The sequence below is a fragment of the Staurois parvus genome, unplaced genomic scaffold (genome assembly GCF_062004578.1).
Source record: "Staurois parvus isolate SC_StPar_1 unplaced genomic scaffold, SC_StPar_1.0 ptg000475l, whole genome shotgun sequence".
Taxonomy (NCBI): Eukaryota; Metazoa; Chordata; class Amphibia; order Anura; family Ranidae; genus Staurois; species Staurois parvus.
In genome coordinates, this window is record NW_028318271.1 from 8,195,861 (window position 1) to 8,267,949 (window position 72,089).

Here is a 72,089-nt window from a genome sequence, read left to right on the forward strand (position 1 = left end):
CAAATCATGGGGTTCATCTCACTACAGGATTCTGTTGCGTTTCAAATTTAGCACATCTTTTTGTAGCTCTACCTCCATAGCGCTGTCATCCATTCACAGGATCTGTGAATTGAAAGACTACAAGTCCCATCTTTCACCATGGTGGAATGACTCATAAACCTCAACACAGCACCAGTGTGGATAACATCAGCACATTGTTGACTATTTTTAATTCTTCTGGCCCTATCCCGTTAGGACTGTAAGTCCATACGGACCTGTGGCTGGGGGGGAAATAGTCTGCAGGAATCTGTGCATGGCTCCTGCAATGCACTGACCAGATGCAGTGCTTTCCAGGATCCAATGCAAAATTTAAGAAATGCACTTATTTAACCACTTAAAGTCCGAACACTTTTACCCCCTTCCTGTCCAGGCCAATTTTCAGCTTTCAGCGCTATCACACTTTGAATGACAATTGTCATGCAACACTGTACCCATATGAATTTTTTAGCTTTTTTTTTGACCCAGATAAAACTTTATTTTGGTAGTATTTATTCACCACTGGGATTTTTATTTTTTTGCTATATAAATAAAAAAGTCCAAACATTTTGAAAAAAAAAGTGTTTTTCTTATAAAGTTTTGCAAACATATAATCTTTCCAAAATGTATTCAGCTATCTTTTTAGTAAAGAAAAAAAAAACAAATTAGTTTATAATAAAAAATGTTCAAAATTTTTTTTACATTTATTTTATTTTTTTATATTTATTTGTTTTATTTTTTTTACATGCTGGCACCCTAGCAGTACAGTGTCATCATTGTGACACTGTACTACTTGGGGGTGAAGATTTTTTTTTTCACACTGATTGCTTTTACACCCATAAAGGCTGTAAAAGCAATCATTTCTCCTCTCTGGCTGCATTCCTGCAGCCACTGAGAAATACTGTGCGAGCTGTGATTGGTCACAGCTTGTCACATGGTACAAGGCTGTTGTGAATATCCTTGTACCATGTGATCATTCACAGATTTCACACATAGTAAGCAATGATGTCAGGAAGTGACATCTTGCCTACTACTATTCCTGTGGTCACTGACTGGCCAATCAGTGATCACATGATCGGGGCCTCACAGAGGTCCCGTATAGCGATCAGTGTTCCTCTCTGTCCAGTGGACACAGCAGGCACTGAATCACGGTGCCGCATGCTCCGGGGGAACGTGCACAGGCAGTGAATGTGGGGGCCGTTTATAAACTGCCCCCCGCTCCTGCACTGCTTCCGTCCAGCCGTTTATGTACATGGGCCGGATGGGAAGTGGTTAAGACTGCATATATAATGAGCAAATATGGTTGCCATGTACAACTCAAAACTGTACAAAAGTAACATTGATTATCTCATTACAACAGCATCTGAAAGGGGGTGAGATATATTTGGCAACACGTGACCATGTTGTCCCTGAAGTTGATGTGTTGAAAGCAGAAAAAAAAGGCCAAGCGTAAGTATTTGAGCGACTATGACAAGGGCCAAACTATAATGGCTGGACCACTGGGTCAGAGCAACTCCAAAACTTCAGCTCTTGTGGGATGTTTCTGGTCTGGAATGATCAAAAGTGGTCCAAGGAAGGAAAACTAGAGAACTGGTGACAGGGTCATGGGCAGCCAAAGCTTATTGATGCAGGTGGGGAGCAAAGGCTAGCCCATGTAGTCCAATGCAATAGAAGTGATACTGCAGATCGAATTGCTGAAAAAAGTTAATGTTGGTTCTGAAAGGTGTCATCGCAGCTTGTTGTGTATGGGGCTGTGAGCATTAGAACTGAAGCACAGAGCAATGGAAGAAGGTGGCCTGCTCTGATTAATTCTAAAATGTTTTGAGTAACACAATTTCAACGTGTCAACTGGGCTTCCAAATTCTCCACAACTCAATCTAGTTGAGCACCTGTGGGACGTGTTGGAAAAAAAATAAAAATTCTGATCCATAGAGGCCCCCCTTGCAACTTACAGGGCTTAAAGTAAACCCACAACAGTAAATCAGTCTTTATATGCAGTAAAGCATGCTCACTGTGGAACCTAAGGGGTTAATCCTCTGAATTGTGTGAAAAGGCTGTTTGATCCTGACTTCTCTGATCCTTTCCTTCTTCCAGTGTCCCTCTCTTATCTCCTGATAAGACAGTGTGGAGTCACTCTGCACATGCTCAGTTTGGTGCGTATTGCTAGGTTTTTTTTTTTTTACTTGGGAGGGTGCATGTGATCAGCACAGGGCCAATCAGTGCTGTCCAGACAGAGGTCAGGGGCTCTGCATTCTCCTAGAGCAAAATGAAAACTCTTCCTACAAACTTTAACATGTGTTCTACTGGACACTTATAGAAGTCACAAGACTGTTCTAACTGCTGATGAGAAAAGGTATTTAGCAGTTTATATTTACTAAAATAATTGCACTTCCACTGTACTGTGGGAGACCAGATATAGTGAATGCAGGGTCCGGGGTTTATTAAAACTTTAAATAAAGGATCTGCTGCTCATGGCTTGGTGCCAGATAATACAGCATATCTTCAGAGGTCTAGTGCAGTCCATGCCTCGATGGGTTAAGGTGGGTGGTCATAAAGTTACTGCTGACTGGTGTTTTTATAAGTAACACTTCTGTCTTGCTGCACTGGGTCCTTGGTCGAATCTAAACCAAGACCCTATCTGCATGGCGTTTGCAGATTGTCTCTGTGCTTGCATGGGTTTCCTCAAGGTTTTCCAGTTTCTTTCCACACTCCAAGAATATGCTGGTTCTTTTCTAAATTGAATTAAATTAAATGTGTTTACTTGTGAGCCACTAATTTATCAACAAAAAATGTTGTATTATCTAAATGGTTCGCTGGTATTCGGTCACATCCTCATATATATGTGCAATTATAAAACATCCAAGAGATAAAAAATACCGTGCCCCAAGACTTATATTTAATTACTTCTAATCCATATCTAAATTCATATAATACCTATATAATAATACACTTCTCCATATAAAATGTATTAAAAATTATAATAATATACCAATTTTATAATGTGATCCACTGTGCCTTAAGTTCAATATTATCATGATATAAATCATAAAATTTGTATTAATGGGAACAATAAATTGTATATAAATAATATGTAAAAAAAAAAAAAATTATATATATATATATATATATATATGCATACATACTCTTTTCTAAATTGGCCCTAGTATGTGTACATAAGTGATTTAGGGATCTTAGATTGTAAGCTCCTTGAAGGCAGGGACTGATGTGAGTATACAATATGTGAAGCACAATACTACTACAACAATAGTTCCTCCCCCCACCCACACACACGCACACACGCACGCACGCACACTTTAACAGCGAAATCTTCCATTGAAGGACTAATTGCATGGTTGACATAACCTGTGTAAATTCTTCCAGACATGACATTGTAATGATAATCACCAAGCACTCGGTGTTTCAGCATTTTATTGGATCACATTATTAGAAAAGCACGTTGCCATAAAATCTGACATGACTCGATGTACAAACGAAAAACCCCCTAACAGTAAAATAAATAGCAGTAAGAATGACTTCCGACATTTACTGTACAGGTCAGTGATGGATGGCACGACTGCATTATTCTGTTACAGAAATAAAAATCCATAGAATATATTAGATACAGTGATTCCTTTCTTCATCCTACGAATGCCGACTTCAAAGGTTAAGATTCACGTTTTAAAAGTACAAAAGCTCCCATGATTGCTAAAACCGCGTACTGAAAATAGAAATAAAAATAACGGATGTCACATTTTTAAATAGAAAAAAAACTCCAGGCAGGTATATATATTAGACAGAAATAATGTAGCTCCGCATTTATTCATACATCATTAACTTTTTTTTTTAATACAGGCACCTACCGTACATTTTATGTCTTTGACTAGGTTCACACCTGTACATGTGCTTTTCAAGTGTTTTTTTTTTTGTGGTGTGTTTTTGCAGCACATTTGTTTTCATACTTCATGCTTTTTTTTTTTTTTGGAGGCTGCTAAACGCAAAACCCTACAAAAAAAGCACCAAAAACTCATGTACATGTATTTTAAGTTCTTCCATTCAAATGTATGGACCCAAAAACACACCTTCCTGCATGAAAAAAATCCCTGCACTGCTTCTAAAAAAAGCACTGCAGAAAACTGCATTTGCGATTGGGACCCATGTCAAATCGATTGTTGAGCATTCCTTTGCTTCTGAAAAAGTGCTAAAAGCAAAAAAAACAAAAAAAGCAAAGATATGAACCTAGCCTTAAAGCACAGCAAAGCTCTGAATGGGAGAGGGAGAACGAGTGCAAGGATCCAGTCAATTCATGTGCTGACAAGGAGCATGCAGCTGAGAAGTCCTCATGCACACTTGACATTTTTACAGCGGCTGTTTTTGGCTTTTGATGTTTTTTTCTCCAGCCAGTAAACCCCCCAGCATGTTATCCTATGTGTCCATGCATGCATAGACTGGAATCAACGTTTTTTTGGCTGGAAAAACCCCAGAACTAGAGGGTTTATAGAGGAGTTTTTTAGCTGTAAAAAATCTTTAATGCTGAAAAAAGCGGTAAAACGCTTTTTGGACTTTTTTGGTAAAAAAAAATGCTAAAAAACACAAACGTGGGAGACTGCCACAAAGCGCAGCTAAACGCTAATGCAAAAACGCTAAAAAAATCTGAACAACTCATATGTTTAATGTGACTTTACACAGCTAACGTTACCAGCGTTATCAAAATGTTCCGTGTGCGTGAGGGTTTAGCCCCGGTTCACATATATGAAGCCATGCGGGCCGCATTTTGCGCAGGCACGTAAGCCCAATCATTTGAATGGACTCTCGTGCCCCATGACACGCAGGGAAGAAGTCCCTGCACTTCTTGCAAAAACGCAGCCGCACGGGATCCTTAATTCCCAGTACAGTTGCATTTTCTAGTGCGGGCGGCGTGCTATTAGAATTAATGGCACCCACCCGCGGGTCCGCATTCCTCTGTGCGGGTGGTGCGGCTGCACGGATTTTTGTGCGGATCCACAGCGGCACCACCCGCACAGATGTGAACCTAACCTTAGAGATCAGCTGCTCTGTCTGCTGCTTCCCTTTCACTGTCTAATCACAGGCTGGGGGAGAGACAAAACCTGGAAGTTTTAGTGAAGGCAGAAGAGCCCCCTACCCTGCCAGACAGGACTGTGGTGTGTGGCAGAGCTGTGAAAATTTCAGGAAGGGGTGGACAGAAGTACTAATCATTTGGCATCTAAAAAAAGCTCCCATATAAGTAATTAATTTGTAAATTCTGCTGTTTGCTTGGCGTTCAGCATCAAGTGACCATTAAAGAAGCATCAGTTTGGCTATTAGTAGTCTTGATATTATTCTTGAAAGGAATTTCCACGATTCCTTTCAGAGTGAGCAGCACTAAACCATTCCTTATTCTTTGTCACACCATCCCTCAGGTGTGAGCATGGCAAGAAGGATTCATATTATATTGTATAAAGACTGATGGGTGGAGCTGAGAATTCCTGTCTTGGAGAACCCACAGGCCCACTGTTAGGTGTTCCCAAAGCAAAATCCCTGAGCCTGCTAATTTGAGTTCCCTGCATTCCCCTGTGTGTTGGAAAGCAGATGCTTTTGTGTGCGTTCTCAACACTCAGAGATGTGAACCTAGCCTACTGGCTTTGGAGTATTTTTCTTAATTTTTTTGTACATTATACATAATACAAAAATAAATAAAGCCGTAGTTTAATAATGTTCATACATTATGGGCATAGCAGAATCTGTTACCTTTCAGACACTTGTGTTGATTTAGAAAAACTGAAGAGTGCAAAATCTGGTGCAGCTGTGCAGAGAAACCAATCATCTTCCAGGTTTTATTGTCAAAGGTGAATTGAACAAGCTGAAGTTAGAAGCAGATTGGCTACCATGCACAGCTGCACCAGATTTTGCACTCTCCGGTTTTAGTAAATGACCCCTAGTGTGTCAGATGGAAATCTTTGCAGGAAGCCCTGTGATAAGGGGAGACATCACTGCTCTGACTCATTCAATGATGTGTGGAAATGTCAGCTTGAGCTATTTAGCTCTATAAACATGAGGAAAGTAGGAAATGGAAAATGTGAAAAGTAGTCAAAAGCTCAACCTTCTGACTTATGTACTGTATACAATTCCTTTGTATATTTAAAACATCTGGTTTTTTTGCTGCCTGTGTCCTCACTAGGTAAAATCACCATCTTTATTCTGGAAACCCTTTACACCAAGTGTGAAAGTGGCTGGAAATTAAAAATTTTGAATGGTCTGTAGAACAGAAATGGAGAAGAAATCTTCCAATAGAGATAACTGACAGCTAACAGATCACTTCCCTTACATGGGAGAGATTTTCTCTCACTACCCATATCTACAGGACAGGAAGTGAAGGGAAATCTCATCAATGGGACAGATGGCAAAAAAACTGGGGTTTAGTCTTCAGTACATAGAACACTAAATTGTGTATGTAACGGGATGGATGGGGCTATTTTACTCGCCCTTTCTGGGTTCCTCCGTCGCTTGGTTAATGACAACATGGTGGCTTAATTGGATAATGCCTTAGACAGCTTGAAGGGTACTGAACAAGCAGAAGCAGCCAAGTTACACCTCTGCCTTTTGGCCAGTTCACATCAGAACACCAGATTTCATGCGTGTTTCTTGCACTGCGCCTGTGTTTTGCAGTGGGTGTCCGCGTTAGTTTAATAACACCCCAAGGGCATCCGTTTGCATGCACCAGATCGCATGGTACAGAAGTACCATCCATGCAATCCAGTTGCTGTGTGTTTTAGAAAGTACTTTTGGGGCGGTGCGGTATGATTTCAAACCATTGAAATGAATGTACCCAGATCGCATGTGAATTGCACAACGTGTTCCTGTGCAATTCATGGTGTGATCCAGCCCTGCATACAGATACAACCTCTGGTCACAGCTCAGACCCGAAAATATTCTGACCAGTAAAAAAATTTGGAAGCTCCTATAAGGTAAGATTTTAAATTCTTTAAAAATACAGAGTGGTGGGGGAGATACAGTAGATCAAGATACGTTTAGGTCTGCTAAAAAAAAATCATCAAAAAAAAGGTTTAGTTTACCTTAAATTTGGGATAATCATTCATCACGATAGTTACCATTCCAACATATGGCAAAAACCTAAAATAAAGAATAAAAATAATCCATCAGATTTTTCAAATAAAAGCAGATGAAATATGAAAACTGGAAGAAGTCTGGCATTTTTTTAGCATTAAGTTGAGCCCCTTCTAGTTCCTGTCCAAATAAACTCCTCACAAACATATAACAGCTTCATGTATGCATCATTGGGCCCTGGTTCACACCGATGCGAATCGAATGCGGTTCTGAATTCCAGAACACATGGATTTGCATATCAAGGGGGATAACATAGCTTTCCATGGAGGTTGTTCACACCTATGCGCTCTGAGCACAATGCGATTTCCAAAAGAGTCCTGTGTGTGTTTGGTGCGATGCATTTCACATACACACATACACTTGAATAAAAATGCATAGGACAGAAATCGCTGCAGAATTACACCACAACTGCTTCTGAAATTGCAACTGAAAATGCATAGAAATTGCACCGCATCAGTGTGAACCAGGACTGAGAGGGTAATCAATCGTATTCTCAATGAGCACATATCTGAAGGTATTATTGCAGTTTATAAGTTGAAGGAGAAGTCGGGCCAAAGCTCTTTTGGCCCTACTTCTCCTGGGGATCACAGGAGTGCACTTGGGTGTCGGCTGATGTCATTGAGTTGGTTTAAGCTCTGGAGAGATCCCGACATTAATGTCAGGATACACCCAGAAGCCTGGCCCGGCAGCTGGCTCAGCCTCTCAGCAATCTGCTGAAAGTCTGAGCCAGACACTCCCGCCTCCTCAGCAGCCTGGCGTTCCAGTGAGGGTTGGAGGGGCAGAGCAGAGCGCCGGTGACTGACAGCCACCACTCTCTGCTCACTGAAGACAGAGAACTGAGCGGTCAGCGGTCTTTGATCACTCAGTTATTGGTCTCAGAAGTGGTGGGGGACAGATGCAGCATCGGATCAAAAATGTATACAGTTGAGGGTGAGTTTTTTTTAATTCGCTTTTAAAGCTGACCTCCAAGCAGATATAAAAGACACAAACCTATGCCACTCTCCATTCACTTATATAATCAGCGAATATAATTTTTTTAAAATGCAAGAAGCGTTAAAGTAGTTGTAAAGGCTGAAGGTTTTTTACCTTCATGCATTTAATGCATGAAGGTGAAAAACCTGTGTGCAGTATCCCCCCAGCCCCTTCCAATACTCACCTAAGCCCCCTCTCGATCCAGCGATGTGCACTGGACTCTCGGCTACCCCTGGACTCCCTCATCTCATTGGCTGAGACAGTAGGGGAAGCCATTGGCTCTGGCTACTTTCAATCACAGCAAGTGAACCAATGAGAAGAGAGAGAGAGCAGGGCCGAGCCACAGTTCCGTGTGTGAATGGACACACGGAGCAGTGGGTACCCCCATAGCAAGCTGCTTGCTGTGGAGGCGCCAAACAGGATGGAGGAGCCAGCAGAGCCGGCGGGGGACCCGAGAAGAGGAGGATCCAAACTGCTCTATGCAAAACCACTGCACACAGCAGGCAAGTATAGACATATTTGTTTTTTTTTTAAATTATGCCTTTAGACTCACTTTAAGGCGTTAAGTACTTGGATTTGAAATGTATCAGCCTCTGGCTAACCTCGCACACAATGGGGTTGATTTACTGAATACTGGAGAGTGCAAAATCTGGTGCAGCTCCGATCAGCTTCCAGGTTTTATTGTCAAAACTTAACCACATCCCGACCCTAGTAGCAGATACACTACTACAGGGCAGCAGGGGTGCACAAAATCATGTACACGTGATTTAGTATTTCCGGGTAAGGGGCGCCCGCGAGCTACACACACGCCCTACCTGCGCTGCCATTGGAGGCCGCGGCTATCAATCACTGGGTCCTGGCTGTTGATTACTTGCTGGTGCCTGGTGATTATCGAGCATATCCAATGGGGAGGAGGACTGCTTTGTTTAATAACAGTCCTCCTCCCTGTCGGCTCTGGCACACTGCTCAGCACAGCCATCCAGAGCAGTGTGCTTACAGTGAAGCACCAACACACTGCCCCCCAGTAAAACACTCCCAGCACACAGTTAACCCTTTGATCGCCCCTCATGTTAACCCCTTCCTGTCCAGTGCCATTAGTAGTGTCAGTGCTTTTTTTTTTAGCACTGATCACTCTATTGGTGTCACTGGAGATCTCAGTGACACTAATTCAGTTCCCCCCCAGTGTCAGAACGCCTGACACCTTCCCGCTGTAAGTCGCTGGTCACCGCCATTACTAGTAAAAAAAAAAATTCCAGTATCTATACCGCCATTTATAAATGATATAACTTTCATGTTAACCAATTGTTTTTTGTTTTTTTTAAAAGACATGTAGCAGAATACATTTTGGCGTAAATTTATGCCATTTAATTTTTTTTATTTTTTTACTGGACATGTTTAATAGCGAAAAGTCAAAAATATAGTTTTTTTCCTCAAAATTGTCAGGCTTTTCTTTTTTTTCATAGAGCAAAAAATAAACACACAGGTGATCAAATACCACCGAAAGAAAGCTCAATTAGTGCGAAAAAATTTCATTTGGGTGCATCGTTGCATGACCGTACAATTGTCAGTTAAAGTAACGCAGCGCCGGAACACAAAAAATGGCCTGGTCAGGAAGGGGAGATAAATCCGCAGGAGGGCAAGTGGTTAATTGAACAAGCTGAAGTTAATAGCTGACTGGCAACCATACACCAGATTTTGCACTCTCTGATTTAGCCCTGGTTCACATATAGAGTATGCGGCCGTGCGGGCACGAGAGCCCATTCATTTGAATGGACACCCGTGCCCCAGGACACGCAGGGAAGAAGTCCCTGCACTTCTTTGGAAACCGCAGCCCGCACAGGAACCTTGGTTCCCAGTGCGGTTGCGATTTCCAGTGTGGGCGGTGTGCCATTAGCATTAATGGCACCCGCTCGTGGGTCCGCATTCCTCTGTGTGGATTTTTGTGTGGATCTGCACCCACACATATGTGAACCTAGCCTAAAGGTTATGCTTCCTTGGTTGTGAGCAGCGGGCAGCATGGTGAGCCGGGAGCAGAAATCACAGGCCAAGATAAGGTGAACTGTGTATTACAGGAAGTTCCAACAAGGTACACACCTTGGCACACCTGTCCGGAGCCACTTCTAAAATGTTTGCAGCAGTCTGTTGACTTTGAATGATGCCAACAGCAACGAGGAACGGGAATGCGGCTTTGCTGGTCTACCGGCAAGATCAGAGGATAGGCGTAGTCCTTGCACTGTCCCTACTTCTCCAGAACCTCTCCCTAACTCAAGCCACTTTCCCCGACAGACGGGGAACCTATCCCCACGCTGACCACTCACAAAAATGCACGCCAAACCAGGGAGCCAGTGTCTTAAATAAGCCCTGCCCTCATCAAAGATGGACGCAGGGGTCAAGCAGGTCATGTGTCTAATCGAACAACCACTGCATATCATAAAGGAACTAGATTCCCCGCAACTTCCTTCCCCTTCTGCAGTGCAGTTCAAACATAGCACCGCCAACAGAGAGGAGTACAGACTGCACTCCTACATGTTCACCTCCCCACTCCCCCTTCTATTGAATGAAAAGAGGAAGGAAGAAGAAGAAAGAACAGGTTGTTCTTACCCTGTTAGGAAGATCTCAATTTTTGCGATTTCCAGTGCAGGCGGCGTGCTATTAGAATTAATGACACCCGCCCACGGGTCCACATTCCTCTGTGTGGGTGATGCAGCTGCACAGATTTTTGTGCGGATCCACAGCGGCACCACCCGCACAGATGTGAACCTAGCCTTAGTAGATACCTTACTTATTTCAGGTACTTCTATAGCGCCATCAATTTAAGCAGCACTTTACATATATATTGTACATTCACATCAGTCCCTAACCCTCAAGGGGTGTACAATCTAAGGTCCCTAACTCACATTTATACATACACATACTAGGGACAATTTAGACAGGAGCCAATTAACCTGCCAGCATGTCTTTGGAGTGTGGGAGGAAACCGGAGTACCTGGAGGAAACCCACACAGTCACAGGGAGAACATGCAAACTCCAGGCAGGTGGTGCTGTGGTTGGGATTCGAACCAACGACCCTAGTACTGCCAGGCGGAAGTGTTAACCATTTAGCCACTGTGCTACCTTAGATTGTACGCCCCTGGTGGGTTAGGGACTGATGTGAATGTACAATATATATGTAAAGTGCTGCGTAATTTGACAGCGCTATATAAGTATCTGAAATAAATAAATAGTAAATCAACCCCAAAGTGTACAGATTTATTTTTCGGTTCAGAAATATTTGAAAATTAGAAGATGAGGCCCTTGTACTGAAAAGTTTGGAGACCCTGCTCTAGAATACTAGGCAACAGGTGGAATTGAGGATGCTGGATGGCACGGTTCCCTTCGACAGCAAAGTCTGTGTAATAGAAGCAGCAGACCTCGGACGGCAAGTGTTCTCGTCGTGCAGATTAAGACTTTCTTTTCACTTCAGACTGGAAAGTCACCAAATTGTTAAGGTGTGCTTTAAGTTCGAATGTATTCTAGAAGAGAAACTAAAATGATCTTTCATCAAGCCATGCGATATATGTGATGCTACTTAACAATTTCCCACAGGACTTCCAGCTAGTAATTTCCGCCATATAAGCGAGGAGAATACGGCACGGCGAGTCTAATTGCATAGTTTTGTCTTTTCTTTAGATCATATTGCTACTTAGCTCACAGCCTGGGGGTGTTACATCAAAATAGTTTTAGAGGTGTCAGTTAAAAAGCTCTTGTGCTTCTTTGCTGCCCTTTTTCCCGCAAAGCAATTCTCTCCAGAGCCTCTACGCACAAACCGCGAAATTGTCCTTCCAAAACCCAAACGCCGTCTGTTCAGGCGTGATTTATACAGTCATTCCAGTCCAAGGCTGCTTTTTCATTGCCACCTTCATCAGAGAAATGTGATTTGTAAAACTTTCCGCTTCCCGATGGCCATGGCGACAAATAACCAAAGTATCTTGGTTAACCCTGCCTGCGTACGTTGCGTTTTCTTCAAATTACAGCACTGCTGTGAACTTTGCCAGGCGCTATTCAAGTATTAAAGTAAACCACAGGCAATATTTTTAAGATTTACTGGATATGAGACAGTTCTAGGTTTCCTTTCAATTTTTCATTTTCCCAAGTAGTATTAAATCCAAAAGCAAACATTTATTATATTACAGCTTACCAAGTCTTTGATGTGATGGCTGCACTAGTTTTCTTTTTTAGGCTTTCTTTATTCTGTGTGATCTAGCCAGTACGGCCGGCCATACATGGGTTGATTTTTGTATGAATTTTCGTTCGACCTAGGAATAATCGGCCGATTTTCGCTCTGTTAGCGGGGCAATGGCACCGGCCGATTTTCGTAGTTCCTCCCCATTTAGTTTATCAGGCATGCTGGAAAATTCGTGAAAAACGACAGATTTTTGAAATCATTGGTGGTACTATTGGATTACAAAACGAACGATGTATTCGATCGAAAAATCGTTCGGAATTCAACCCATGTATTGCCTGCTTTTGTCTGGATTTCTTTTTTTCAAAATCACAAGCTCTCCAGCAGAATGCATCAGTTTACAGGGATAAAACAAACCATTTAAACACTGCTTACAATGATCAGCTGTAATTTTGTTTATGTAAAACCTTTATTCCAAATGGAAAAAAAAAGCTGTTTGCTGTAACTCAAAGTATGAGCTGGAGTTTGGCTTCAGTTTGCTTGTATAACTAAATCTGCTAATACATCTAATATTCCCCTCCCCCCAGACTGACAATGCTGCTGTCCAAAGGTGCCCCCTGTGCTCCTTCATCCAAAGTGAGGGCACTCTAATATAGGAGGTGCGTTACTGGCCAGATCACCAGGTGGAAAAAAAAGACTAAGGCACCTTTCAAATGATCTGTCCAATTGTGTCCGCCTGTCCATTTTTCAGGCAGACCTGGTCGGACCTTCCATTTACTTCTATGGATTGGTGAATGTAAACAGATTTGTGTTTGTTTACATCCGCCTACCTCCAATCCGATCCACAATGGAAGGAGATCCATTCCCCCTGCCATAAAGCGGATAAGAGGGCAGTCGGGTGTAAATGGACAGCAGGTTTGTTTTCATCTGGCCACTCATACAGCAGAGTGGGCTGTGTCCATGTCCTCTCTGCATAAACAGAGCAGACATAGACCTGTCATGCATCTGCTCTGCTCAGCGGGGGATCAGCAAACAGATCACCCCTGAGCAAACTGGAGTCAAGTGGAGTCCACCCCAAGTGAATGGGGCCTTAAAAGGAAAACTAACACAGCCACCACATCAAGCGACTGGTAAGCTGCAATACATTCCATTTTTGGCTTTGCAATTAATACCGCTTTAAATATACAACTCACATCTGGAATATGCAGTTCAGTTTTGGGCACCAATTCACAAAAAGAACATTGGGGAACTGGAGAAAGTACAGAGAAGGGCAACCAAACTGATAAGAGGAATGGAGGAGATCAGCTATGAGGAAAGATTAGAGGAACTGAATTTATTCTCTCTTGAGAAGAGGAGATTAAGGCGGGATATGATCTCCATGTATAATACATAAGGGGGGATATGATCTCCATGTATAATACATAAGGGGGGATATGATCTCCATGTATAATACATAAGGGGGGATATGATCTCCATGTATAATACATAAGGGGGATATGATCTCCATATATAATACATAAGGGGGGATATGATCACCATGTATAATACATAAGGGGGGGTATGATCACCATGTATAATACATAAGGGGGGATATAATCACCATGTATAATACATAAGGGGGGATATGATCTCCATGTATAATACATAAGGGGGGATATGATCACCATGTATAATACATAAGGGGGGATATGATCTCCATGTATAATACATAAGGAGGATATGATCTCCATGTATAATACATAAGGGGGGATATGATCAACATGTATAATACATAAGGGGGGATATGATCACCATGTATAATACATAAGGGGGATATGATCTCCATGTATAATACATAAGGGGGGATATGATCTCCATGTATAATACATAAGGGGGGATATGATCTCCATGTATAATACATAAGGAGGGATATGATCTCCATGTATAATACATAAGGGGGGATACGATCACCATGTAAATTACATAAGGGGGGATACGATCACCATGTATATTACATAAGGGGGGATATGATCTCCATGTATAAATACATCAGTGGTTCATATAGTGAACTCGGTGTAGAGTTATTCACCCTGAGGTCATCACAGAGGACAAGGGGGCACTCTTTACGTCTGGAGGAAAAGAAATGTAATCTCTAAACATGGAAAGGTTTCTTCACAGTAAGAGCTGTGAAAATGAGTTGGTTCTGGCCAGCTCAGTGGATTGCTTTAAAAAGTCCTGGATTCTTTCCTAGATACACAGAATATAACTGGATATAACATTTATAGGTAAAGTTGATCCAGGGAATATCTGATTGCCTCTTGGGGGGATCAGGAAGGAATTTTTTCCCCAGCGGGAGCAAATTGGATCATGCTTTGCTAGGGTTTTTTTGCCTTCCTCTGGATCAACTGTGGGTATAGGAGTATAACGTTTTTTTTCTATGGCTGAATTAGATGGATTTTTGTCTTTTTTCAGCCAGACTAACTATGTAACTATGTACAACATAAAAGTTACAATCAAATAGATTTCCCTTGCAGTCGCATGTTCTTACAGTTTCATGTCAGTGCGTCTTTAGGTATAACTTGCAGGACATTTGTGCAACTTCATGCACAGATGTTTATGCAAGTCGCTCCTGAAATCGAAAAAAATAGCGCAGGAACCTTTTTTTTTCAAATTGGCATGGCACCAATTTGAAGGGTTTCATTGCTCCAATAGGGTGCAACTTGTCATGCGATTCAAAACTTCAAATAGCATGACAAGCCGCACTAGTGCGAACAGTTGCTTAGGGCTAGGTTCACACTACTGTGTGTCAGGGACATACACAAAATCATATGCTTTCCCAACATGTAGAAAAACATACTGCCCTTTAGAAGATGCACAGCACTGCCGTTAATACTACCCCCATGCATCTGCAAATGTGTGCATTTTCACATACACCAAATCGCATGGTACCACAACGGTTCAGTGTGGAACATTTTTTATGGTGGGCCATGGATGACTTCAGTGATTCCCGTGCGTAGGGCAGCCCATGGAAATCACTAGGCTTAACACGTGGAAACATGTCTGTGCTACACCTGTATGACATGAACCGAAGGTAAGAGAAACCTGCAATGAGATCACACATTGGCTGCTACTGCAGAGTTCTGAAAGTGCTAATTGTCTGTGTGTACTAACGATCCAAAGGCTTACGCTGGCCATACATCAGTAGATTTTCAAACAAACGTTTGTACAATTATTCCTGAAAACATTTGCACGAACATTCTCAGCACGTTTGCTGTATTTTAAAATCTTGTTAGCTTTTTGGACACCTTGTGTGGGAACAGTCGTGGCCAGATCTGTAAAATCCACAGCTTTAACTGCACCTAATCATCCAGCATGCCTGAATGAGGCCTTAATAGATACATCTGAAGTAGTTACATAGTTATGCGGGCCATAGATGGGACGAAAAATGTCAGAAAAAAAAAATAATCGGCCGATTTTCAGATCGTTAGTGCGGTAATCGGTCGGCTGTTTTTCGTGATTTTTGCCCTTTTGGATTATCGGTCCTGCTGGAAAATAATCAGCCAAATTTGTCGTTCTGCCGATTTTCGCGGCAATGATGGACAAATCGGCCGATCTTTTTACTGATTTTAAAAAATGCGCATGAGCAGTGACATGAAAGAAGAAGGAAAAGAAGAGGAGGAAGAGGAGGAAGAGGAGAAAGAGGAGGAAGAGGAGGAAGAGGAAGAAGAGGAGGAGGAGGAGGAAGGGGAGGAGGAGGAAGAAGAAGAAGAAGAAGAAGAAGAAGAGGAGGAAGAAGAGAAGGAGGAAGAAGAGGAGGAAGAAGAGGAGGTGGAAGAAGAGGAGGAAGAAAAGGAAGAGGAGGAGGAGGAAGGGGAGGAGGAGGAGGAGGAAGGAGGAGGAGGAGGAAGGAGAGGAGGAGGAAGGAGAGGAGGAGGAAGGAGGAGGAGGAAAGAGGAGGAGGAAGAGGAAGAGGAGGAAGAAGAGGAGGAGGAAGAAGAGGAGGAGGAGGAAGAAGAGGAGGAGGAGGAAGAAGAGGAGGAAGAGGAAGAAGAGGAGGAAGATGAAGAAGAGGAGGAAGAGGAGGAGGAGGAGGAGGAGGAGGAAGAAGAAATAGAATATGAAAAAGAAGAAGAAATAGAATAAGAAGAAATATAATAATAAGAAATAGAATATGAATAATAATAAGAAGAAACAGAATATGAATATGAATAAGAGGAAGAAATAGAAGAAGAAGAAAAAAAAAAGAATTTCAGTCCGATATTATATTTGACATTTAAAAGTATAGCAACATTGTATCTATTTGTATCCGAATAGAAACATCTGTATCCAAAATGGATACAAATAGATACAATGTTGCAACTTTTTCTTATTATTATTCATATTCTATTTCTGATTCATATTCTATTTCTTCTATTTCTCCTTCTTCTGCAAATTCTGTTTCTTCTTCTTCTTCATATTCTATTTCTTCTTTTTATTCATATTCTATTTCTTCTTTTCTTATTCAAATTCTATTTCTACTTCTATTAAATGTCAAATATAATAGCGGAGCTCTCTGCAGGGGCACCGCTATTATATTAATTGCCGGCCGTAGACTGGACGAAAATCAGCCGCCTTTTTTTCACCAATGGTGGTAACGTCGGCTGATTGAATGACCGATTTTTCGCTTTTCTAAAAAAAATGGCCGGTTTTCTCCCAGTCTATGGCCTGCATTAGTCTGGCTGAAAAAAGTCCATCCAGTTCAACCATAACAAAAAAAAAAGTTATAATCCTATACCTACAGTTGATCCAGACGAAGGCAAAAAACCAACAAAGCATGATCCAATTTGCTCCTGCAGGGGAAAAAATTCCTTCCTGATCCCCCGAGAGGCAATCGGATATTCCCTGGATCAACTTTACCTATAAATGTTAGTATCCAGTTATATTCTGTGTATCCAAGAAAGAATCCAGGACTTTCCTACAGCAATCCACTAAGCTGGCCAGAACCAACTCTCGAGGGAGTCTATTCCACATTTTCACAGCTCTCACTGTGAAGAAACCTTTCCGTGTTTGGAGATTACATTTCTTTTCCTCCGTGTACTTCCTAAATCACTGACATGCAGAACATATAAAAGACTTTGCCCAATTTTAATGGTAACATGCTTGCTTCTTGGTAGCGACTCAGAAAGCCAGGCAGATAGCATTTTCTGGAGGGGGTACATTACAGCCGCCTTAAATAGATGCTGCTTTACACTTGACTGCAGACAGGCTAAAACCTAAGTGCAGAAAAAGTAAAAACAGAAAATTGAGCATAAATTAGTCAGTACGATGTGTCCCTTGTGCGGATTCCCCTTCATTTAGTAGAAATGCTCCTTCATCCTGCTCTCCGTCATCTTCTAATGGGCTGTCACAGTCCGTCATCAAAAGAATCCAAGAATGGGGGCTCAGTCCCCTCCATTCAGAGATCCTGTTCTATTCACAGAAACTGTAGTACGGCTTCTATGAAGGGCATAGTTGGGCTCTCTTGATGAGGGTTTTTGTGAGAGCCCCTTACTTATATTAACCCCACCACACCAGAAGGTTATGGCAGCGGTGGGAGGTGGGTGGGTGAGGACAGGGATGGAGAAGGAGTTCATCTAAAAGACTAAGTTATGTCCCTTGTGCTGATTTTCTTCTTTTTTGCTTTTGTCTGCACTTAAGCTTTAAAATTTCATGTATTAATATGTATTGTGTTAAAGTGATATTAAAGCTTCCATTTTTTTTTAAATGAAAACAACAAGCATGCTATACTTATCTGCTCTGTACAATGGTTTTGCACAGAGCAGCCTTGACTGTCCTCTACTCAGGTCCCCTGCTGACGCTCCTGGCTCCCCTCACCCACTCACTGCCTCCATGGAAAGCTGCTTTCCATGGGGGCACTCGTGCAGGCTTGGTCCCAAGCCTCCCTGTCTGTGTCTATTGACACAGACACTGGGAGCTCAGCCCCACCCCCACACCTTCACCACTGGATTTGATTGACAAATCAAATCCAGTGTCAACCAAAGAGCTGCAGCTCTCCCGGCTCTGTCCCTCTTCACTGGGCAGATTGATAGCAACCCACTGCTGTTATCAATCTGCCCAGTGAGGAAGGACAGAGCTGGGAGAGCTGCAGCTCTTGTGCACAGCTCTGGATCAACATGGGCTCATGGAAGTATGGGGGGGGGGGAGTCGGTGACACAGAACGTTTTTTACCTTAATGCATAGAATGCATTGACCACTTGCCCTCCAGAAGATCACCCACCTTCCTGACCAGGCCATTTTTTGTGATACAGCACTGCGTTACTTTAACCGACAATTGTGCGGTCATGCAACGCTGTGTATAAATAAAATTTATGTAACTTTTGCCCCACAAATAGAGCTTCCTTTCAGTGGTATTTGATCACCTGTGCATTTTTTGATTTTTGAGCTATAAAAAAAAAAAACCTGACAATTTTGAAAAAACCCCCAAAAACCTATATTTTTGACTTTTTGCTATAAAAAAACATATCCAATAAAAAAATTTTAAAAATTAAATTTCGTCAAAAAATTAGGCCAAAATGTATTCTACTACATGTCTTTGCTAAAATAATCCCTATACATGTATATTAATTGGTTTACATGAAAGGTATAGAATTTTTAGTCATTTTGTTTATACTAGTAATAGCAGCGACCAGCGACTTATAGCGGGACTGCGGCAGGCAATCTGACACTGGGGGGAACTGACATCTCCAGTGACACTAATAGAGTGATCAGTGTTAATAGAAAGCACTGACACTGTACTAATGGCACTGGGCAGGAAGGGGTTAACATCTGGGGAGATCAAAGGGTTAACTGTGTGGGGGTGATTTTATTGTGTACTGTGTTTTTTACTAAGCAGACCTGCTGCTTTCTATACCTCTCTGCTGTGCAGAGATATAGAAAGCAGCACACATGCTGACAGGGGCGAGACCTATGTTCTTTACACACAGATATCTCCCTTCTCAGCTTTGCTGATTATCACCGAGTCCCAGCTGAAAATCACCGGGCCAGGACCCGGTGACCAACATCCTCAGGGGCCAATAGCAGCACGAGTATGGCAGCACACACACCCTACCCGTTAATGCAAAATCACGTATATTTCCGTGATTTTGCCCAACTAAACCACCCTGTAGCAGTACATCTGGTATAGGGCGGCAGGTAAGAGGTTAAGGTAAAGAAAAATAACTCGAGGCTTTAGAACCCCTTTAGGGAAGCCCATTCGTTAGCAATGGACTGGCAACACATAAAAAGGGTATAAAAAAACTGGACCTGTAGCTTTTTTAACGCCCAATACAACACCTGTGCTGTATATTGTGGTGTGCTGCAGTGCAGGTCTTTTGGTACCTACTGTACTGTGAACACTGTGGTGCCATTAAGAATGGCAGAAAATGTAGAGTTCCAGGCATTACTACTGTATAAAAAAAAATGGTTCAAAAAATGGCCACTGCCCCAGTCTATTATTATATTATTATTATACAGTATTTATAAAGCGCCAATAGTTCACTCAGCGCTGTACATTACAAAGGGGGACAGAACATGTGACAGAACAATACCAATACAATGCAAAACATGAGGGGATTGAGGGCCCTGCTCTTTCGAGCTTACAATCTAGAAGGGATGGGATAGTGGTACAGGAGGAGATAGCTGTGGGGGATGGAGTGGTAGGAAGAGTGGAGGAGGTCAGCAAGTTAGCAGGGGGTGAGGTAGGCTTCCCTGAAGAGGTGGGTTTTCAGGGTGCGCCTAAAGGAGAGGAGAGTAGGTGATAATCTGATGGGTTGGGGAAGGGAGTTCCAGAGGATGGGTAACACCCTGGAGAAGTCCTGGAGGCGGGCATGGGAGGAGGAGACCAGGGAACTAGAGAGAAGGAGGTCTTGTGAGGAGCGGAGTGTGCGTGCTGGGCGGTACTTGGATATTAGGTCAGTGATGTAGTTCGGGGCAGTATGGTGGACAGCTTTGTACGTCAGTGTTAGGATTTTAAATTTGATCCGTTGCGCAATCGGAAGCCAGTGGAGGGATTGGCAGAGGGGGGTGGCGGAAATGGAGCGGTTGGAAAGGTGAATGAGTCTGGCAGCCGTATTCAGGATCGACTGAAGCGGGGATAGCCAGCGGCGAGGCAGGCCAGTGAGGAGGGAGTTGCAGTAGTCGAGTCGTGATATGATGAGGGAGTGGATGAGCTGTTTAGTGGTTTCTGGGGTTAGGAACGTGCGGATTTTGGCAATGTTGCGGAGGTGGAGTCTGCACGAGTTTGTTAAAGATTGGACTTGGGGCTGGAAGGATAGGTTGGAGTCCAGAATGACACCAAGTACTCTGGCCTGCAGAGCGGGTTTGATATTGGCGTTGTTGGATGTGATGTAGAAGTCAATGGGGGGTGGTGTCCGGGCTGGGGGGGAAGACAAGGAGCTCGGTTTTGGAGAGATTCAGTTTAAGGAAGTGGAGCGACATCCAATCTGATATGTCGCTAAGAAGGTGTGTGATTTGGGCAGAGACCGAGGGGGTGAGGTGGGGGGTTGAGAGATAGATTTGTGTGTCGTCGGCATAGAGGTGGTAGTTGAAGCCGTGAGAGTGTATGAGTTGGCCAAGGGAGGAGGTGTAGATGGAAAAGAGAAGGGGCCCAAGGACAGAACCTTGAGGGACCCCAACAGAGAGGGGGAGTGAGGGGGCGGTGGTAGCATTATAGGTAACGCTGAAAGAGCGTTGTGACAGGTAGGATGAGAGCCAGGAGAGAGCAGAATCTCTGAGGCCGAGGGAGTGTAGTATTTTGAGGAGGAGGGGGTGGTCAACTGTGTCGAAGGCCGCAGAGAGGTCAAGGAGTAGGAGCACTGAATAGTGGCCATTAGCTTTGGCGGTTAGAAGGTCGTTGGAGAGTTTGAGTAAGGCGGTTTCGGTGGAGTGTAGGGGGCGGAAGCCAGACTGTAGGGGATCGAGGAGGTTGTTGTTGTTGAGGTGAGAGCATAGGCGGGTGTAGACGAGGCGCTCGAGGAGTTTAGATGTATGTGGGAGCAGGGAGATGGGTCTGAGGTTGTTCGGGTCATTGGGGTCCAGGGAGGGCTTTTTAAGTATGGGGGTGATGTGTGCATGCTTCAGTGGGGAGGGGAAAGTGCCGGAGGAGAGGGAGAGATTAAAGATGTGGGTGAGGGAGCGTAGGATGGAGGGGGAGGGAGGTCGTAGGAATTGTGAGGGGATAGGGTCGAGGGGGCAGGTGGTGAGGCGGGCATCAGAGAGGATCTTGGAGACTTCCTCAATGGTAGTAAGGTCAAAGGTGTGGAGTGTTGGGGGAGCTTCAGTATGAGGAATGTAGGGTGGGGTGGGAGTGGAGGTCAGAGCAGTGGTGGGGCCGTGGGAGAGGGGTGATGAGGGGGTAGCTGAGTGAGGGGGAACGGGGTTGGAGGGAGTTTGAGCAGTGACGAAGTCCCTGCGGGTAATGTTGAGGGGGAGGGGGGATGAGGGGGTAGCTGTGTGAGAGGGGACGGGTTGAGAGGGCGTGTGAGTTGCGGCAATGTCCTTGCGAATTGTGTCTATAACTGGCCTTCACACTCGGGGAACACATGTAAAAAAATAAAAGAGAAAAATCCCCAGCTCAACTTACCAACCAGCCTGCAAACAAACCGAATTAGCCTAACAATATGCTGGGTGTCCAGTGCGCTCCTGTACCTTTATGGAGGGGTGGGCTCCCTCAGGTCCATCTGCCCTTGGTCTATCCATTAAATACATGTGCCTCTACTATGGGGGCCTCTCAAAATTTGTAGAGTTAGGAACTGCAGAATGTCGGGGCGCCATGACGAGGCTCTGCAGCTTACGCATGTATTTACAAATGTGTGCTAACTGAACCCCTGTTTTTAACGCATACTGTTACACAGGACAATTTTGTTTGTTTGCAGGCTGGTTGGTAAGTTGAGCTGGGAATTTTTCTTTTTTGTTGTTTGACATGCTTCACCCTTCCATGTGCTCTTTGCTGTGAAGGCCAGTTATAGACTGGGGCAGTGGCCATTTTTTGTACTGTTGACTTGTTGGTCGAGGGGGCGCACTGGACACATTGGCTGCCATTATGATACATGCTGGGTGTCCAGTGTGCTCCTGTAGCTTTAAGAAGGGATGGACTCCCTCAGGTCCACCTGCCCTTGGTCTATCCATTAAATACATGTGCCTCTACTATGGGGGCTCTCAAAATTTGTAGAGTTAGGAACTGCGGAAAATTGGGGTGCCGTGAAGAGGCTCTGCAGCTTACGCATGTATTTGCAAATGTGTGCTAACTAAACCCGTTTTTACGCATACTGTTAGACAGGTTAATTCGGTTTGTTTGCAAGCTGGTTGGCAAGTTAGAGCTGGGAATTTTCTCTTTTATTGCTTGGATTACTACTGTATAGCACAAGAGTGTGAAGCCATAATCTCAGCTCTCTAATCCACTGCAAGCTGCTTTCACGAAACTCACTGGGAAAAAACGTACGGAAGTCTGTGTTGTGTAACTTCCTCCCTCTCTGCTTCCTGAATTATTCATCACATTCACAATCTCAATCCCAGTGGTATCCAGTGGCCCTAAGAAACTTCCTAGCTCAAACATTTTTTCTTTTTTACATTAATGTTTCTGTATGGGAGAAAATAGGTCGAGTCCACATTGGGCGTGTTCGGGAAATTCCCATCCTGAATCATAAGCAGGGGTTCTATAATGTTAACAAGTGGGATGTGGTGGACTTATTTACTCCAGCAACACCTGAATGAATACCTGGACTATGCTCTCTGTGTGTGCAGCACAATGATCAGAGCTCATTAAAGGGGTTGTAAACCTAAATGCTGGTTTTACAAATCGCCGTTGGCAATTTCTTCCCCAACGAATTTAGACAGCCACGTATAACAAAAATGCTTCTAAATACAGTATTTTCTGGCGTATAAGACTACTTTTTATACTTAAAAATATACCCCAAAAATTGGGGGTCGTCTTATATGCGGGGTATAAAATGTGAACCTTGAGTTTGTTTGGGTCAAGCTGGCTGGATGTGTGGTAATGTACATACAGTATACTGCGTTGAGCCAAGCGGTTTTAAAACGTACCGGTACGTCCCTACTGTAATCAGACCGCTGGATGCGTGTATGTACGGTAGCTGCGGCTACATACAGTATACACTGGGCCAATCACGGCGAGCGATGTATTCTACTAATGAATACAAAGCCTGCTCGGATTGGCTGAGTCAGAGAGGTGGGCTGATGATGTCACAACCTCAGCCAATCCGAGCAGGCTTTGTATTCATTAGTAGAATACATCGCTCGCCGTGATTGGCCCAGTGTATACTGTATGTAGCCGCAGCTACCGTACATACACGCATCCAGCGGGCTGATTACCGTAGGGACGTACCGGTACGTTTTGAAACCGCTTGGCTCAGTATACTGTATATACCGCACATCCAGCGAGCTGACAGATTAATCTGTCATAGGGACATTTGTTTTGAGTCAGCTTGGCTCAGCGCGGTATATTGTATGTACATTACCGCACATCCAGCGGGCTGTATATATACTGTATACTGTATGTAGCTAAAGCTACCGTATTACCGCACATCCAGCGGGCTGTATATATACTGTATACTGTATGTAGCCGAAGCTACCGTATTACCGCACATCCAGCGGGCTGTATATATACTGTATACTGTATGTAGCCGAAGCTACCGTATTCCCGCACATCCAGCGGGCTGTATATATACTGTATGTAGCCGAAGCTACCGTATTACCACACATCCAGCGGGCTGTATATATACTGTATGTAGCCGAAGCTACCGTATTACCACACATCCAGCAGTAACCATCTGATTTGGAATTTGATCCATATGATGACTGTCTTACAAATGTATCACAAGATGTCATTCATGAACTTATGATGTCAGAGGATGAACATGAGGATTTTGAAGGATTTTAAGTACCGGTAAGTCATAACCATTTAAAAAAATCTGATGTTTTTAAGTGGTGTTGCCTCGGAAGGGGGGTAGTCTTATACAGTGAGTATAGCCCAAAACCTATGTTTTATCTGGAAAATGAGGGGGTCGTCTTACACACCCAGTCGCCTTATGCGCCGGAAAATTTGGTACCTTCCTTCTTTGCTTTCGTCTCAGGTCAGGTGAACACCTTCTGTTTTTAATGTGATTTGTTAGATAGGGTCAATTTGGTTGTTTTGCAGGTAAGTGTGCTGGGAATTTTTTGTTTGTTTGTGATGTGCGTTGCCCTTCCATGTGCACCTTACTGCAAAGGCTAGTTATAAATTGGGATGGTTGCCATCTTTTTATATAGCTTGTTCGCTGATTTGGTGTGGGGGTACATTGAATGCTTTCAGCTGTCATGGTACTATTGCTGGGCTTCCAATGTGTCCCTGTGCCTTTAAGAAGGAGTGAGCACCCTCCAGGCAGACCTGCTGTTCATTTATCCACTGCTATATGTGCTCAAAATTAGAGACTCTCAAAACCACAGTATAGAGAGAAGACATAATGTGGGCACTGCGGCTTCCACACATTTGTAATTGTGTGCAAGGAAACCCTCTGTTTTTAAAGTGAATTACAATGACAGGAGAAGAAACTGTCAAACACTTTTGCTCCCAACTGCCTACATTGCCAGCAGCACTGCCCGATGGCACAGATAAGAGGATCTGATTGACAGATGCTCTTCCTGTCATTGCAATTCATGGCAGGACAGACTGCCCAACTTCCAAAATGGTGAACATTAGCTTCCTGAAGACGACCAATTACAGATGAAACTAATTGAAGCAGTGTTCCCCAGCCGATACATCACATCCAATCCCATCCCATCCCTGGAACACAAGACAGCTTCTGATCTCGGGGTGGTGGCAGCCATCTTAACAACAAGCGCTGTATGTACCTGGTGCCGGTCCTAGGCACATATACATGTGATTGCGGTGTAATTGTTAGGTTTATATGGTTTAATAAAGTCAGCTGCTTTGCGCAATGAACCTTTTCCCTGAAACTGTTTGAGTGGCGGTGTATAGCATGGAAAGAAATTGCATTCCTGGTACATATGAATGGTCAAATTAGTGACAAGACACACAGTGGGTCCAACCAAAAAAAGCGCAGTGAGACCTATCTAGGAATAGAAGGTCCATCTATTGCACGAGTGTAAATCCATGTGGGGTCACCTGAAGCACCTGGAAGTGGTCACCTGTTTTTTTCTGGCAGCGCCTGTTCACCTATCTTTTGGCTTTCAAGCAACTGTTATTTGAATGCGACTTATTGATACATTGGACATTATTTGTATTTTCTTGTGTTGTCCATTTATACAATTTTTTTTCCATTTTTTGCATTTTCACATGTGGCAAATTGTTAAGTAATTTTGGTTCATATTTTTGGCAGTGCAGTCTATATACACATCTATATGGTCCTGCCCAACGCTCGGGCCATTTTGATCATGAAAATGCAAGGCTTTTCCTTTCTAAATTATAATCACAAGTGGTGGCAACTCTGCAGAGGGTAAATAAGCCCACAGATCATTGCCGCCACTAACAAAGGAGAAGTAACTGGCAGGATCAACAATGTATTTAAAAACTTAGAGAAGGCACACAATGTTGCACATACATATTATTGAGACTATAATGCTAATGATTCAGGGATGTTCAATTCATATCGCCAGATGCCCGAGACATGTAGTTCCAGGCTCGCTGGGCAGGTAGGTTTTTTTTCCTTTAGCCCCTGCTGCGGACAAGCAGCAGGGCTCATCTGTCAGGTGAAGCATTTGGGCAGCAGCGTTGCCGCCTGATTGCTTCCACACAGCCCACTATGATGCCAGCCTGCGCCCCCCCTGCCCACTATGTCTCCCAGGCTCCACTTGCCTATCTCTGGGCCCGGGACCAGTCAGTGGCTGCAGGCAGGTATGGGGGAGGAGAACAGATAATTCCGCTCCCCTCCCCTTCTTGTCTTATGATGTGATGCCACTTCCAGGTCCCCGTTGAAAGATTTCCCAGCCATCAAGCGTGGGAAAGAATGTAATGCAGTGCAATGTGCACTGCATTACATTCAGTGCACTATAGGGGATATATAGTGACATTAAGCGAGAACTGTAATGCTCAAAGTAGCATCAGGAAAGTAAATAGGAGTATTCCTTTGGCTTACAATAAGTATTATCAGACATAACAAATGAACACAAGATGGCTTTAGGTCAACAGGAGCAAGCAGCTGTATACAATATCAAAATATCTACCCCTATTTTCGCAATAGCCTATGTAAGGTGAGCTGTGGAGGGGCTAAACTGTGAGTGTCAAGCTAGCATTGCCTTATAGCCATAAACTTCTTGGATTAATTTCTACATTGATAGGTATTCTTCTAATAAGAATGTAATTCACCTGGTCCACCCATTGTTTACAGCTGGGGGAGGGGGGGGGGCAAAAGCGTGCAATAAGTTTCCTTGCCATGTATAAGAGACGGGTGAGGGCTGTGTAGACAGCTGGGGTATATTGTTCAACATCTAACGCCCCTAATAAGCAAACCAGTGGATCCACAGGGAGTTGTATGTCATACGTTTGATTAATAACAGTTCTGCCCTCTACCCAATAACGAACAAGTTTGGGTCATTTCCAGATCCTGTGGATAAAATCCCTTGTGATGCATTGCATTTGGGACAAATGGGAGAGATCCTTTTGCCCCAGGCAAACAGTTGTGCCGGTGTACGGTAGGTGTGGTAAAGAATGAATAGTTGAAATAGTTTCTGTGCAGCAGACACTGACACCAATGGTACAACAGCCAACGACATCTCCAAGCTTTCTCCATCTATATCTGCCTCCCACCTCCTCCTACAGGGTAAGAAAGCCAAGTCCTTGTGTTTGCATGAGTAAATTCTAGAGAAGGCTCCCATCTTGTTAATCTATGAAAAAATGGAGTCCAAGAAGTGTGAATGGGCCAGTTGGGTGGCAGAATGTCCACCCTGCTTCTGTAACGCATGGTGCAGTGGTAGATACTAGTAAACAGTGGCAAAGAATAGGAAACTCTAACCTCAGCTGGTCAAAGGATTTCAAAACAGTGTCCACATATAATTGAAAAATATATTTTATGTCAGCCTCTGCCCAGTGTTGTGTGTCCTGTAGCTTATATAGTTCAACATATAGTCTATTACCTCAAATAGGAGTACAAAAGAAAAAAACCTACCAATCCCAATTGACGTTTAACGGCTCTCCATATATGTATGAACAGTGCCACCATTGGGCAGTGGGATAGAACAGCTGGCAAACCCATTTCTAAGTGTGAAAGAGCAGAGTAGGCTGTATCCAAGCTCGTCAGCATGTTATGAAAGGGGTCGGTATGATTGGGTACAGCTCAGCCCAATAGATGTTGATGCTGAGCAGCATAAAAATGGATTTGAGGTACAGTCATACCTCCCTGATATTTGGAGTATTACAAAATAGATAGCTTAATTTTAGCAGGCCCCTTCGCCAGATCAATTCCCGAAATTGGGAGTCTAGGCATAGAAACCATGTGTGGGGAACATTTATTGGACAACTGCGTAAGACATAAAGCAATTGTGGTGCCCATATCATTTTAATTAGGTTGACACGGGCAATCACTGACAGTGGAAACTTACACCAACTAGCACATTTACTTGTATAATTATGCAGAATTGGTTTAAGCTTCAACGAGAAGTATTCCCAGGGGGTCAGATGTAATTATGACTCCAAGGTAACAGAAGGAGGACGCCACAGCTATCTGGCAGGCTCTTGCCGGCAATCCAGCAGTCAGAGGGTCTAGTGGGAGGAGAAATGATTTCTGCCAGTTTATGGAGAACCCAGAATATGATCCATATTCCTCAATGAGGCTCATTACTGCTGTTATTGAGCCAGCGGTGTCCCCCAGGTATAACAGTCAGCGTACAGGGAAATTTTATCTTCCTGGGTTGCACGTTGAAATCCAACTATATCAGGCTGACCATGGCTGCTAAAGGATCCAATGCCAAGGCAAAAAGAACAGGGAACAATGGCGACCCCTGCCTAGTACCTCTGAGAGAGCACCATTAATCCAAAGCTCCACAGGTTCTCCATAGAAAAGTTTTATCCAAGCTATAAACCTGTTCCCAAGGTAAAATCTATGAAGAACAGCCTATAAATAGTTCCACTTGACACTGTCAAAACCTTGGCAGCATCGAAGAGATAAAATTGCTCTGCTACCCGGGTTGTTGAGGAGTATTTGAATGTTAAGGGCAGTGGATCTCTTAGGGAAAAACCCAACTGGTCTGTATGCATCAACTTTTGTATAACCTTAGCCAGGCGAGCAGCCAAGACACGGGCAAGCAAGTTGACATCAGTGTTCAATAGTGATATCAATCTATATGAATTGGGTTGTTTATCTTTTACAGGTTTGTGAATTACAACTATAATGGCCTACTTCTGTAAGTGTTATTTAACTGCAGGTCTCCATCCTTGCTAGATAATGCTTTGTTGTATGGCAGAGCTATGCAAATCTCAGAACTGGGTAAATATAAATAGCAATCCTTTGGCTAGTACCTACAAATGTATTTCATCTCTATATGTAGCTGCTTGCCTGGAGTTCAGCTTTAAAGAATATGTAAACTCAGCATTTCATATCCCTGATAGGTGCCTGCTGTACCATGTACTTGTATGAAAAAGTATCCTGTTCTCTTTGTATGTCTTCCTTTGTGTGAAATCCCTGGTGTTCCTGCCAGTCCCACTACTTTCCTATTAAAAACTGAAAAACTGACCACACTCACCAAACCCCCCACCCTACCGGATTGGTTGCAAAAGAGCCTCCACTTTAGTGACTGAGTAGAATTTTTGGACATGGCTTCTTTGCATTTCCAACTTATTGGTATCATCCCAATGTTTCAAAAACCTATTATCTTGGTTTTCATGACTGTATTTATTTATTTATTTATTTATTTATCGAGTTTATATAGCGCCAAAGGGTTTGCTCAGCGCTGTACAATAGGGGGGGACAATACATGAAACAGAACAGTAACATCAAACAGTACACAAGGGGTTAGAGGGCCCTACTCTTTCGAGCTTACAATCTAGGAGGGGGGGGGTAGAGGCACAGGAGGAAACGGCTGTGGGGGATGGAGTGGTAGGAGGAGGGAAGGGCAGCGGCTGTTAGGTGAGGGTGGGGTAGGCTTCCCTGAAGAGGTGGGTTTTCAGGGAGCGCCTGAAGGTGAGGAGGGACGGTGACAGTCTGATGGATTGGGGTAGTGAGTTCCAGAGGATGGGGGAGGACCTGGAGAAGTCTTGCAGTCGTGCGTGGGAGGAGGAGACCAGGGAGCAAGATAGAAGAAGGTCCTGTGAAGAGCGAAGGGTACGGGTAGGGTGGTACTTGGGAATCAGATCGGTGAGGTAGTTAGGGGCAGTGTTGTGGATGGCCTTATAGGTCAGGGTGAGCAATTTGAATTTAATGCGTTGGGCAATGGGGAGCCAGTGGAGGGAGAGGCAGAGGGGGGTGGCAGAGGTGGAGCGGCTGGTGAGGTGGATGAGTCTGGCCGCTGAGTTCAGGATGGTCTGAAGCGGGGAGAGCCTGCACTGGGGTAGGCCGGTGAGGAGGGAGTTGCAGTAGTCCAGGCGTGAGATAATCAGGGAGTGTACTAGTAGTTTAGTGGTGTCTGTGGTAAGGAAGGAACGTATCCTGGCGATGTTCCGGAGGTGGAGCCTGCATGTGTTTGTGAGGGATTTGATATGAGGTTGAAAGGAAAGGTTTGAGTCCAGAGTGACGCCAAGGACCTTGGCTTGCTGGGCGGGATTGATGGTGGTGTTGTTGGTAGTGATGGAAAGGATGGGGGGGGGGGCGCGGGCTGGGGGGAAGATGAGAAGCTCGGTTTTGGAGAGGTTGAGTTTGAGGAAATTGAGCGACATCCAGTCAGAGATGTCGTTTAGGAGGTGAGTGATGCGGGCGGAGAATGAGGGGGTGAGGTGAGGGGTGGATAGGTAGATTTGAGTATCATCAGCATAGAGGTGGTAATTGAAGCCGTGGGAGTGTATGAGTTTGCCAAGGGAGGAGGTGTAGATGGAGAAGAGAAGGGGTCCAAGGACAGAGCCCTGGGGGACCCCAACAGAGAGGGGGAGAGAAGGGGAGGTGGCACCATTGTAGGTGACAATGAAGGAGCGTTGGGATAGATAGGACGAGAACCAGGAGAGAGCGGTGTCTCTGATGCCAAGGGAGAGTAGTTTATTAAGGAGGAGGGGGTGGTCGACTGTGTCAAAGGCCGCAGAGAGGTCTAGGAGGAGGAGGACAGAGTAGTCGCCTTTGGCTTTGGCGGTTAGTAGATCGTTGGTGATTTTGAGGAGGGCAGTTTCGGTGGAGTGTAGGGGACGGAAGCCGGACTGTAGTGGGTCAAGGAGGTTGTTGTCATCTAGGTGGGAGCTTAGGCGATCGAAGACCAAGCGCTCAAGGAGCTTGGAAGTGAGTGGCAGCAGGGAAATTGGTCTGAGGTTGTTGAGGTCAGTGGGGTCCAGGGAGGGCTTTTTGAGTATGGGGGTGATGTGCGCATGTTTTAGGGGGGAGGGGAATACGCCAGTAGAGAGGGAGAGATTAAAAATGTGGGTAAGGGAGCGGATGAGGGAAGAGGGGGGTGACCGGAGGAGTTGAGAGGGGATGGGGTCCAGGGGGCAGGTAGTGAGACGGGCTTCTGAGAAGACTCTGCTGACTTCCTCAGTGGTAGTAGGGCTGAAGGAGTGCAGTGATGGGGGGGTTATGGTAGGCAGGGCCTTGGGTGTGGTGGGGGGCAGTGCCGTTGCGAGGTCAGAGGAGGGGAGAGATGAGGGGGTGATAGAAGGGGGGAGGCTAGATGGGGAGGTAGATTGCAAGTAGACTATGTCCTTGCGGATTGCGTCAATCTTGCTGTGGAGATGAGTGGCAATCTCGTGGGCGGTAAGTGAGGTACTGAGTGGAGGAAGGGGGGGAGAGAGCAGGGAGTTGAAGGTGGAGAAGAGTCGGCGAGGGCAGGTGGAGAGGGTGTTAATCAGGTTAACAAAGTAGGCCTGCTTGGCGGCGTGGAGGGAGGAGGTGTAGGTGAGGAAGGCAGATTTGTAGAGGGAGAATGTATGAGGGGACCTGGTTTTGCGCCATAGTCTCTCCAGCGCACGACTGCGACGTTTGAGGCATTTAGTGTGGTCGTTCTGCCATGGTTGGAGCGGTCTGGGTTTGATGTAGCGTGTGGTTAGGGGTGCCAGAGAGTCTAGTGTAGCTGATAGTGAGTCGTTGTACGTGGAGGTGGCTAGGTCAGGACATGACAGTGGAAGGATGCTGTCGTGTAGGCGGTCGGCAGCCGAGTGGAGGGGGGCTGGGTGCAGGTTGCGGAGGTTGCGGCTGGTGATGGTTTGGCGCACTGGGGGGGGGGAGTTGGGGGAAGGGGAGGTGGAGAACGTGAGGAGGTGGTGGTCGGAGAGAGGGAAGGGTGTGTTAGAGAACTGGTTGAGGGTACAGAGGTGGGAGAAGACGAGGTCCAGGGTGTTCCCATTGATGTGGGTGGAGGATTGGGTGTGTTGTGTGAGCGCGAAGGAGGAGGTTAGGTGGAGGAGTTGGGAAGTAGTCGGGGTGTTGTCATTGATGGGGATGTTGAAGTCCCCGAGGATGATGGTCGGTAGCTCAGAGGAGAGGAAGAAGGGAAGCCAGGCGGCGAAGTTATCCAGGAAGCGGGCTATGGATCCAGGGGGCCTGTAGATCACTGCGATCCTTAGGGGGGTGGGTGAGAAGAGCCGGATGCAGTGAGCTTCGAAGGAGGAAAAGGTTAGGGAGGGGGGGTTAGGGAGGACCTGGAAGGTGCTCAGCGGTGATAAGAGCAGGCCGACACCACCACCTTTGTGACCGCTCAGTCTTGGTGAGTGGGACCAGATGAGACCTCCATGGGAGAGTGCCGCAGGGGAGGTAGTGTCAGTGGCCTGTATCCAGGTTTCGGTGATGGCTAGGAGATTGAGGGAGCGGGAGATAAAGAGGTCATGGATGGCAGTTAGTTTGTTGCAAACCGAACGGGCGTTCAGAAGTGCAACCGAGAGAGGGGGGATGGATGCGGGGAGGAGGTGCACAGGTATGAGGTTGAGGGGGTTGCGGCGGCTGGCGGGGGCAGGGGGGTCCCTGGAGGGGGGGAGAGGTGGTGAGGGGCCAGGGTTCGGGGAGATGTCCCCAGCGGATAGGAGAAGGAGAAGGGTGAGGAGGGTGGCATGGGAATGGGAGGTGTAGGAGCGTGTGGGTCTGGTAGTGGTGGCACGTGGGTCGACCGGGGAGTGGAGTACCAGGAGGAGGTGGTGAGTGCCGTAGTGGGGAGAGGGCAGGAGTGAAGGGGCAATGTAGAGCTGTTTTGGGGGGGTGGGCGGGTAGAGGGAGGCGATTTTTGGGATGGAGGAGAGGAAGACGAGGAGGAGAAGTGCAGGTGGCATGCTGGGGTGAGTGCAGTGCTGTTCGGGTCGGGGGAGGTGAAGGGATACGGGTCAGGGCGAGGTGATGTGGAGGTGACTGTAACCGAGGTGAGGCGAGGTGACTGTAACCCTCATTGATCAGTCTGTAATGGTTATTCATTACTTAGCCCCTGTGCAGGTGACTCATATGCTTGCCTTTGATTTCCTATGCTCATTTTCAAAACAAGTAAACATGCTGAAACAGAAAAACGGATCACACTAGACAAACAAGCACAGAGTGGGCAGTTTTCTGGCAGTGATTGGAACTCAGCTTGTTCTTCTCCAATGATCAGACTTCTGCTGACATGCCCCTTCCCCCACAGCCATTCATTGGAACGATCAGTGTACTCCTGTTTCTCCTCCCCCAGCTAGTTATGCAGCTGAGAACAGAGGGCATGGGAACACTTCTATAAAAAAAAAATATATAAAAATACAATTTAAGAAGTAAATTGGTGCAGCGCTACCCCAGTTCTACACTACTTCCTACACTAGCTTAACTAAATAGCCTACAGATGTACAGATTAATACAAATAAATATTGTAGCATAACCAATATAAAAGAACTCTGTGAATAGAATAGAATAGAATGCACACAAACTGGTATAAATCATCCAAGCGTGGTCTAATGACTCACATCCACCAAACAAAAAACATGACTTAAGTAAGCCACCAGTGAAAATACAGTGAAACAAAATACAGTATACAATCACTCACAAAACAAAATTACAATGAAATGATCCACTCAAGGAATCCATGGTGAACATAACTGTGAATTACTAGTGATTTAATAATTAATTGTGATAGGAATAAGAAAGAAAAAAGTCCCAATGGGACTCTAAGAAAAGTATACTAAGATAATCTGTATTGAAACATAAATCGACATATAAAGTGAATCCCTGAAATGTGGGATTTTAATCGATTACCACACTGATAAATATAGTGACCAAGGAGGCTATAAGTAGCCAAAAGAAGTGAATATAAATATGTGAATCCCTAAATGAGATTTTTAATATTAATCGCATAAATAATAATAAAAAAACCCAGATACTACCCAGAAGACATAAATTAGTGATATCACAACAAAGGTGATGTCAAAAAACAAATATAAAAGTGTCACATGAAAAATGTCCGAGAAGGGTAAAGTCCAAAGATACGTTGAAAACACCAAATCTTTCCAACAGATCAGATACCTCATGTCCAATCACTTACAAGCACATGCAGGCTCCACCTCTGCAATATCGCCAAGATACGCTCCTTCCTTACCCCAGACACTACTAAACTACTCGTTCACTCCCTGATTATCTCACGCCTTGACTACTGCAACTCCCTCCTCACCGGCCTACCCCAGTGCAGGTTCTCCCCGCTTCAGATCAACCTGAACTCAGCGGCTAGACTCATCCACCTCACCAGCCGCTCCACCTCTGCCACCCCCCTCTGTCATTCCCTCCACTGGCTCCCAGTTGCCCAACGCATCAAATTCAAACTACTGACTCTGACCTACAAAGCCATTCACAACACTGCCCCTAGCTACCTCACCAACCTGATTCCCAAGTACCACCCTACCCGTATCCTTTGCTCCTCACAGGACCTCCTTCTGTCTTGCTCCCTGGTCTCCTCCTCCCACGCATGACTGCAAGACTTCTCCAGGTCCTCCCCATCCTCTGGAACTCACTGCCCCAATCCATCAGATTGTCACCTTCCCTCCTCACCTTCAGGCGCTCCCTGAAAACCCACTTCTTCAGGGAAGCTTACCCCACCCTCACCTAACAGCCGTTCTCCTTCATTCCTCCTACCACTCCATCCCACACAGCCCCCTCCCTCCTAGATTGTAAGCTCGAAAGAGTAGGGCCCTCTAACCCCTCGTGTGCTGTTTGTTGTTGCTGTGTCCCCCCCCCCCTCTATTGTACAGCGCTGAGCAAACCCTTTGGCGCTATATAAATTCGATGTAATAATAATAATAATAGTGCAGGTGATAGTGTTAAATCTGCACAAAAAGCAAAAGGAAATAATCCATAATAAGCTGAATTGCCCCCTCACCTCATTGAAGTGACCCAAAGGGCCAAAACGCCTTTTAGGAAACAAGGGTAAACATCCATGGCTTGGGCTCCCCTTCAAAGGTAAAATGGGCTAGCAGCGGTGATATCCCCTCACAGGTAAGTGGAAGAACAGCAGGATCCCCCTCAGGGATGATATAGTAAGACTCAGCCAGCTCATAACAACAGGCAGGATAGAAAGAGATCTCCCATAGTGTAATACCTTTTAATATTGTATAAAAAATGTATAGCCAAATGCCCACTCATTTTTGTTAAGCATATACACAAGCTGAAATGCTACGGGTGTACTTTCATGGGCGTTTTAGGGTGAAGCAAGATGGCGTCCACGCCGGAAATACATCACCACGTTCCCTGGTTTTATTTATTTATAAAAATAAAATTTTTCCCTTTTTTTTATATCTATACACAATTTTTTTGCCTTTCATTTTTTACCACTTCCAGTCCAGAGACTTTTACCCCCTTCCTGTCCAGGGCAATTTTCAGCTTTCAGCGCTATCACACTTTGAATGACAATTGCACGGTCATGCAACACTGTACCCATATGAATTTTTTACCATTTTATTGAGACAGATAAAACTTTATTTTGGTGGTATTTATTCACCGCTGGGATTTTTATTTTTGCTATGTAAATGAAAAAGTCCAAAACTTTTTTAAAAAAGTGTTTTCCTTATAAAATTTTGCAAATAAATAATATTTCATCATCAATCTTGGCCAAAATGTATTCCGTCATCTTTTTAGTAAAAATAGGCCAAATTAGTTAATAACCAAAAATTATAATTTTTAAACATTTTTTTTACATACTGTCACCCTAGCAGTACAGTGTCACCATGGTGACACTGTACTACTTTTGGGGGGTGATGAAGATTTTTTTTTTCTTTTTACACTGATAGGATGTAAAAGCAATAATTTCTCTTTCGCTCTGTCTGCATTCTTGCAGCCATTGAGAACTACTGAGTGAGCTGTGATTGGTCACAGCTTGTCACATGGTACAAGGCTGTTGTGAATAGCCTTGTACCATGTGACCTGTGATCATTCACAGATTTCACACGTAGTAAGCAATGATGTCAGAAGTGACATCTTGCTTACTACTTTGCATGTGATCACTGATTGGCCAATCAGTGATCACATGATCGGGACCTCGCACAGAGGTCCCGTCCAACGATCGCTGTTTCACTGTGTCCGGAGGACACAGCGGGCACCGGATCGCGGTGCTGTGTGCTCCCGGGGAGCACGCACAAGCAGGGTGCGGGGAGGCCGTTTATAAACGGCCACCCGACCCTGCAGTGCCACCATCCGGCTGTTTATATACAACGGCCGGTCGGGAGGCGGTTAAATTGAATTGGTTGTTTTAGAAGGTGAGGGGTTCCATATACTTTAAAGAATGGTCTGGAGCCCTGGAGTCTGCAGCTTTAAAAACAAGTCAGCAAAGGCAACCGCCATATTTATGTCCTAGCAGGTCTCCTTTGCTACTGGAAATGCACCTACACAGGAACTTCCAACTGAAACTCTTCCTCTTGCCAAAGTATACAAATGCTCCGTAATTGCTGCAGTATAATTGGTATTAATGGGCTTCTTTTTCCAATTTATTACCTGAACAAGGAGGGAGGGACGGACAATAATGAATTTAGAGATGCTGCTGTGAGCGGGGAATAGTTAATGCGTCTTTATAAAAAGAAAACAAGAGGCCACTTAACGAGCAATAAAAAAAAATGACTTGTCGCTGCAATTGTGCTGGAAGCCGCCTGAGCTGAAAGCGCCACTAACACTGAAATAATGTTTGATTCAGTCTTGGCACAGAAGGTTTTTTTTCCCCCATCTTACATAATACCGGCACGCAAGACTGAGTAACATAAAAATGCAATTTGCTTTATGCTGGAGCCCAATGGATGGTAAACTAGTTGCAAACCTCTTTATTACTGAACGGCTGTGCATAAATAAATAAATAAAGCAGATAATGCAATGTAAGATTTTCTTTTACAGTTCAGTAAGTAACACTATGCGGTAATTACAATTAGACGTTTCTTGGAGAGTACCAGTCATCTGCTGACAGACCCACAACACGTAGTACTGTTACTACTGCATGGGAAGAGGAGGGTAGTAAGGTCCGGAGCGAGTGGATGCAAATAAAGCTGACTTCTGAGACCGCCGTCTTTGACTTGCTCCCAAGTTGTGGATGTCATTGGCAGAGAAGCTGAATGTTTCGGGTTATGGTCTGGAACCAACAAGAGACCACTAATGAAAGGAAAACACTACTATAACAGTATTGAGGTTAGGCCGCATACACATGGGCAGCGATAGGGGCGTAGAACAGAACATTTTGGATTTGTTCTGTGCCTGGCAAGCCAGGGGGTGAATACAGACACCTATGGACATGAATGGATGTTGTAACTGTAAGCAGGTTACACTGGTCCTTCCATAAACCCGTGTATAGTGTACAGGAATATACCACCATGTTCTGGGAATACATCTGTACTCTATCTGCAAGTACCAGTATATACCTGCTCACAGCCATTCAAGTCCATGGACAGCTGTAGGCAGCACTTGAGCTTGCCAAGCACAAAAAAATTCCAGAATGTGATGTCGTATATCCCTAATGCACCCGCGTATATAAGGTCCTAGCCCACATGTGTCAAACATCCGGTCAGCAATGCCATTTCATGTGGTCCTCGCACCTCTCCTTCAGCTGCAATACCCCCCCCCTTGTGTCAGCAGCAGAGAGGACGACAGAACTCCTCCTCCAGATTCTGTGCCTTTCTGTGCAGCCGCAGCACCCCTTCGTCTCCACCTCCCTTGCTTTTAGCATTCAGCAGACTCTGGCAGCTCTCCTCTGGTCCTCCTCCAGACCCTTTCTTCTTCCCAGCAGCAGCACAAGGTAAGGGTGGGGGCACTGTGATTGAAGGGAAGGTGGGGGGACTCTCAACTCTCAAACCCCCCAAAAAAACACCCCAAAAAATGCATATTGTAAGGATTTTAACAAATGTTGTTTCTCCTCTAAAGTAACAGCTCAAAATCGTGCCTTGTACAGGGATTTGGAATGGGAGTGACTAATTCATTACAAGCAGCTGGTGCACAACTCAGTGTTCTGATGAGAAAAGTGGCAGTGTCTGCACCCCTTTCGAAGTAAATAACCCTTAGGGAGTATCTCACCAAAAATGACATTTTTGTTGCTTAGGATGCCTAAAACCTGACCTGTATCTTACTGCAGAATTCTTCCACCAAGCAGGAAAGTGCATTTCTGGGGGAGTTCTGTACATAACACTCCAAGTTGCTATATTGCATTGAATTTATTGAAAAATGCAGTGACTGCAGTTTGAAAAGGAGAGGTAATTTTTAAAGACATTAAATTACAATATGGCTTGTCTGGCAGTTATTTTCTGTATATATTGTTTTTTATTTGCTACTTTTTTCTCCACGAAAGTGGAGTTACCCTTTAAAGAGAAAGAGATGTCATTCCAATAGTTAGTTTGCCATGAAATGACCCAATATACGCTTGGTGTGGAATAAATGTAATCAGTCTGAATTCTAGCTTTCTGGGTCTTTAGCTCTCCCTTTTTCACGTTAATGAAGCTGCATTAGAGCACACACTGAACTGGTTGCAGTATAATCTTCAGCGTTATCAACAGATGACCGGTTTTCTTTATAGTTGCCTGTTTAATAGAAGAAGCTCGGCATTCCATGACTTCTGGATCACAAGCTCGAGTTCTGGGCCAGCGATAATACTCAAAATGAAGCTAAATGATCAATTTCACAGTCCAAAAATCAGTATGTAGTGAAGCACAACAAATCGCCAAAAAAGCTGAACTCCATGTATGATATAATTTGCACTTACATTGGTCCAGCTTGGCACAATGTAAGCATGCAGATCTCATACATGATGGGGTACTGGAAAAGCTGACAATCATCGTAGTAGCTGGCACTTCTACAGTGCTAGGTGCTATCTTCTAGTCGCCGATACCGAGTATTTTCATGGGTACTTGTACTCATGAAAATGCTCCCGATACCTGAAACCGATACTATGTGGTGCAGTGGGGAAACTGCATTCAATCTGTGCAGGAATAGCATTCCTGTTTAAATCACATGCTATTCTTTGAAGTGCAATTTGCATCCATACAGTTTGTATTGACAAAATCGCACCGCAAAGTATCGATAGTCGGTATTGGCAAGTACTTGACCGAAAATATCGGTACTCTTACTCACCAATCAAAAAAGGGTATCGGTGCATCCCTACTATCTTCTGGATCCTGTGCCAAGCAGGTTCCCCTCTGCACACTGACCATTGGGAAAGGGAAGGGGGTAGTGTGGCTCACTTGGCACTGCCGCCATTCATAGAATGCCTTGTATTTGCTTTTTTAATGAATACGAAGTGTTTTCTGGTTGTATGAGGTAGAGATTGTGACATTACTGCCCCTCCTCCCCACCTCTTCCAATCAAAAATGTTGAGAAAAATGCAAAATCCTTCATGAATGGCGAAGGTGCTGAGTGAGTCCCCCCATGTGGTCAGTGTGCAGAGGAGAAACTGCTCGGCACAGGAACCAGAAGATAGCGACTATCACTGTAGTAGACAGTGCTACCAGCTGTGGCTGTTAGATTATTATTATTATTATACAGGATTTATATAGCACCAACAGTTTGCGCAGCGCTTTACAATATAACGGGAGACAACACAATTACAATACATTTCAGTACAGAAGGAATAGGAGGGCCCGGCTCGTGGAGCTTACAATCTAAAGCAAGGGGGAGGTGATACAAAAGGTGATAGCTGCGGAGGATGATCTGGCGGAGGTGATTCAAGTATAGTTCTTAGGTGGAGGTGGGGTAGGCTTCCCTGTGGAAGTGAGTTTTCAAAGATTGCCTAAAGGCAGACAGGGTGGGGGCTGACCAGACATGCTGTGGTAGGGAGTTCCAGAGGATGGGAGAGGCTCTGGAGAAGTCCTGGAGGTGAGTGTGGGAGAAGGTGATGAGGAGCTAGAGAGGAGGATATCATGGGAGGAGCGGAGTGGCGATTTGGGCGGTATCTGTGGATGAGGTTGGTGATGTAGCTAGGGGCAGTGTTGTGGATGGCTTTTTAAGCTGTGGTTAGTATTTTGAATTTTATACATTGGGTTATTGGAAGCCAGTGAAGGGATTGGCAAAGAGGGGCAGCAGTCGCTGGTCGGTTGGTAAGGTGTATGAGTCTAGCAGCAGCATTCATAATAGACCCATTAGGTATAGATAGATCCAGTGACCCATTAGGTATTAGATATGTATACTTCCATTGTGCTAAAATGGAACAATGTAAGCATGCACGAGGTTCAGCTTTACCTACACTGCATACAAGCTTGAGCTTACCACCAGTGGCACCATGGTCCCTTCCAAAACCCCTGTGTAATTTTTGGATTGGTGCTTACAGGTCTAAAGGACCCTTTCACTGCACCCATATGACTGCACTTGTTACTACAAGTATTGATATAGTGCTGTCAATTATCACCGGTCCCTATCTCACATGCATTTAAATTAAACACAGGGCTAAGCCTTTGTAAAACACAGCTTGAAAGTCCAATTAAAGTCCAATATGGTGTCCAAGGAAAACACTCCTATGGTCTGCTTCAAACTTGTGGCTGCTATCCAAGAGTCAGAAGTGAACTCTAGAAACAGAATGCAAGCAGTAAAAGAGAAGAGCTGTCTAAGTGCAGCAAACCAGCAATTGTTATTTAACGCATAAATTGGCAACTCATATGTTAAAAACTGCAGCTTGCTTATCAAAAGGATAAACACCACTGATGCCCTGGTCCCAGGATTCTGCTGTGTACCAGCAAGCTGTATAGATACTGTAGCAGCCAGAGCCGAAAAACCAGAGCCAGGAGGTGGTAGAGTACTACAATCCAGCCTGGAGTGGACCGCCAGTGCAGGGGTGGCAGTGACATCAGTCCAGGGACACAGAGCGGTGTGTGAATATGGCCACACGTTACAGAGGATGTATGCTCCTTCCTCAGGCCATCAAGACCAGAATGACAGCGATGTTTACCCTTTTGATAAAGAAGTTGCAGTTTTTAACATGCGAGTTGCCAATTTATAAGCTTAATAAAAATTGTTGGTTTGCTGCATTTAGATGGCGCTTCCCTTTTTCTGCCTGCAACCTAACAGGTCTTTTGAGTGCAGGAGTTCTTTGGGTAAACCCACAGCGACAACATGCAAACATTATGCAGATAGTGTCTTGGTTGAGTAGGCAGGAATGCTAACCACTAAGCCAAGGCACTTGCACCTTGGGACTGACAAATGGCCAATCAAGCACCCAGCACTGGAAAATAGCATGAAGGGAAAAGTCATATACTCCCACATATAACAATTCCAGCACCTGCTGTGGTATTCACCATTGAAAAAAACTTGCAAGATATAAGTCAAACAACCACATCTGGGTGTTTCGGCCACAAAGCAGGCTTGTTTTGCTTTTATCCTGTATATTGTACCAATAAAGAAGAATTCTCCATGACTGCTACAGTGAATTGCTGTCAGGACAGGAACGCTGGAATGGGCAGGCAGGCCTATTTACAATGTAACGCACTGGCTGACGACAACCACCACCCACAGACCGAAGTCCCTCAGGGCGCGGAGTCTAAGTCCCAGGCTGCCCTTCACCAAGGCCCCTGATGGTGGGGATGGACTTGACACAGCCAGGAACCAGGTCACGGCCCCCCGAGACACCCCAGTTGCGGTAATGGCCGCCACCAATGGCATGTAGCTGGTGGAAAGGACAATAGAGTAGTCGGGCAGGCCGGGTCGACAACAACGGGACAAAACGGTACAGGACAGCAGACGAGAATCACAGGTCACGGGTCGGGTTCAGCAACGGAGGGTCAGATCAAAGGAGAACACAAAGAATGGTCGAGTCACAAGCAGAGTCAGAATCCAGGAGAGTCACGAGCAATAGCAACAACAAGACATAAGTGCAAAGGGCATGTGCGGACCACAGGCTTACATGACTTACATGGCTTATATGTCATCAGCCACACCCCTCTGGGGGATGGACCTCAGAGACCTGAAGGCATAAAAGATTCCCACCATGCTCTGCAGAAATCCAAGATGCCAGCACATGGAGTAACATAACCTCTGGGAAAAGGTAGGACCTTGACAATTGCCAGACATATGACTAATGTGTATGCACTATGCTGTGTTCAGATCTGTAATTTTATATACAGTCAGGTCCATAAATATTGGGACATCGACACAATTCTAACATTGTTGGCTCTATACACCACCACAATGGATTTTAAATGAAACGAACAAGATGTGCTTTAACTGCAGACTGTCAGCTTTAATTTGAGGGTAATTACATCCAAATCAAGTGAACGGTGTAGGAATTACAACAGTTTGCATATGTGCCTCCCACTTGTTAAGGGACCAAAAGTAATGGGACAGAATAATAATCATAAATCAAACTTTCACTTTTTAATACTTGGTTGCAAATCCTTTGCAGTCAATTATAGCCTGAAGTCTGGAACGCATAGACATCACCAGACGCTGGGTTTCATCCCTGGTGATGCTCTGCCAGGCCTCTACTGCAACTGTCTTCAGTTCCTGCTTGTTCTTGGGGCATTTTCCCTTTAGTTTTGTCTTCAGCAAGTGAAATGCATGCTCAATCGGATTCAGATCAGGTGATTGACTTGGCCATTGCATAACATTCCACTTCTTTCCCTTAAAAAACTCTTTAGTTGCTTTTGCAGTATGCTCTGGGTCATTGTCCATCTGCACTGTGAAGCGTCCAATGAGTTGTGAAGCATTTGGCTGAATATGAGCAGATAATATTGCCCGAAACACTTCAGAATTCATCCGGCTGCTTTTGTCAGCAGTCACATCATCAATAAATACAAGAGAACCAGTTCTATTGGCAGCCATACATGCCCACGCCATGACACTACCACCACCATGCTTCACTGATGAGGTGGTATGCTTAGGATCATGAGCAGTTCCTTTCCTTCTCCATACTCTTCTCTTCCCATCACTCTGGTACAAGTTGATCTCGGTCTCATCTGTCCATAGGATGTTGTTCCAGAACTGTGAAGGCTTTTTTAGATGTCGTTTGGCAAACTCTAATCTGGCCTTCCTGTTTTTGAGGCTCACCAATGGTTTACATCTTGTGGTGAACCCTCTGTATTCACTCTGGTGAAGTCTTCTCTTGATTGTTGACTTTGACACACATACACCTACCTCCTGGAGAGTTTTCTTGATCTGGCCAACTGTTGTGAAGGGTGTTTTCTTCACCAAGGAAAGAATTCTTCGGTCATCCACCACAGTTGTTTTCCATGGTCTTCCGGGTCTTTTGGTGTTGCTGAGCTCACCGGTGCGTTCCTTCTTTTTAAGAATGTCCCAAACAGTTGTTTGGCCACGCCTAATGTTTTTGCTATCTCTCTGATGGGTTTGTTTTGTTTTTTCATCCTAATGATGGCTTGCTTCACTGATAGTCACAGCTCTTTGGATCTCATCTTGAGAGTTGACAGCAACAGATTCCAAATGCAAATAGCACACTTGAAATGAACTCTGGACCTTTTATCTGCTCATTGTAATTGGGATAATGAGGGAAAAACACACACCTGGCCATGGAACAGCTGCAAAGCCAATTGTCCCATTACTTTTGGTCCCTTAACAAGTGAGAGGCACATATGGAAACTGTTGTAATTCCTACACCGTTCACCTGATTTGGATGTAAATACCCTCAAATTAAAGCTGACAGTCTGCAGTTAAAGCACATCTTGTTTGTTTCATTTCAAATCCATTGTGGTGGTGTATAGAGCCAAAAATGTTAGAATTGTGTCGATGTCCCAATATTTATGGACCTGACTGTAGATGAGAATACAGTAGTTTTAGGTCCATTTACACAGCTCAGTTTTGGTCCACAGAGTTTAATGGTGTTAACCAAAACAAGGAAATTTGTATCCAAGGATGGATTTTTACTTTATTGTATGATGTACACATGTAAACGTTTGACATGTGTACCAATTTATTTTATGATGTACACATGTGCAAACATTTTACATGCATGGGGCACAAACGGACCATATGTACCACTGCTGCTTCCTAGTGATTTCAGAGCTGAGATGTCAACATGTGTAGTCATTGGTGGCAGATCAGTAGCAGAATGACCTCACTACACGTGTGGCCAGGGGTAATAAATCCAGGCAGATAAACTGAGGTTTTTGCACCCCCCACTGCCTACCTAAACACTAACATACAGCTGCTCACAGCTGCACACGTGCTGCAGTTCTATAGGAATGCACTGAAACAGACTGCAGCCACGTAGTACAGCAATTACAGGATGGTGAGGAGGAGACATATTACTTCTTCACGCCTGTCAAACACCTCTGTAAAGCGATCAGAGCATGGATTGATTTCCAGAGCAGCAGCAGTCCCTTCCACACACGATAGAGCCCTTATTCATTCAGAACGACTCAAGGTTAAGGTCATACTGCACTTGCGTGAATCACTCCTTCAAGGCGAGATGTAAATAATGTTTAGGCAGCGATGTTGCATGTTACCATTTATCTAAGTGGGAAAAATACAGCTTTGTGTTCAACTGTAAGGGGCAGGAGGCAGACCATGTATGTAAACCCTAATAATGCACTTTGGTTCTTTTAGTCTGTTAAATGTACTAGTGATAGTGTGTTGTTATAGCTGTTCCAAAAAAACAAAACAAAATAAAAAAGAACCTGTTAATCCTGCCAGAAAACCCGAGATATCCCATTAACGTTGCCTGTGTTATCACAAGTAGAATACCACCCCACTATGCTTTAGAGAAGATGAGAGGGGAGCAGTTCGACAAAGGACAAGTAACAAGTAGACATGGCTGACACCAATCCTTGTGATTTCATTCCGGAAAATACCTTGCACTGTCAGCTCACAACAGCTAATTTCTGTGGGATCATTAAAAGGATAAAACATTGAAAAAAAGTATGGATATATTGCATATATTTTTTATTTGGCCTTCACATACACTTTTAAAAACACAAAAAAATAGCTTTGTCTGCCGATCACTGTCAAATGATGTGAACACCAGCTGGGAATCAGTATATGGGGCTTCTTCACAGTCACCCTGGCTGTAGTAAGAGCCATATCACAGCAAAAATACAAAATATTTAAAAAGGTCCACAATCCAGCATGCACATCTGTGTGTAAATGGTTAACAGCAGTCCGTGATAATCTACACATCCGTGCAGGGCACAGATCGACATTGGCTGACCATTACAGGAAAATCTGTATAATCTGCACAATGGTCCTAATAATACAGACAGGAGTACTGTGCATTGCTGCATTGGCGTACAGTGCGTGTGATCAGTACATGTTGAATTTGACAGCTCCATATAAATTGCTGGTGACTGCCAAACATCTCAAATGTAGTAAATTACAAGGTGACAGAAATAGAGCGCTGAATTGTAATGTGTATGAAAACTCAGATCAAGGAGCAAATTTCACTTATAAATCTGTATTCTGGCAATTTCTGCAGACTCTGCAACACTTACCTTTTCAAGTCTGACAGGGCTATGACCTTAATGTATATCTAATCCCTGTGGAAGCAGAGAATCACTATAATAGCCACCACCACTACAGTGATCCTCACCTGTCTTCCAGATCCTGAGCCGAGCAGTTGTCCTGCTGCACAGTAACATCATGGAGTCCCTCAGTTTGCACAGACACCATTCAGTGAAAGCTTGGCATTTCCTCAATGAATGCAAAGCATTCTCACATAGAATGTGTTGCAGAGCAGCTGACACACTCCCTATGAATACGTGCATTTAGCACGAAACACGTCAGTGTAAGAGCAGCATACCCCAGACATCACGCCACTGCATGGAGCGGCGGCCATCTTTGTACACCTTTTATGGTCAGTTCTGTTTGTTTAGTCCTTGTCTTGTTTTGGATCAATAAATTTTTTCGTTTAAAACAATATCACACCATCCTGGCTTTCTTTCTTGGGACCCTGTTGAGTCCACCACCCGCAGAACCACCTGGGAAGACAGCTGAGAGGTGTTTTAGTGTGGAAACACACGATCCATAAGGAGAACTCGGACGGGCAGATGTGCCTAGACGATGATCCTATGATGCCATATCCGACTTTAAGATAACTTCGCTTGGATATCTGGATATTATCTACATGCATATTTGAATTATGCATCTGGCGAGTGCATGATTCAATTAATTTTGATCACCGGAAGACGCACGTTTTGAATCACCATTTTGTTACTTTTAAGGACTTCTTTGGCACGTTGTTTTAGCACAAGATAGTCACATATTCCTATATTGATTACTGTATGTTTATATATCAGAGGTAATTGTATTATCCTTAGCGCTGTGCCCTCTTTTTACATAGAGCAGTATATAGCTGAACCTGTGACGCAAAGCGTAGGGGAGGGGCCAGAGGTGTCCCTAGGGTTGGTGTCACCCGGTGCTGTAACACATGGTGTCACCCCTCCAGAGAGGAAGGAGCGGTGCCGGTGTAGCGGTAAAATGAGTATCCCATGAAGATATGTATCCCCTGAAGTAACTGCGCATGTGCCGGTTTCAGGCTGAAGAAGCCGAAATCCGACTTTAGCACAGAGCTGCCACAGTCAACCCCTTACAGGCTGCAAACCGCTGAAGCTGATCCCGTGGATCACTATGGGTTGCAAACCCCCCCACCCCAATGTCACTGTCCTCTCTCCGATGCATTATGCTCCCCAGTCCACAGATCCCATCCATCTTGCGGGGATCGTCAGCTTGCAAACTATACGTGGTTAACTGATCTTGCAACCCATAGTGATCCGCGGGTTCAGCTTCAGCGGGATATCTACATATCTTCATGGGATACTCATTTTACAGATACCACAGGGACAGTTGTCACTGTGCCGGGATCACACCAATAACTGGCCAGGACCTTTAAAGAGCCCAGAAGCTCTGCTGGCATCCTGCTCCTGCACCCCCTGTGATGGTGTCACCTGGTGCGGCCCGACCCCCTAGGGACGCCACTGGGAGGGGCTTTGATGTCACGACGCTCGGTAAGCAGTAGAGCGAGATGTCAGCTGGCTGTGTATGAAGGATGGCTGAACAAGATCGATAGCGGCACTCTTGAGGAATTATTTTGAAATAAGCGCTTATTCACCTTTTTACATGTGAGTGGAATACTGCATATTTTAAAATAAATGTTTTGTAAGGATAAAGAACTATGTTTTGGTTATTTTTTTTTTGGCATTGATCTGATGGAGGAGGAGGAGGAGGAGACCCAGACCCACTGGCCAGCATTACCATCCCACCACAGTCCAATTAAGATACACATGCTCTATATGACCTTACTTAGCAATTTGGTCATATACATAAGGTGAGAGCACAACCGGTGCAGGTGCACACATATTGGTTTGAATATACTACACGAGGTGAACTAAGAAACTTTCCATTTCTACATAATAGTGGATGGAAAAGGCCAAAGATTCCGGAATGGACGCTTATTTAATAGATCATGTGATAGATGATTTAAGTTGTGTATTATTGATAGTGGAGCGTGGCACTACATTGCTATTTAATTATAATTAACACATTTGTTTAGGTATGTGTATGGTGTCAGCGATTCACAATTATTTACACAGTATTTATATTGCTTATATTATTATTTGGTATTTGCACTCAGAATAGCAGCTCACAAGATTTTTCTATATATTGACATATGTTTTACTTACCAGCTCTGTGCAATGCTTCTGCACAGAGCTGTCCCAAGCCTCCTCTTCTGGGGACCCCGCTGACGCTCTTGGCTCCACCTCTTCGGAGAGTGCCTCCATAGGAAGCCGCCTCCTGAGGAGGCACTCATGCAGGCTCAATCCAGAGCCAAGCTGCCTGCGTCTATAGACACAAACAGCGCTGCTCAGCCTTACCCCCCACTCTTTCCTCAAAGGATTTCATTGACAGCAGCAGGAGCGAATAGCTCCTGACTTGTGAGGAGGGGGAGAGCCGCTGTTCTTAGGCACAGTGCTAGATCAATCCTGGAACAGATTTTTTACCTCCTAGCTAAAGAAAAAAAAAAATACCAAAGAATATAAATTGCCTTTTAATATACTAATGTGCATTGTTTTATTTCTGACAGTTACAAAGCACACATACAATTTCCAACCAATGTGTCCCCTACAGGAGTCTATAATCTAACGGTGCTATGACAGCTACGTATGATGATACACACATTAGTTGGTACAAATTCATGTACTCTACATATGAGAAAGCCCTGGTAGGAAATAAACTCAAGGTCCCAGAGCCCCACAGCAAATGTGTAAACCGCTAATAAACATTCTCCGACACAAAGGAGACTACAACTCACCCTCTCGCTCTGCCTACAACGTCTTTCTTTTCCAGCCAGTTCTGGCCTTCTTTATATAGACCTCGGTCATCAACTTCATTGTTATCACCTTTGGTCAGGAACTTAATGTCCCCATTTTCCCTGAAAATCAAACACAAAGAGTCAGGATAGGAGGCAAAATGGGAGGATACTTAGATTGATGGATAATACAAATTATTAGACTCCTTCACCAACGAAAGCTGGCCACAAATGGATTGAAATTCAGCTGGATCAGCAGTCCAATTTCAGCCCATGTATGGCTAACGTTAGGTTGACTTTTGTGGAACAGGAATGTTGAAAAACCTTTGTTGATCAGATAAGTCTGTCAGAATACAATGGGGTTGATTTACTAAAACTGGAGCAGCTCTGCATAGAAACCAATCAGCATCCAGGTATTTTGTCAAAGAATAACTGAACACACTGAAGTTAGATGCTGATTGGTTGCCATCCACAACTGCACCAGATTTTGCACTCTTCAGTTTTAGTAAATCAACCCCAATGTCTCAGCAGGGATGATTCCTTTATCCATCATGCTTGTGTGAATGAAGAAATCTGTTTGTTTGTTTTTTCAGCCCACTGGCTTGTTAAAAAAAAAAAAAAAAAAAAAAAAAAAAAAGGGGGTTATCTATGGCCACCTTAACAGTTTATGGAGTACACAAAAAAATATGCCTAAAGTGATTGTGAAGGCTTTATGTTTTTTTACCTTCATGCATTCTATACATGAAGGAGAAAACCTTCTGTGTGCTGCTCCCTCCCCAACGGCCCCCATAATACTCACCTCAGCCCTCTCTCCATTCAGCGATGTGAACAGGAGCCTTCGGCCAATGGCTCCCGCTGCTGTCTCAGCCAATATGGAGGGAGAGTCCTGGGAGAGCCAAGGATCTTGTGCACATCGCTGGATTGTGATGGGGCTCAGGTAAGTATTATGGGGGGGCTTCTGCACACAGGTTTTTTACCTTCATACATAGAATGCATAAAGGTAAGAAAGCTTGAGCCTATACAACTTCTTTAACACCTGGGGAGGAGCCCTAGAAAAAGTGCTTTGTACCAATGACTCATAATAATGAAAAACAAATAATGATACATTACTTTTCATGAACTTTGATGACTCTGTGAACTATAGGGATATCCCTTCCTTCTACTTTGAACACCACAATTTCTCCAGCTCGGATGGGGTCTTCCTGGAAGTTTGTTAGGAAAAGCAGGTCTCCCCGGTGAAATGCTGGTTCCATACTGCCACTGCAAGAGGACAAGACACCTATGTCTTAAGATCAACAAGAGACCGACATTCTATTACAAAACTCAAACATAGTCCTCATACATGGAAAATGAGAAAGTCACAAACAAATCTATACAATATGAAAAATGAACAAAGCATTATTCTGGCTAAAGCAAAGCTGAGTTAATCCCAGACTGTGAACCATGTAGGTAGGTTGTACTTCAGATTTACGACGACCCCTAAAATACTATGACCACTGTGCTCACTCTCACAATGGCTGCCATTAAAGTGGTATTGAAACCAAAAAGGTCATATATTAGGGCCTACCATTCCTTTTTGTTTCCTTTATTCTCACTTGGTGATTCAAATCAGTAACACTCCCTGTCTTAGGGTGTCACTCCTATAGGTGGAGGAGCAACAGAGACATCTTTGGACAGCAGTATTGTTAGTCTGGCAGGAGGGCAGTGGTAGACTAGCAGATTTAGATGGACCTGACTAACAAACTAACTAAAAAATTCCTCCTGCGCTTAATTGGAGTGATCATTGTGTGTATTAAAGCGGCCAACACTCTTAGCTAATACCTTTCAAGCTTGTGCAATATAATAATAATAATAATAATAATAATAGTGCAGCGCTACAACTTACAAAATAATTTACTTAAAGTTACTTATTAAAATAAGTTATATACGATGAATAAATCCATAAATATATAAAACATGCAAAAAACAAGCAAAAACAATTAAAATGGTGATAAGATCAATGCAGATCTATTTAGTGTCAAAAAACTCTAAAGTGCCCACAAATTGTGTACTGAGGTCCTCTCCAAGGTCTCTTGAAGTGCAATCAAATAACTCCACACACAAATAATAAAATATTATTTTATAATATTATTTATATAATATTTAAATAATAAATGCCCACTCACTTGTAAACAGCAATACACATGCTTTAAAACCTCATGCTATGGTGTACTGCATGGGTTACAGGAAATGGGTGTCCTAAGATGGTGTCCACGGCGGATGTGCGTCACTGCGTACTGGAACTGCGTCACCGCGTACCATCACGTTGATGATGCGTCACTAACATCATGTGACTTCCTCAGGGTCTTTTGTTTTTAACCAAGGTCTGCATGGGAGAGTAGGGGTGTTTAGGGGATGCTGGATTTATATTATACAAATATTTTATTATTTGTGTGTGGAGTTATTTGATTGCACTTCAAGAGGCCTTGGAGAGGACCTCAGTACACAGTTTTTGGGCACTTTAGAGGTTTTTGACACTAAATAGATCTGCATCGATCTTATCACCATTTTAAATGTTTTTGTGTTGTTTTTGCATGTTTTATATATTTATGGATCTTATATCACTTATTTTAATAAGTATATTGTTTTGTAAGTTGTAGCGCTGCGCTATTATTATTATTATACTGACTAACAAACTGAAGCTGCACTCCAGCTAGGCAGTACAGAACAATTTTTTTCCTTTCGGGATAAATGCTTTATGTAAATGAACAACAACTGACCATTGTAAGTACCTCTGTCAGTATTAAATGGTTCGTCTCAACTCTCTACCTGGCACTTTGTCAGGACAGCTTGGTCTGTTAAAGGAAATAGAAAAGTACTGTAACAGACTTGCTGGTCAGATCACCAGATGAAAATTAAAGGGAAAAAAACAGCTGAAAAAATGTTTTACAAAAAGAATGGTAATCTGCGCTTTAATAATAATTTTACTTTTGGGTTTAATACCACTTTAAAGAAATGTCAGAACACAAATAGGAGAGCTCCAAAGTGTACAGGAAAAAAAAAAAAAAAAAAAAGCAAATGTGAGGCCATGAAGAGTTTACTGCATCATAAAAATAAATCAACAGGTTTCAGGGGTTTTAAAGGGCCTCCTTCATCAGCATTTAAAATACAGTTTATATCTTGAATGTGGGACCAAAGTACACTGGTTCCTCCTGGTACCTCTAATTTTCAGGGAAATACACTGCTAACATTGCTACTATAGTTTAATGGTGCAACCTTCAAGATACTGTAGCCATCCATATTTTACTACCTAGAAAGTCACCAAAATTAAACAAACAAAAGATGGGAGTTCAGATATTACCAAATTTATAAAGTATTCAAACTTCCTTCACTTTTATCAGTTTTTCTTATGTTGCAGCCTGACATTGGTGGTTTAAATTAATTTTTTTTCTCCTTAATCTATAGTCAGTAGCCCATAAATTACAGAATTTTAGAAAGGTCTGTGAATTCATTAAAAACATCCCCATACATCAACACCCTGATCACCACTATACGACATACCAGCACCCTGATCACCACCATATGACTTACAGCACCCTGATCACCACCATAAACCATACCAGCACCCTGATCGCCTCCATAAACCATACCAGCGCCCTGATCACCACCATAAACCATACCAGCGCCCTGATCACCTCCATAAACCATACCAGCGCCCTGATCACCTCCATAAACCATACCAGCGCCCTGATCACCACCATAAACCATACCAGCGCCCTGATCACCTCCATAAACCATACCAGCGCCCTGATCACCACCATAAACCATACCAGCGCCCTAAACACCTCCATAAACCATACAATGCCCTGATCGCCACCATAAACCATACCAGCGCCATGATCACCTCCATAAATCATACCAGCGCCATGATCACCTCCATAAACCATACCAGCGCCCTGATCACCTCCATAAACCATACCAGCGCCCTGATCACCACCATAAACCATACCAGCGCCCTGATCACCTCCATAAACCATACCAGCGCCTTGATCACCTCCATAAACCATACCAGCGCCCTAAACACCTCCATAAACCATACAATGCCCTGATCGCCACCATAAACCATACCAGCGCCCTGATCACCTCCATAAACCATACCAGCGCCCTGATCACCTCCATAAACCATACCAGCGCCCTGATCACCTCCATAAACCATACAAGCGCCCTGATCACCTCCATAAACCATACAAGCGCCCTGATCACTGCAATACACCATACCAACACCTTGATCACCACCATGCCCCATTCTAGCATCCTGATCATCACCATGCCTCATACCAGCATCCTGATCACCACCATGCCCTATACCAGGATCCTGATCACCACCATGCCCCATACCAGCATTCTGATCACTGCCATACCCCATAATAGTGTTCTGATCACTGTCATACCTTATACCAGCATCCTGATCACCGTCATACCCCATACCAGTATCCTGATCACCGCCATACCCCATACCAGTATCCTGATCACCGCCATACCCCATACCAGTATCCTGATCACCGCCATACCCCATACCAGTATCCTGATCACCGCCATACCTCATACCAGCATCCTGATCACCCCTATACCCCATACCAGCATCCTGATTCACCATCATACAAGCGTCCTGATCAGCACCATACCTCATGCTAACGTCCTGATTAGCACTAGGCTAAAACAAAACTAAGAATTAAGAACTATTTCTTGGTTTCTGAAAATAATTTTTAAGGAAGGAGAATTTGGTTACTCTTTCAAAGGAACATGCAGGCATTAACCAAAATAGATCATGCAGCTATGAAGGCAGGTATTCGTTGAGACTATAGCAAGGCTGAAGATAAACTCATTTTAGGGCTAAGGGTTTTATCTATGGGAATTACTCAGGCAATAAACATTTTTTTCGTTACCAAAATTAAACAAAAGAATACACATTCCAATATAATGTCAGATATTCCTGAGTTGAAAAGATATGTCAAATCAACCTGAGCATCACGAAAAATGTGCAAGCTAATAACAAGGAGTATACCCCTCCGATTTAAATAAAAAAATCCGATTTAAATCAAAAAAATCCGATTTAAATAAAAAAAAATCCGATTTTTTTTTATTTATTTTTTAAAAATCATTGATTTTTATCCACCCTGGCAACGTATATATCAATACTCCAAACTGCGCAAACAGTAAAGTGAAAAGTAACAGTGGGTCTGTAGGTACCTTAGTACGACAACTATAGGGCTCTCGCTACCAGTGACTACAATAAGGCCTTTCCATATCATGAGGGCTGATGATACTATCATGGCAAAATTCAAGACCTGATAGTACAGCTGTGAAGACACAAAAAAAAAGAGTGCAGTTTAATTACAGTTCAATTAATTCAAGTTAGTAAGCAAGTAAGATTTTGTTTGCAGCTTAGCACATAAAATGCAATAAAAAAAATTAACAAATGATTATTGTGCATCTAAAATCAGTGGTCTCCAAACTGTGGCCCGGGGGACGGTTGTGGCCCCTTGCTTGCCTTTATCCATCCTTTGGGGAACTAACTCCACTAACCTCAATGGTGGAGCACTATTCCTCTCCCTGACACAAAAGATGGGGCACTAATCTGACCACCTAGCCTATGGCAGTGTTTATTCCCAAGGATGTCATGGCATTTTCTACTCCCACTGGCCACAGTCTGGATCCCCTAAAGTTTAAAGGACAGTACACTGGTCCTTTGTTTTGAAAGTTTGAAGATCCCTGATCTAAACCCAAGAACACAAAAATGTAACACATTGCAGTTTACTGGTCTTTGCCCTGGTTCACACTGGTGAGACTTTGACAGTACCAAATCGCACGACAAATCAATCCTTATGTGTGCCTATGGAACCGTTCAATTCAGTGTGACTCTAGACTTGGAAAAAAGGTTCCTGCACTATTTTTTTGCGATTTCATGTGTGACTTGTATAGACATTTGTGCAGGAGGTCGCCCAGATGTCAGATAAGTCACACATGAAATGGCATGGCCTGTAGCTTTGGAATCGCGCTACTTCAAGTGAAGTAGCGCAATTTCAAAGTCGCCTTCAATGTGAACTAGGACTTACAAGTGATGGCTGAATTGTTTTTTTTAAGGTTTTTTTCACCCGGTGATCCTGTCAGTAACATACTTTCAGTCCTACAGTGACAACACTATACTGTATCTACATAAGAGCAGCATTGTCCCCTAAAGCAGAATTATGACAGGGCTACAAAACTCATCTCTACAACAGAGGGGGGTGTTCTGTACTTCACAGAGGGAACTCAGATTGGGCTTATAACATTTTGTGGTATTTCAGCACAGTGTTGTCAGTTCATTATAGCAACTCAGTGAATTTCTGTCAGGCTCCACAGGCATTTCTTTGCCCTCTTTTAGTAGATATAACAAAAATGTTTTCAATGGTATCTTTAACAGACAAAAAGGGAGCAAATAAGTGAAGTTCATTGTTAGGGTTTACATACCCTTTAAACAAATAAACTCATTGGACAGCCCAAAGGGTACCGATGAGGGCTATAAAGTGGGTAAACTGCATCCAAGACTGCAGAAAACCAAACTTTAGAGCTGCCTTTCTCAGTCTTTTTACCCCAGAGGAAACCTTGAAATAATTTTCAAGTCTCAGGGAACCCCTGCTAAAACAATTCTTTGGTGGTCAGTGTGATGAATGCCCCCCTTACAGTGGTGGTCAGAATGCCACTCTTAAACTCACTATACACCCTACAATCTGTACTACCTCCTTTAGATCTACTACAAGTATGTAGTGCAAGGGTCTTCTTGGTTGGATAGAGATTGATTGGATAGACTGGGTAGTTCCTCACGTTACATAGTTTTGGTAAATCTAAAGTTGACTGTACATCCATAATGTAACCTATATGGTAGCCTTAAAGAATACTAAAAAAGATCATTGTGCCATGCTGCTGGCTCTGTCAAGTGGCAATGGCCCCAGAATCATGGTATTATCAAATAGGAGGCCAATCAGTCAAATCTCAAGAAACCCCAAGCAACCTCTAGAGCAGTCGTCTTCGGATGTAGCCCTTTGCTTGTCTTTTTTCCGGCCTTTGGAGCCTCCCATGGATACAAAAAACGATTCTGCCAACTGATACCAATAATGGGGCACTATTCCTCCCATTCACACCAATGATGGGCACTATTCCTTCCAATGATACCAATGATGAGGCACAATTCCTCCCACCGATATCAAGAATGGGGCACTATTCCTCCCAATGATGGGGCAGTATTCCTCCCTATGATGGGGCACTATTCCTCCCAATGATGGGGCACTATTCCTCCCAATGATGGGGCACTATTCCTCCCAATGATGGGGCACTATTCCTCCCAATGATGGGGCACTATTCCTCCCAATGATGGGGCACTATTCCTCCCACCGATACCAAGAATGGGGCACTATTCCTCCCAATAATACCAAATGTGGTGATATTTACTCCTATCAATGCCAGGAAACTTTCCACTCCTGCTGGCCACAGTCCGGCCCCCATAAAGTCTGAAGGACAATAAACTGGCCCTTTGTTTAGAAAGTTCGGAGACCCCTGCTCTAGAGGAACCCAAGCTGAGAATGTCTGCTTTAGAGTGTGTCAGAAGCTCCGAAACTTAAGTCATTCTACCTTTCTTGCGTTGGTGACCGATATAGTGTTGGTGACCGATATAGAAGTTCTTGAAGTTAAGAGGGGTGTCAGGAGCATGACGATTTTAGCTGTGGTTACAATCTGCATGATAGCGCATGCTGGATTTTGGGATACAATGTTTACAATGCCAGCTTGTAAAAGTCATGTGATCACTCTGACACTGCAAGAATGGCGGTTGGTTCTTGATCGCTGTTGTAGAAGCAGTGGTGTCACAGAATTAATTATTTCCCCTTAGGTAACAATAACCAGACCAATAGGGGCAAGAGTGTTATATTGGTTGATCAGATTTGCCAGGGTAAGATCAGCCTTTTGTACTTTTGATGCAAATCTTAGTTCAGCAACAGGGAGACAACATGCTGCCCAAATCTAAACATAACGGGTAACTTTTTTTTTTTTAACAAATGGTCTTTATCTGCTTGGTCTACTTGAGTCCGCACAGTAGCAGCATCCTCCATCACTCTTGACAGTGACAGGTAGCATATGTCAGAGTGAAGGGTAAGGGAAAGGCATCTGTTTCAGGCTGGCTCATCCTAAATAATGGATGTCTGACACAAAATGCCCCTCATCTTCCTCATTGCTGTATAGCAAAGAAAACAAAACCATGCCTTTCTGGAAGAAAACACAATTTGGCAACCAATCATTTGCTTATTACTGCAATTTTTCCTGAAAGCACACATATCCTTTAAACACACACATAAGGCCTGCGATAGCAAAGCTTCCAATACCAATGAGCCAATTACTGCAGAGAAATAATGGGCACCTTGAATAGGCCCTGCATATCAGCCAGAACACTTGGCTGCTCTTAGACCGAACACTGAAGAATGAATAGGCTGGAACGGAACAGGCCATGTGTGAGAGGTTTCTAATACAGGATTGCACATTCATTACATCTTCTCCTCACAGATGATGCTCTGAATGCTGCACACGGCTGGAAGAGTCCCCTGGACCACAGCTTCGAGCACAGCTAATGCCAAGGGTTTTACAGAAAACAGGTGTCAATACGGTCTATCTGGGAAGATTACCTCCATGTTTTAAAAGAAACGTGTATAAGGACGGGGTAGCCATCGCTCATCTCCTTGCACATGACCAGTGATGTCAAACTTCTGCATCCTGGTGCTGGGTCAGTGACACCATTATTATTATACTGGATTTATATGGCGCCAACAGTTTGCTCAGAGCTATACAATATAACGGGAGACAATACAGCAACAATACAGTTCAATACAAGAGGGATAGGAGGGCCTGATCATGGGAGCTTACAATCTAGGAGGGAGGGGCTAGTGGTACAAAAAGGTAGTAATTGTGGGGGGTGGACTGGTTGGAAGAGTAGAAGATTCCAGTATTAACTGATTATAGGTACTTGTATAGCGCTGTCAATTTACGCAGCGCTTTACATATATATTGTACATTCACATCAGTCCCTAACCCTCAAGGGGTGTACAATCTAAGGTCCCTAACTCACATTCATACGCACACATACTAGGGCCAATTTAGTCAGGAGCCAATTAACCTACCAGCATGTCTTTGGAGCGTGGGAGGAAACCGGAGTACCCGGAGGAAACCCGCGCAGGCACAGGGAGAACATGCAAACTTCAGGCAGGTGGTGCCATGGTTGGGATTTGAACCAACGACGCTAGTACTGCCAGGTGGAAGCGCTAACCATTTAGCCACTCTACATTACTAAAGCAACATTAGCATAAAAGCCAGTCAACCAAGTCAGCCATGGAAGACTGCATATTTCCTTAGAACATTTTCCCCTCACCAAAAAATTTATCAGCCATAAAATCAACGGATAGTACAATGTCCAGGCCACCAAAAGTGCCCCCCAAGGGCCAGGAGTCAGCTGCCGAGGTGTGCTGAATGCTGAGACTAGGGAAGGCAGAGACTATAGGGTTTTGTGGCTGCACAGAATCTGTAGGAGTTCTATTGTCTGACTGCCGACTGCTGAGACCAGGCGAGGGGTTGGAGACTAGGGGAGTGCCACAGCTCCAGGAGAGGTGTAAGGGCCACATGAAATGGCCTGGCAGTCCAGAGTTTGACACATGTACCTTATGGTGAACCTGTGGCCAGGCTGTGACTTTGAAGAATGTATACATTCTAAACAGGCAGTAAAAGAGCTTTAAAACAAGCCATCACCGACCCCTGTAACTGCAGGTATTATGAAATAATTCATACCTAAAAGTGAAAGTTTATCCTCCCTCCCAAAGAATTAGTGAATGTTAATGCACCCTTTACCTCTTGACTTCTTTCTATGCTGCATAAATATATTTACAAGTCCAACAGATCCAGCATTGTCCTCTTTTCCTGCACTGCTCTCCTCCTACAGGTCCATTCCCGTGCTGCCATCTTCCTCTTGTATGTCATCAGAGGAGCTGCCTGTCTCTTCCAAATTCTTGCAGCCGGCACCCTAATGACATGACACAGCGTATGCGTATCTCTTGTACACAGGGGCGGACTGACAACTCATGGGGCCCCCGGGCAATAGGAGATCATGGGGCCCCTGTGTCCTTGCCCAAACTCAAAAAAGCCTATGAAAAAGGTACCAGGGGCATTTCATGGGGCCCCCTACTGACCCCGGGCCCTCGGGCGGTGCCCGAGTTTCCAAATGGCCAGTCCGCCCCTGGTTGTACATTGCCCCAAAACCTCCTGGGATGGATGAAATGGGTATCCCAGGAGGCCGTGGGCAGCTGGAGCTACATCATTGTTCCTTAGACAAAAAAAGTAAAAGCTGCAGCTGGTTATCAAAAGGTATTTGTAAAAAAAAAATGTATGAACGGAAGGAGGGGGACGGAGCAATATTAAAACAGAAATGGTCAGAGAAGTTCCCCTGTAAAAGTAAACCTGTGTACAGATTATGGACATTAACGTATTTGCATACTCTGGATATCCAGAAAAGAATTTTAGAACAAGCCATCATTTACCTCTTCAGCTATAGACATTGTGGGGAAATGTATCTGTAAAGATTACAATAGAGGCACTTTAATCTCACCTCTTGTCCCCTTTATTTTCTGTGAAGCCTGAATCTTGCCATCCTGCCAGTCTTCTAATATGAACAAAACCCTGATGTTTGTTTTGTTTCAGAATCTACATTGTGGTCTTTGATTATAAATTACTTCACAATACATGCAGCTAGATAGATCAGAGAGGACTGGTTTTAAAAAGGATTAGCAGGGGATCCATGAACAGGTCGCATTACAGCTGTACATAATGGATGCAAATTATGTGTATAATTTTTTTTTTTTTGTTGATTTAACCACCTGACCTCTGGAAGTTTTTACCCTTTTCATGACCTGGGCATGAATAGCATTTTTTGCTATTCAGTACTGTGCTGCTTTAACTGGCAATTGTTTGGTCCAGCAACACTGTACCGAAATTAAATTGATATAATTTTTTTCACACAAATAGAGCTTTCATTTGGTGATATTTAGTCAAATGAAAAACTATCAAATATTTTGGAAAAAAACTAAATTTTTCTTAGTTTCTGTTATAGTATTCTGCAAACAATCTTTTTTCATAAATATAGGCCAAAATGTATTCTGCTACATTATTTGGTAAAAATAACCCAAATCGGTGCATATTATTTAGTCTGTAGGAAAGTTGTAGAGTCCACAAACTATTGGATATACATTTAAAAATCAGTCCTGATGTACTGACGGCCTATCATTTCTTGAGGCCCTTAAATGCCAGGACAGTACACATATTCACCAAATGACCCCTTTTTAGAAAGCAGACGGTCCAAGGTAATTAGCAATTAAGCATGGCAAGTTTTTTTAAGTAGTTTTTTGGTCAAAAGTTTTTGGAAAATGAAGAAATTAAATAATTTTTTTTTTTTTACTGTCACCAGTGCAGAGCAGTGTTATCATATAATTGGTGTAGAGGTGATCAAAGATACTATCTGGTGACCGTATGCTAAAAATAAATAAAATTGTTTTTTATTAAATTTTTAAAAAAATGTTTTCATTTTTTAAATTTTTTTTTTTTTTACACCATCAGAGTAGTTCAGTGTCATGGGTGATCAAGGATTTTTTTTTTCACACTGATTGCTTATACACTGTTAAAAGCAATCTTTTTAACTGTCATGAATGACTTTCATTCATGACACCTTGCCTACTATTGTGATGCTGTGATTGGCTACAGCTATCACATGGTACAAAAACGCTGTGAATGTCCTTGTACTACGTGATCGATAACAATAGTATATAAGCTGTCATGAATGACTGCTATTCATGACATTATTGTTGATATGTTATCATGTGATCGCTACGATTGGTCATAGTGATCACGATACCCAGGCTGCAGTGTCCACTGGACACCGCAGTCACAGGATTGCGCCTCTGCGCGCCCCAGTGCGTATGAGCGGGGGACATACAGGTACATTGCTGTGCCTGCTCAAACCAGCCCAGCAAGCAGTTAAAGTACTAATCAGATGTAAATGGATAGAAGTTTGTTTACTTCCGGCAGCCCATAGACTAACATGGTGCTTCCAAACAGGTCTGCCTGAAAAACTGATAGGCAGACCTGTTTAGTACCACCCATGTGAAGGAGTCCTTAAGATACACAAAACAGATTTTGAAGTCAAACTGCAGCCGATTTGTTTACATTAGAAAGCTGCCAAGTCCTTGGTGCCAGAGGAAGCAAGTAGGACCAACTTGAGACATTAGTGCTTTTGCTGTAAAATTTGAGGATGAATAGCACCATAGCTACTGCAACTACAGAGGTCAATAAGGGTTGACTTTATAGTATATTTAGTGCATGTTAGTAATATTAAATACTTTATTGTCAAGAGACTGGCTATTTTTTTTTTTTTAGGAGGAGCACTGAAGCTGAACTACAGGCAAACAACTAAACGGCAGATAAATCAGTTCAACTGTTTTTTCAACTCAATCATGGATTTTCAATTCACTTATGCTACCCATAGTATACCCATACAGTATACATGTATCAGAGCCTGACAAGCTATTAGTATTGCAGCTCCCCCACCCAGGCCAGGAGATGCAAAGCAGATGCCAGGAGGCAGACACCCGGACAGATTTAGATACTTATGCAATCTGTATGTAAAAGCAGATTTTTTTAAAGAAATTCACAATCGCAGGAGTGAATAAATTTAAGGCTAGAGATTCAGGTTTTACAAATGTTATAATTTTTGCAATCTGGAGTGCATTTTTTTAGAATTAAAGCTATGGTACTATAACTTATAATGGCACGGTCTACAGAAGGGAAATGTTAGAAAAGACATTACGGCCTATGAAATGAAGTCACATGCCAATAGTGTGTGAGCTGGACTGGGATCAGATGAGATGCAGCCTGTCAATTTTCTTGTCTGCGTCTCTCAAAGCTCATTCCAAATGAACTTCACTCTTAGGCTCCATACACACGGGGGTTTTAATAATGCTGGTAATGTTAACTGTGTAAAGTCACGTTAAATATGTGAGTTTTTTAGCATTTTTGTATTAGCATTTAGCAACTTTTTTTCACGTTTGCTTTTTTTTAGTTTTTTTTTATTTTGGTAAAAAAAAAGTCTAAAAACGGTGGTTTGTCACGATTTACCGCATTTTTCAGCGTTAGAGCGTTTTTACAGCTAAACAACTCTAGAAACCCACTAGTTCTGGGGGGTTTTTCCCCAAAAAAACATCCCTGCCAAAAAACGTTGATTACAGTCTATGTGTGCATGGACACATAGGATAACATGCTGGGGGGTTTACTAGCTGTAAAAAAAATGTCAAAAGACAAAAACAGCTGTTGTAAAAACGTCCAGTGTGCATAAGGACTTATTTGGAGATAAGGCACTGAAAAAAACACAAAAAAAAAGCGCTCTTATTCCCAGATAATATCAAACGGTACATGTGGGCAATCAGACCATGGCAACTTCATATACTGCACTATAGTCATCTACCAACAGTCTTGAAGCAGAGCTTCCCCTAAGCTACTAGTAGTCAGTCACATTCAACTGGACTTGTTCTGGAATGTTGAAGACATTTCTTAGCTTCTCCATATCACAGCACCAGTTTCAGGGACTTCACCCCAAACTGACTGCCAATATGTCTGTAAAGGTCTCCATTTATTCAGGCCATGGTAGATCTAGTAGTGGTCAGTCACATTGAACTGGAAATGTTGAAGGAGTTTTGACTTTTGTTTCAGACCTGAAGAAGTGGTTTGGAGTTACTAAGAAACATCTTCAACATTACAGAGCAAATCCAGTAAAATATGACGAACTGTTAGAATTACCATGACCTGGATAAATGAGAACCTTCACAGACATACTGGCAATCATGCTGGGGTGCATACCCTGGAACCGGGCAGGAATATGAGAAAATGGCACTCATTGGAACTGAAGAAGTGGCTTGGAGAAGCTATGAAATGTCTTCAACATTAAAAGTCTTTACAGGTTACCACTTTAGATTTATAGAGGAAGGCTGGTGCTACAATTACTGCCCATTATCTGACGTTCACGGTGATACCTCATATGTAGAGGGGAGCATACCCTGAAACTAGGGCAGGAATATGAAAAATGGCACTCATTGGAACTGAAGAAGTGGCTTGGAGAAGCTATAAAATGTCTTCAAAATTATAAGTCTTTACAGGTTACCACTTTAGATTTATAGAGGAAGGCTGGTGCTACAATTACTGCCCATTATCTGACGTTCACGGTGATACCTCATATGTAGAGGGGAGCATACCCTGAAACTAGGGCAGGAATATGAAAAATGGCACTCATTGGAACTGAAGAAGTGGCTTGGAGAAGCTATAAAATGTCTTCAAAATTATAAGTCTTTACAGGTTACCACTTTAGATTTATAGAGGAAGGCTGGTGCTACAATTACTGCCCATTATCTGACGTTCACGGTGATACCTCATATGTAGGGGGAAGCATACCCTGAAACCAGGGCAGGATTATGAGAAAATGGCACTCACTGGTCCTGAAGAAGTGGCTTGGAGAAGCTATGAAATGTCTTCAACATTAAAAGCCTTTACTGGTTACTACTTTAGATTTACAGAGGAAGTGTGGTGCTACAATTACTGTCCATCATCTGACGTTCACGGTGATACCTCGTATGTAGAGGGGAGCATACCCTGAAACTAGGGCAGGAATATGAAAAATGGTACTCATTGGAACTGAAAAAGTGGCTTGGAAATCTATAAAATGTCTTCAACATTACAGAACAAGTCCATTTGAATGTAACTAACTACTAGATATCCACTGAAAGTGGTAGTAAACTCGTTGAATATAAAAAAAAAAAAAAATTCTTGCTGCAAGGAAATATCACGTGCTAATATGAATTGCATATTAGTACATTATGAAAGACTTACCTTAGAACAAAGCCCTCCAGCAATGCGCTGTCACCACTGACAGGGCTTTCATCTCCAGCCTGTCTTCCTTCTAGGTTTCCAGGCTACGGCTGCTTGATTGCCAAGCCATTGATGACGCCACTATGCATGAGTGCGGGAGTCTCGGCCACAGCACACTTTTCCATAATACCTACAGGCAAGCTTTATTATAATCTAGCTAGCCTGTAGGTAAAAATATAAAAAACGCGAGTTTATTACCACTTTAAGGACCAGGCTTTTTCTGGTACTTTTTGTTCACATGTAACAATCAGTTTTATTGCTAGAATATTACTTTGAACCTCTAAACATTATATATTTTTTTTAAAGCACAGGCCCCAGAGAATAAATTGGAGAGTTTTGCTATTTTTGATGTCAGATGTCACACAGTATTTGCACAGCGGTTTTTCAAAAGTAATTTTTTGGAAAAAAATACTTTTTTTTATTTTTATTGCAAAAAAACACAATACATAACCCATTTTTTTTTTTGTAAAATACGAAAAATGATGTTACGTCGAGTAAACAGAAACCAACCATGTCCCACTTTAAAAGTGCACACACCTGTGCAACCGAGACTCACATGTGTGGGACAATCGCTGTTTGCGTGAGTGCGTGAAGGATGCATGCACTTGCCTTTGCGCGCAAGCACAGCAGAATAGGGGGGCACTATAGTTTTTTTTTGTTTTGTTTTGTTTTTTAACACTATCACATGTAAAAAATTTTTGATCATTTATTTCTGTCCCAAAGAAATCTCTTGTGACAGCAATAGGCACGACAGGTACTCCTCTTGGAGGGATCGTGGGTCAATAAGACCCAAAATCCCTTCTCTGCCCTTAAAAGCATTCAATCACACCAAGATCGGTGTGACCAAATGCTTTTATTTTTTAAAAATGGCAGCAATTGTTTCCGAGTAAACCAGAAGTGATGTTAGGTCACCGCTTCTGGTTTACTATTTAACAGAGTTGAAGAAAGCCGATCCAGTCTTTGTTGGGCTCCATGACAAGCCTGTGGCAGCGCTGGTTGGTGGATCGGGATTCCCAGTGGGACAGGAGATCCCATGAAAGTGGCAGAAGGCAACGGGGTGTAATAGCGATCGAGTGGCTAGTTATTATTATTATTATACAGGATTTATATAGCGCCAACAGTTTGCTCAGCGCTTTACAATATAACGGGAGACAATACAGAACAATACAGTTCAATACAAGAGGGATAGGAGGGCCCTGATCCTCGGAGCTTACAATCTAGGAGTCCACTCTGATTGCTATTACAAGAAAGCCAACTGTCCTCTACAACCACTTGAAGACCAGTGATCTTCAGGTATATGACTGGTCTGCAAGTGGATATACCATGACCTGGATGAATGAGAGCCTTCAGACTTATTCTCCTTAAACTGTTATGTCAAGGAACAATTAACCACTTGTCCTCCAGAGGATTTTCCCCCCTTCCTGACCAGGCCATTTTTCATGATAACGCGCTGCTTTACTTTAACTGACAATTGCGCGGTCATACAACGCTGCACCCAAATTAAATTTACGTCCTTTTTCTTCACAAATAGAGCTTTCTTTCGGTGGGATTTGATCGCCTGTGCATTTACATTTTTGCACTCTAAACAAAAAAAAGACGAACAATTCTGGAAACAAAAAAACAAACTATATTTTTTACTTTATGCTATACATGTCCAGTAAATTAAAAAAAAAAAATCAAATTTTGTCATTAATTTAGGCCAAAATGTACTCTGCTACATGTCTTTGCTACAAAAAAAAAATTCCAATATGTGTAAATTAAATTGGTTTACGTGAAAATTGTAGTGTTTACAAATGGCGGTATATATACTAGTAATGGCGGCAATCAACGACTTATAGCGGGACTGCGGCGAGCATTCTGACATCCCCAGTGACACCAATACAGTGATCAGTGCTAATAAAAAGCACTGACACTGCACTATTGGCACTGGGCAGGAAGGGGTTAACATCTGGGGCAATCAAAAGGGTTAACTGTGTGCCATGTATGCTTTACACTGTAAGCACACTGCTTTGCATGGCTCTGCTATGCAGAGCCATATAAAGCAGTGCACACAAGCTGACAGGGGAGAGATCTGTGTTGTTTATACACAGATCTCTCCCCTGACGGTAATACCCAGAGATCGCCGGGTGCTGGTGGAGAATCACTAATCAGGACCCGGTGATGGACAGCCGAGGCCGTGAATGGCGGCGCGGGTAGGGACACATGCGAGCCCCCCACCTGGCAAAATCACATAGAATAAATTATATATATATATATATATACACACACACACACATATACATATACACATACATACACACACACACACACACACACACACACACACACACGTGATTTTGCGCATCCGTGCCGCCCTGGAGCAGTATTTCTGCTATAGGGCTGCGAAGAAGCCGTTAACACTGAACTCGGAGACAAGCAAATATTGTCTAAAGTCATGTATATTTTTCATTGACTCTTGGTGTGCTTTGTGTATTTCTTCCAGACCTGTGCAGTAATCCAGTGTGAAACTTTTCCTCTGTGCAGGAACTTCCTGTAATAAAGACCACTCACTGTTGCTTTCTCTCCTTGTGCAGGGTCACTGGTCTTGTCTCCGCCCCCTCCTGTAGCTTTCTGCATTCAGCCTATAGTGAGTGGGCATACTGGGTCCTTCCCACAGCTCTGCTCTCTGCACAGGGTATGTACGGTACATCACAGTGATGTGGTCACTGCTATTTTTACAAGGCAATATCTAGGTTTGTAAAGGTGTTTTGTGCACACAAAGTGGATTTATATACTTTGTTGGTAATAAGGAATAGATTTCAATCAAATTTTTGTTTTGTGCCTGGAGTCGGGCAATAAGGGGCTGCCTTTGCTGACCTAAAACTGCTAAGTGCTTGACTTAGTTGGAATCTATGGATCACAGAGTGATGGACCCAGAACAAGTATATAGCCACTGAAATAAGAACTCCTGATCTGTATACTGAGGAACCCACAGGATTGGCATGACAGCCAGGTTCAGGGGCGGACTGACAACTCATGGGGCCCCCGGGCAATAGGGGATCATGAGGCCCCTGTGTCCTTGCCCAAACTCAAAAAAGCCTATGAAAAAGGTACCAGGGGCATTTCATGGGGCCCCCTACTGACGGCGGTGCCCGAGTTTCCAAATGGCCAGTCCGCCCCTGGTTGTACATTGCCCCAAAACCTCCTGGGATGGATGAAATGGGTATCCCAGGAGGCCGTGGGCAGCTGGAGCTACATCATTGTTCCTTAGACAAAAAAAGTAAAAGCTGCAGCTGGTTATCAAAAGGTATTTGTAAAAAAAAAAAATGTAAATGTATGAACGGAAGGAGGGGGACGGAGCAATATTAAAACAGAAATGGTGAGAGAAGTTCCCCTGTAAAAGTAAACCTGTGTACAGATTATGGACATTAAACGTATTTGCATACTCTGGATATCCAGAAAAGAATTTTAGAACAAGCCATCATTTACCTCTTCAGCTATAGACATTGTGGGGAAATGTATCTGTAAAGATTACAATAGAGGCACTTTAATCTCACCTCTTGTCCCCTTTATTTTCTGTGAAGCCTGAATCTTGCCATCACTCCCTCATTTTCAAGCCCACCTACACAAATCTTATATCAAAACGTTCAGCTATCCCTGCTGCCACAAAAAATGTCCACAGCTAAGCCATAGTCCTGACAGTTTTCACAATATGACCATTTGTTTGCAACGCACGCCGCCCATTGACATTCATTGAAACTCCACTCTAGCCATCTCAAATTTGAAGGGCAATTTCTAAATTGCAACTGTGCCTTAATTATTCATATTTCAGAGACATACTATGCATCAAAATGTAGGAACCCAGGTGTGTGAGCAGGCTGCAGAGTGGAGGCAAGAGCACTTCATACAATTTCTCCAGAAATTGTAGCTTTTCTAGTTCTGATATGTTCTGTTTATTTCTGAATTTGCTGACTTATACTGTGTGGTTGTTGATTCTAGTCTAGTGGTACAGAACTCTACTCTAAGTTACCCGAGCATAGTGATTATACTGTCTAGCAGACTGTCTGAACTTCTCTTCTGGGTGTTCATTTATGCTCATGCCACCATTATTCTAACCCTTTACCAATACATTGAGTTCATTGATCACTGAACGATCTTGTGTCTAATACCTGGTGCTAATTCACAGTTGACTTATTGGCATCTATGCTTGTAGGCATGCCCCAACAGGTCTCCTGGCAGCAGGGGCGGACTGACAACTCATGGGGCCACCGTGCAACAGGGGATCATGGGGCCCCTATGTCCTTGGCCAAACTCAAAAAAGCCTATGAAAAAGGTACCAGGGGCATCTCATGGGGCCCCCTACTGACCCCGGGCCCTCGGGCAGTGCCCGAGTTTCCAAATGGTCAGTCTGCCCCTGGCTAATTTACTAGCATTGTCAGACCAGCAACAGCATCCCCTGCATTTCCCTCTCGTCAGGCTTCCTTTAACCTCTCACAGTGTAGCTGGAAAAGTGCAACTGAAAAGTGAAAACAAGACGTAAAGGTGAATTGCTGGCCTATATTCTAAACAGTGACAATTGTCTTTGTAAATCTGGCAGTAACTAGGCAGGAACGTTTATGTAAGGCTCTTTAGAACAGCACCACAGGGACCAGAGAGGAAAGGCACGGAAAAACAATACAAAGCATCCAACACTACCTGCATCGTAATGCAGCTAAATACATCAGGATATGAATGCCGGCCTGCTGGGATTCGAGAAAATGCTAAGAGGGCTGAGATAGATTGCCTAGTCTCAGTCAAATCATGCGGGGCCTTAATCGCAGAGTACGAGAGGGGGAGAGAGCGGGCTCAGCGCAGGATGCCGCGTACGGGGCCCGATGTGAAATATGAGTGCAGAGAGGGAGCACAGCATGAAATATTCCACATAACATGCTGAACACAGTCAATGGTCCTTATTCATCAACATGCAATATGACCTAAAAAGTTATATTTATTTATTTATTACAGGTACTTATATAGCGCCGTCAATTTACGCAGCGCTTTTACACACACACACACACATATATATAGTTACATAGTTAGTCTGGCTGAAAAAAGACAAAAGTCCATCCAGTTCAACCATAAAAAAAAAAAAAAAGTTATAATCCTACACCCACAGTTGATCCAGAGGAAGGCAAAAAACCCAGCAAGGCATGATCCAATTTGCTCCCACAGGGAAAAAATTCCTTCCTGATCCCCCGAGAAGCAATCGGATATTCCCTGGATCAACTTTACCTATAAATGTTATATCCAGTTATATTCTGTGTATCCAAGAAATAATCCAGGACTTTTGTAAAGCAATCCTGTGAGCTGGCCAGAACCAACTCTTGAGGGAGTCATATATATATATATATATATATATATATATATATATATATATATATATCCTAAAGCATGCTAAAATAGTCTACCAAAGAACTGGCTGAAAAGTAATTTAGCACATCCTAACCACTTCAATACCGGGCACTTACACCCCCTTCCTGCCCAGGCCAATTTTCAGCTTTCAGCGCTGTCGCACTTTGATTGACAGTTATGCGGTCATGTAACACTGTACACATATGACATTTTTAGCATTTTTTTCACATAAATAGAGCTCTCTTTTACTGGTATTTAAACACCACTGAGTTTTTTATTTTTTGCTAAATAAAACAAAAAACACCTGAAACAGTTGAAAAAAACAGCACTTTTCTTTGTTTCTGTTATAAAAGTTTGCAAATAAATAACATTCATTCATAAATTTAGGTCAAAATGTATTCTGCTACATTTTTTTGGTGATAATAATAATAATTGAATTTGTATTTTATTTCAAACGTTTCTATTATTTTTTTTTTATTAAATTTTCTCTTTTTTTTTACTATTTTATTTTTCAGCACACTGTGACCAAAGCCATGCAATGTTACCATAGTAACATTGAACTACTTTGGGCAAGTGATCAGGATTTTTTTTTCTTAACACAATATGATTGCTAATACCAATGTATTTCATTGATATTTGCAATCATTGTTACTGAATGAAACTGATTCATTCAGTCTTTTGTTGTGATTAGCTGTGATTGGGCAAAGCTGATCACATGATACAGATGGGCTGTTATTGGCCCTGTCTGTATCATGTGACTGCCTTGACCAGTCACAGCTAACAACATAATTGTATACAATGGATGGCATGACAGGAAGCCATCCATTGTATTCAAGTGACATGTGATCTGCTGTGATTGGTCACAGTGGTCACATGACACTGGCAACGGGCCAGTGTAGTGATATGTCCATGGGACACAGCCGATGTAGTGATATGTCCACGGGACACAGCCGATGTAGTGATATGTCCACGGGACACAGCCGGTGACAGATCGCGCTGCTGCGCGGCCCCATGAGCGGCTCGTTTTGACAGGACGTCATATGACGTCCAACGGCGAGTGTCCCGCCCGGCCGTCAATCCGCTATAGGCTGGGCGGGAAGGTGTTAAAGTGGTATTAAACTGTATTTATAATAAAGTTTACCTGCAGGTCAAATAAATATCTCCTAAACGTGCACCGTTTAGGTCTAGGAGATATTTCAGTGAGCAGCATACCTGTCCTGTTGACATCATTGTGGCTCGGCCATTCAAACTGCCATAGCCCGCAAACCCGAAAAGGAAGACCAGGTGAAGATGGAAGCACCTACATTGGTGACAGCACGCTGCTGGAGGGTTAGCGATGTACACTAGCACACTATATTACCTTGCAGGTGGAATTTTTTTTCTTCATTTAGTTTACTACCGCTTTAGGGCCTGGTTCATACCTATGCGATTTTTAGTGCATTTTGTAGAAACACACTACAGTCCATTTAACATGGTTTCCTATGGGACATGTTCAACATCTATGTGCTTTTGATCCATTGCGTTTTTGGAAAGGGTCAGGGACTTTTTTTTAAATGCAATGCGGTGCGTTTTTGCTTCAATAGACTTCAATGGACATGCAGCAATTAGAAAGTATTGACTTTGATGCCTCTTTGATGTGACCTTGGATGGGTGCAACTTTGGCTACAGTGGCTCCCGCTGCTGTCTCTGAGCCAATGAGGAGGCAGAGAGCCAAGACAGCTGCTGCTCTCATGCACATCACTGGATTGAAATTCAGCTCAGTTGAGTATAAAGGGGGATGGGAGGAGAGCAGACCACAGAAGGTTTTTTAGCTTTCAACCACTAAGGTGGAACTAAAGTCAGAAATACTCACCTATGCTCCAGCGGTTCAATGCCTGCAAGGCCCCCTGACAGCTAAAGCATTTCCTCCGTGGCTTTTTCCAGGTACCAGTCTTCAGTCATCTTGATTGGCCAGTGTGGGATGATGTCACTCCTGCGCTGGAGTCATTTATGGGGCAGCACAGTGGCTCAGTGGTTAGCACTTCTGCCTGGCAGCACTAGGTTCATCAGTTTGAATCCCAACCACGGCACCAGCTGCCTGGAGTTTCCATATCCTCCCCATGCCTGCATGCGTTTCCTCCGGGTACTCCGGTTTCTTCCCACATTCTGGTAGGTAAATTGGCCCTAGTATGTGTATGTATGAGCTCCTTGAGGGCAAGGACTGATGGGAACGCACAATATATATGTAAACCAGGAGCAGTGGGGAAACAACATGTGATCTGGATAGGAATTGCACCACATTCCTATTCAAATAGCATGATATTCCTTGCGGTAACATTTACGTCCATACATTTTGTATTGATGCAAATTGCACAGCAAAGTACCTGTACTCAGTATCTGCGAGTACTTGACCAAAAAGTATCAGTACTCGTACTCGCCGATCAAAAAAGGGTATCGGTGCATCCCTAAATCTCTCCCAATTGTGCACAGTTCAACCTGTAGAAACATCTGGAGACACCATAGGGGTCCATGGAATCCTGTTTGAGAAAGGATGATCAAAGCCATAAAAGAAATCAGTCTCCAGTTATAGCTAAAACAATCACTTTGGGTGAACAGACTTCTTAGTACATGGGCCTTTTCAAAGTCAAATGGGTTAAAACTCAGATATAAAGGATTGTTTAAAAGAAAATTGGTAAAGGTTGAACATTCAATGTGAAGTGCCTATAGCACTCTCTGCAGAACGAACTAAGCTTTTCAATAAAAAATCCCTACACTAGTTCTGAACTTGATGACCGCTCCTGCGGACTGATGATCCAGATGGGCACAACCAGTGTTGGGAGCAGGTCCCCTGGCTTCCAGGGAGAAGTTGCCAAAGAGCGGCCTACCCCCTTCAAGCCTAGATGGATATAGCTTGCCCATACACTACCAATTACAGAATGACAGCCACTGGCCGGAAGGTTACCACCTTTCCATCCAAGGATAACGGAACATCTTCCATCTGAGAACTACAGTAGTTTATAAACCATTAAAAGTGCAAAGAGCAAGTTCCTGATAGTGTGGGCGGCCTTCACATTCTCTGGTGTAACCTGAGGGTCTGTCAACTTGATAGCCCAGTTCTGCACAGTGCAGGAGTCAGCCCAGCAGTGAACAGGCAGGCTCCCCTTACACTGCACAGCATGTCCTGCCTCTGCTTTAGCCTATCCCTGGGTACATCTCTGCTAACATAATGGATGGTAGGTTCCTCCTCTGACCCTTTTAGCTCTGGGTGTAATTGGATATCCTGCTATTTGGTTTAAGGAGGTCTACTTGCTTGCCGTTTGTTATCATGTCCAGTCTTTCCATAGTATCATCAACAGCACTAGCATCATCAACCTCTTACTGTTGTCCGCCCTTGCAGCTAACAAGACGAATAACAGATTAGCCTTCACTGATGACATTTGTCTCTAGCTCCATTCGTTTGCCCAAGACAAATGCCATCACTAGGAATGCAGCAGGACGAAAGTGCAAGCTAAACCCTTTCCAACATAGGCATTCTCACGGTAGACTTCTGTTTGTTAGGATGCTTCTGGGACTCATCTGTGAATGACTTTGGCGTCCTCACTACACAGGGGGTGGTTTTGGCTGAGAAATGTCACTGCTCAACAATTGAAACACCCATAAATTGGGCTTGGGAGAGGGGAGGAGCATAGAAGCAGGAAGACTATTAGCAAAGAAGGGATTTTCTTTATAAAACACCTTTGGA

General features: G+C 43.5%; 1 protein-coding gene across 1 annotated transcript; it reads right to left on the bottom strand.

Moving 5' to 3' along the window:
- Nucleotides 1-3,427: 3,427 nt before the first annotated feature.
- On the bottom strand, nucleotides 3,428-53,323 carry SEC11C (SEC11 homolog C, signal peptidase complex subunit). The gene is made up of 5 exons (XM_089689470.1): nucleotides 53,213-53,323; nucleotides 49,094-49,243; nucleotides 47,987-48,106; nucleotides 7,086-7,143; nucleotides 3,428-3,733 (listed from the first exon to the last, which is right to left on the bottom strand). Exons 1-5 carry the CDS (start codon nucleotides 53,293-53,295, stop codon nucleotides 3,680-3,682), a joined length of 465 nt encoding a protein of 154 aa, XP_089545596.1. The 5' UTR covers nucleotides 53,296-53,323; the 3' UTR covers nucleotides 3,428-3,679.
- Between the last annotated feature and the right edge of the window lie 18,766 nt (nucleotides 53,324-72,089).

Coding starts and splice junctions, on each gene's coding strand:
- SEC11C (XM_089689470.1), bottom strand. CDS start 53,295: ATGATAGTATCATCAGCCCTCATGATATGGAAAGGCCTTATTGTAGTC. Junction 7,144..47,986: donor GTTGTAGGCAGAGCGAGAGG/GTGAGTTGTAGT, acceptor TCTTTATTTTAG/GTTTTTGCCATATGTTGGAA. Junction 3,734..7,085: donor ATGATTATCCCAAATTTAAG/GTAAACTAAACC, acceptor TTCTATTTTCAG/TACGCGGTTTTAGCAATCAT.